The 68,855-nt window shown below is 47.9% G+C and overlaps 4 protein-coding genes across 16 annotated transcripts; 2 read left to right on the plus strand and 2 right to left on the minus strand.

Annotated features, from left to right (window-relative positions):
- Positions 1–916: 916 nt before the first annotated feature.
- CIAPIN1 (cytokine induced apoptosis inhibitor 1) lies at positions 917–20,161 on the minus strand. 2 transcript variants are annotated; one of them, XM_024233807.3, is made up of 9 exons: positions 20,027–20,161; positions 13,467–13,678; positions 11,872–12,024; positions 9,367–9,443; positions 6,766–6,934; positions 5,219–5,292; positions 3,883–3,998; positions 2,987–3,068; positions 917–2,008 (listed from the first exon to the last, which is right to left on the minus strand). In XM_024233807.3, the coding sequence occupies exons 2-9, from the start codon at positions 13,621–13,623 to the stop codon at positions 1,898–1,900; spliced, it is 939 nt and encodes a 312-aa protein (XP_024089575.1). In that variant the 5' UTR covers positions 13,624–13,678; positions 20,027–20,161; the 3' UTR covers positions 917–1,897. The 2 variants fall into 2 exon arrangements, with proteins under 2 accessions (XP_024089575.1, XP_024089576.1); XM_024233808.3 differs by having other exon boundaries at positions 13,467–13,654; positions 20,027–20,139.
- Positions 20,122–33,949, plus strand: COQ9 (coenzyme Q9). Of its 2 annotated transcripts, none has more exons than XM_002826464.5 (9): positions 20,122–20,263; positions 23,720–23,888; positions 25,480–25,615; positions 29,187–29,329; positions 29,614–29,698; positions 30,941–31,045; positions 32,255–32,410; positions 32,736–32,789; positions 33,268–33,949. In XM_002826464.5, the coding sequence occupies exons 1-9, from the start codon at positions 20,191–20,193 to the stop codon at positions 33,301–33,303; spliced, it is 957 nt and encodes a 318-aa protein (XP_002826510.1). In that variant the 5' UTR covers positions 20,122–20,190; the 3' UTR covers positions 33,304–33,949. The 2 variants fall into 2 exon arrangements, with proteins under 2 accessions (XP_002826510.1, XP_054389941.1); XM_054533966.2 differs by lacking the exon at positions 20,122–20,263 and adding an exon at positions 20,319–20,376.
- A 1,310-nt stretch (positions 33,950–35,259) lies between these two features.
- Positions 35,260–44,665, plus strand: POLR2C (RNA polymerase II subunit C). The gene is made up of 9 exons (XM_002826465.4): positions 35,260–35,488; positions 35,704–35,753; positions 38,600–38,668; positions 38,822–38,874; positions 41,825–41,953; positions 42,370–42,421; positions 42,621–42,789; positions 42,940–43,014; positions 43,638–44,665. Exons 1-9 carry the CDS (start codon positions 35,403–35,405, stop codon positions 43,780–43,782), a joined length of 828 nt encoding a protein of 275 aa, XP_002826511.1. The 5' UTR covers positions 35,260–35,402; the 3' UTR covers positions 43,783–44,665.
- DOK4 (docking protein 4) lies at positions 44,614–59,167 on the minus strand. 11 transcript variants are annotated; one of them, XM_024233044.3, is made up of 9 exons: positions 58,934–59,167; positions 52,067–52,313; positions 48,478–48,585; positions 48,151–48,265; positions 47,755–47,874; positions 47,445–47,634; positions 46,558–46,696; positions 46,271–46,394; positions 44,614–46,153 (listed from the first exon to the last, which is right to left on the minus strand). In XM_024233044.3, exons 2-9 carry the CDS (start codon positions 52,130–52,132, stop codon positions 46,035–46,037), a joined length of 981 nt encoding a protein of 326 aa, XP_024088812.1. In that variant the 5' UTR covers positions 52,133–52,313; positions 58,934–59,167; the 3' UTR covers positions 44,614–46,034.
- Between the last annotated feature and the right edge of the window lie 9,688 nt (positions 59,168–68,855).

The following is a 68,855-nucleotide window of genomic DNA, read 5'->3' on the forward strand; positions in this document are numbered from 1 at the left end:
CTTGGGGTCCTCTCCAAGCTAACCTGGTTGTTGGCAGAATACGGTTCCTTGCAGCTGTGGACTAAGGTCCCCTTTTTCTCGACTGTCTGCTAGCATGTGAGGAGCCTGCACTCACAGTTCCTTGCCCATGGTCCTCTCCCTACTTGGCAACTGATATGGTTAGGCTTTGTGTCCCCACCCAAATCTCATCTTGAATTGTAATCCCCATAATCCCCACGTGTCAAGTGAGAGGGGTGGAGGTAACTGAATCATGAGGGCGGTTTCCCCCTCACAAGATCTGATGATAGTGAGTTCTCACAAGATCTGATGGTTTTATAAGGGGCTCTTCCTCCTTTGCTCGGCATGCCTCCTCCCTGCTGCCTTGTGAAGAAGGTGTCTTGCTTCCCCTTTGCCTTCTGCCATGATTGTAAGTTTTCGGAGGCCTCCCCAGCCATGCAGAACTGTGAGTCAATTAAACCTCTTCCCTTTAAAAATTACCCAGTCTCGGGCAGTTCTTTATAGTAGTATGAAAACAGACTAATACAGCACTTACTTCTTCATGGCTAGCAAGAGAAATTCTTCTCTAGTTCTTTTAAAGGATCAACTGATTGGGTCAAGCCTACTCAGGACAATCTCCCTTTTAATTAACTTCAAGTCCATTAGGGACTTTAATTACATCTGCAAAATCCCTTCACTTTTGCCACAGAATGTAACCTAATCGCAGTAGGGATTATCCCATCACATTCACAGGTCCTGCTGAAACTCAAGGGGAGGTTATTATACAAGGGCATGAGTCACTAGGGTCATCTTAGACCTGTGTATTAAAGGCGCTTCGGAGCCAAACTTCAATTAGCCACACAAACAACTAAAATCCACCAGCAGGGACTAGGATAAGCAAAGCAAACTTGGGAGAATCAAATCAAGTTTCAAGGACAGATACCAATGAACACTTTTATTTACTGGTAAAATATAAAAATCCAGGTCTCTTAAATCCACACAATCTCTCCAAATATTGGGCAAGATTGATTCCAAGTCCGTACGGGTGGGTAACAAGAACAAAGGGGTCTCTGCTCAGAGAGACGTATTGTCGTTCAGAGTTCTGCCCTGCTTCCCTCTAAATGCTCACCAACCTGGGCTCTTCTAAAGTGGGCAGACAGGCCCTATTCTAAGCGTAGGAATAGCCCCATTTGTGTGTGATACTAAGTTCCTCCAATGGTCCAAACTGAGCATGGATGACTATCCAACATCACACACAAATGCACATCCCCTCTCTTTACAAGACATGCAGAATCTCAAGATATGTCAAGATATGCAGCAAGTTTAATACCTGAAGGTTAACATAAATGACAACAGGACACAGATGCAATGCTACAGTAAAATGTGGTTGGGGATGGAAGGAGGCAGAGGGACACTGGATATCATTACAGCAACCAGTGAGTGAGCCCTCTGGTGCCGAGGAGGTTGTGAGACACTTGACTCGTGTCACAAAGAATGGAGTAAACTAACAACTCTGAAAGACAGGCAGGTGGCAGCATTGCTGAGATGAGACTTGAGGCAGGGGTCTGCAGCTCTGTCAGAGTGTTAATGCTCAAGGATGCCTGGGCTCAAGAGCGTTCTGGTCAGCATTTTAACATCAGAAGAAGGGCTTCTTCAGGACACGCTCCCTTCTCTTAACATGAGGTGAAGAAACCCATCCCATTCTGAGTAACCGGGCCTCATAATACCTTGGTCTTTTGATACACAGCAGCACTACACACCACTGCGCCCCCCAGCCAGCTTCACTCTGTCTGCTAAGCACCCACTCTGCAAATAGATCTCAGAGTGAACAAATCCAGAGGAGGTGGGAGGAGCCACCATGGTGGGATGTGAGGGACAGGAGTTGGCTGGAGGAGCAGATGGGTCCCATGTCAGGAAACTCCTAGGCATCATGAAGATTGCTATCGCTCAGAAGCACCTTTTCCCCAGGTTTGAAGGCTGGCATCCCAAGGTAGGGGCAGCTGGCACAGCGGAAGGCATCGCCCAGGTAGCACTGGAGAGAGAGAATGGGGAAGCCAAGGGTCAGCTTATCCCAGGCATACCAGCCAGAAGAAAGAAACGCCTAATTTCATAATGTGGCCACAGTGGCCTGAAGGAAACGGCTGAGTGTGTTTGCAGGTCCAATTGAGAACAAAATACTAAGTTTTCAAGATTTCTGGTTTCGTGAAAAACTATAGTCATGAAAAGTTCCCTAGGAGGCCATAGTTCTTTTTTTTTTTGTTTTTGAGATGGAGTCTCCCTCTGTCACCCAGGCTGGAGTGCAGTGGCGCGATCTCTGCAAGCTTCGCCTCCTGGGTTCCCGCCATTCTCCTGCCTCAGCCTCCCGAGTAGCTGGGACTACAGGTGCCCACCACCATGCCCGGCTAATTTTTTTGTATTTTTAGTAGAGACAGGGTTTCACCGTGTTAGCCAGGATGGTCTCGATCTCCTGACCTCGTGATCCGCCCTCCTCGGCCTCCCAAAGTGCTGGGATTATAGGCGTGAGCCACTGCACCCGGCCTTTTTTTTTTTTTTTTTTGAGATGGAGTCTCCCTCTGTCACCCAGGCTGGAGTGTAGTGGTGCGATCTCAGCTCACTCCACCTCCCAGGTTCAAGTGATTCTCCTGCCTCAGCCTCCGGAATAGCTGGAATTACAGGCGTGAGCCACTGCGCCCGGCCATAGTTCTATATTCTATGCAGTTCAAAACACAACCAACTTTAGCTAAATGTCTAACCATCAGGTCCCACTCTAAAGTACAAAGAAATGGGCCAAAAATAAAGAGCAACAAGACCCTCCCCGACCAGCACAAGCACGCTAACCCACTCTCACTCTCAGGAAACAGCCTCTCTCCCCATTACTACCTATGTTCATGTGCTCACGCATTCGTCTGTTACTAAAATATTTGAGGTGGAGCTTGTCTGTGTTTAGTTTAGAAGGAGGTCTAATCCCCCTGGGGGTTTGTGAATGCTGAGGAATGATCCTGATATTTACGTTTCCACAAGCTGACTTGGGTTGGGAGCTCATCTGTTCCCTTGACTTCTGTTTTTCCAGTTCTTCAGCAAGGCCACAGGTGCTGTGGGAAAATCAGTTAACTAATGAACGAGAATTGTCACTACCCAGAAATCCCAAATCCTAACAGTGCCAAAATGTGCTTTAAGCCTTTTCTCTTCACACCAGTGTCGTAACTCAGAAGCCTATGGGCCAGGCAGACAGCAGCAATGTGAGAGGCTGCTGAGGGAGACAGAAGTGGGAGGAGGATGAGGGAAGTACCGTGTGTGCTCTGTCTACAGAGGGCAGCCACTACTCAGCTTCAGCCAGTTATCATGCTGGGGAAAGTGGACCCAGTTTGCCATATTTTCCAAATTCAAGAACAGAAGGGAAAAAAATCTGTGTTTTTCACTTGAAATTTCTTGATTTGTAAATGCTGGCAGCTTTTACATTTAAAAAACACTGATGATTAACACTGATGACGAACACCATTGATTAACTTTCTACAATCCTTCCCATCCATTTATAAAAACAAATGTGAAGACACCAAGGTCTCGCTCTGATGCCCAGGCTGGAGTGCAGTGGCACAATCGTGGCTTACTGGTACGGTTTTGAGGGAGAGTGAAATTAGATACATGGCACAATTACGGCTCACTGCAGCCTCGACCTCCCAGGCTCAAGTGATCCTCCTGCCTTTGCCTCCCAAGTAGCTGGGACCACAGGAACATACCACCATGCCTGGCTAATTTTTCTTTTTTTTTTAAATTATTTGCAGAGATGGTCTCCCTGTGTTGCCCAGGCTGGAAAATGTATATTTTAAAAATAATACAGCACCGCGATGACTTGAGCATGAAGCCACTGGAGGCAGCATGGCAGGCTTCAGTCACCCCAGCACTCACCAGTTCTTACAGGCCTTCCTCTTTTTCCCTTCCCCACAAGAAGCAGCACGCAGGGAAGCCGGATCTGGCTTCTTCAAATCTTCTGGATCCAGCAGCTCATCTGAGTCAATGAGATCCTGGAGAGTGTTCAAAGCAATGAGTGATACAGTCGTGGTCTCTGCTAATGAAAAGTTAAGTGACCACAGGCTTCCAGAGGAAACTTAGAGTCCAGGGTAAAGAAGGTGTCCACCCTGTCCTCCTTTTGGTTGATCATCACATTCAACCTGACCACATGCTCAAGAGGCCAACGGTGAGTTAAACTACATCCACAGAAGATGCACTAGGATGCGAAGGAATTAGAAACAAATTTACATGAGAAAAAGCTGTATGACTGGTCAGCAATGTGTAGAGAATATACACATGTTGGGGGTTGGGGGCAGGAGTGGGGAGAAGGGAGGGAACAGGCAGAACAGAGAGAGAGAGAAGTGTTTATGAAGAGTCATGCGAAAAAGGGAATAAAATATCTTTTACATAATCCCAGATAAAAATCAAATAATTATATATACCTTTATGTAATTCTTTGCAAATGTGTAGACACTTAGTCTGTAAACCCTATGAGAGCATGAACTTCACTTATTTTGCTCACTACTCTAACTTCAATAGTAGAGGTGTAGAAACGAAGAACTTTATTACAGACACGGCCCATCAAAGATGGAAAATAGTGCTTTTTAAAGCATAGAACAGTCAGCAACTTGCCCAAAGGTGCCAATAAAACTATTTAAGCTGACAAAATCTTTTCAGGTTTACACATGCCCACAAGAGTTTTCAACATATCATATGAAGTGAGAACAAGAAATTATGTGGGGAAAAAGAGATGCTAAAAAATTTAAAATGCCACCAACATGGCCGAGTGCAGTGGCTCACACCTGTAATCCCAGCACTTTGGGAGGCCGAGGAGGGCGGATCACGAGGTCAGGAGATCGAGACCATCCTGGCTAACACGGTGAAACCCCGTCTCTACTAAAAACACAAAAATTGGCCAGGTGTGGTGGCACATGCCTGTAATCATAGCTACTTGGGAGGCTGAAGCACGAGAATCGCTTGAACCCAGGAGCAGAGATTGCAGTAAGCCGAGATCGTGCCATTGCACTCCAGCCTGGGCAAGAGAGCGAGACTGTCTCCAAAAAAAAAGCCACCAACATGGAGTTTCCTTCTAAATCAAAGATGTGACAGGCACAGTCACAAATTTGGGCTTTAAATACGTTCACACCTACAAGTCCAGAAAGGTCACTATAGCTGTTCACACCCAAACTGGGGCCTGAAAGAAAGCAATCAAGTGACAATGCTGCCAGCTCACCATGCTGTCATCCTCCATATCGTTGGCTGAAAGGGTCCACAGCTTGGCAGCAGCAGGGTCCACAGCAGGCTTCACTGAGTCCAAGCAATAAAAGAAAAAACTCCATAAACACAGTCAGAAACTATTAATTACAAACATACGCAAATCCTTTCTGCTGTGTAGAAGACAACACACTGGCCTGGGAGGCAGAAGATGTGGGTTCAAAGTCCAGCTCTACCCCTCTGAGAGGTCTGACCTTGGGCCAACCACTTTCTGATAGTTACAGAAGTCACCATTTGCTAAGCTCTTGCTTTGTACCAGGCACCATATTAAGCACTTATATACATTATCTAACTTAATTCTGCTGACAACCTTATGAGGTAACTATCTGTCATCCTAGTTTTACCGCTGAGGAAACAGGTTTAGACACTTAGGCTGGTTCCACAGGCTGCAAAGCCTGTCTGATGCTTTTAACCTCCATTCCATATTGCTTCCTCCTCGATACCTTAGTTTCCATTCTATAACATGAAGCTAAATCGTACTTCCTATGTTACTGCAGGTGTTTTGAGGATTAAATGAGAAACGTGTCAAAACCTTCAAAAATAGCAGAGGTTTAGCCTCATGTAAACCTGCTACATACAAGAAAATAGGCTCTAGAGCTGCTGGTGGCAAGGTAACACCATCAGTGGCAGACAAACCTCACACCTCCTGGTTCTCTGTCTAGTCAGAAGAATGCAAGGAAGAGCCAGAGAGCTAAGGCTCGGATGCAGTGTGGGCAAATCCTCGCAGGCCCTTGGGGTAAGAGTACCCTCTAGTGATCATTGTCACAGCTGGATGCTCATACCTTCCACAGGGCCAACTGTTCTAAGCTATTCCTACCCATTCTGGAACCATGAATCAAAAGGTTAGATTCCAAAGGATTTCTTGAAGATTTAGGTTAGACGGTCAAAACCGTACAAGTGGGGATGTACCAGTAAATATCTGTAAATGTCTGCATATCTCACAGCTGGGTCAATTCAGGCATTTAAAAATAGTGATAGGAAGGATTAGGATGGGGCAGTGTATGTGTGTGTGTGTGCGTGCGCGCGTGTGCTTGTACACAATTTTCTAGACAGAAGAAACATAGTTTTATAAGTGTCTTAGCATCCTCAAAGTAAGAACAGCTGATTTTCCTGGCATGGGGAAAAAAGCACATGAGAACAGGAACAGGGCACTCTCATCCACCACTACCACTACACTGTGAGGTCTTCTGAGGATAAACGTTAACTCTGGGACCTGGAAGGACCTCATTAATTAAACTGTGTGACTCAGTCCTGTAGAATTAGGAGGCCTCGGTATCTTCTGGTGCAGAAGAAGGAGCTAAACTAGATAATACCTATGTATTATTTCAGTTTTGGATCCTAATATGCCCATGATAATAGTACATTAAGTATTCTTCTATGTGGAAATGGGAGAAATCAAAGGACTAATCCTCTAAAAATATCACCATCTCATTTATTGCTGGCTCAATTTCTAACATGTCCCTCTAAGCCCATTCAAACAGAAGAATGTCCCTAGGCCAGCCTTACCTGAAGGAGAAGACTTCTTGGTGATGGAAAGCTTAAGCTGCCTAGAAGAACCCACTTCAAAGTTTGGTTTTTTGCCTGTGATCTGAACAAACAGTAGGTTGTCACTTTCATGACCAAGGTGTTCTCGAACAGACCGTACTTCCTCAGGGGTTAGGGGCTCCCGCTGCAGCTAGAATTCAAGACATCAAACGGATTAGTCCACCCTCCTCTATAAAATGGTTTACTATGTCTACCTACACAGGAGTTAAAGACTCATTTCTCTGTATTAAGGATGTAACAGTGGATGGTAACAGATATCACTTTATGCCTCACATTCAGTTTCTCACTGATCAGAACCCTAGAGTATAACCTTTGTCTGCATGTTTACTTGGAGCCTACCCCTTGGAAAATGTAAAAGTACTTAAAAAATATTAGGGATGAGGCATATGCTAGTTATTTGGGATGTAATATAATTATGAAAATGAACCAGATGTGGTCCTACTGTGTAACAGGAAAGAACGCCCACAATGAAGACAGCAGAAATTTATATCCCAAAAGAAAAAGGGGGAGGAAAATCCTTTCCATGTTCCTTGGGATAAAGTAGCAGAGAGTAAAGGTAGAAAAAAAGGGTCAGGTTGCCACCTCTATGTCCAATAATTATAGACTGGTTACATAAATCATAGTCCATCTATTGCAATGGAATACTATTACATCATTAATACGAATGAAGGGAAATACACTGAAGTAGGTAAGTGTCTATGATATCTAAGGGTGGGAAAAAAGCTGGTGATTGAACAATGTATACATATGATCTTATTTAAATTTTAAAAAAAGTATGTGCATGTAGATTCTTGTAAATACATGGGAAAAGGTCTGAATGGACATACGAAAAGGCATTGGTGGCTTCCTCTGGGGAGGGAAGTGTGAGCAAGAAGTGGGATGTCACTTTGTATTCTGTATGCTTTGGTGTAAAGTGAATTTTTATGAGGAGTCTGATGTAGTTTGGATATGTGTCCCCTCTAAATCTCACGTTGAACTTTAATCCTCAATGTTGGAGGTGGGGCCTGGTGAGAGGTGACTGGATCATGGGGGCAGATTTCTCATGAATGGTTTAGCACCATCTGAATTCTCATGAGATGTGGTTGTTGTAAAGTGTGGCACCTTCCCCACCCCGACTCTTCCCCTCTTTCTTGATCCTGCCTTTGCCATGTGATGTGCCTGCTCCTGCTTCACCTTCTGCCACAAGTAAAAGTTCCTTGAGGCCTCCCTAGAAGCCAAGCAGTTGCAGGCCCGTGCTTCCTGTACAGTCTGCAGAACAGCGAGCCAATTAAACCTCTAGTCTTTATAAATTATTCAGTCTTAGGTATTCCTTTACAGGAACAGAAGAATGGCCTAATACACATTCCTTATTTTAAAATCAAGCACACAAAACCTTAAGCTAAAAGGAAAAATAAGAAAGGGTTGGCATAAAGAATCTAAGGCCTGGCAGGACACAGTGGCTCACGCCTGTAATACCAGCACTTTGGAAGGCCGAGGCGGGTAGATCACCTGAGGTCAGGAGTTCGAGAACAGCCTGGTCAACACAGCGAAACCCCATCTGTACTAAAAATACAAAAAATTAGCCAGGTGTGGTGGCGCATGCCTGTAATCCCAGCTACTCGGGAGGCTGAGGCAGGAGAGTTGCTTGAACCCAGGAGGCGGATGATGCAGTGAGCAGACATCGTGTCACTGCACTCCAGCCTGGGCAACAGAGCGAGACTGTCTCCAAAAAGAAGAAAAAAATTAAAAAAAAAAAAAGAATTTAAGGCCCTACATCATGTAAGAAATAACAGGCACAACAGCTATCACGCTGTAACATTTACCTCTCCCACGTCCAAGAAAATTTTAACATCAAAGAGTGTAGAAATACAAATACTTCTGCTTAAACATTTCCACTGAATTGTCAGAAAAGGAACTTTGCCCCCTAACCTATTCCAGCCTCCCACCAAAAATGTGAGGCTGAACTAGGTGGCAGTGTTCACCCAGGCCTAGGATTCGGGTGTACTGAGAGGTGGGTGTTGGAAGCAGCAGAGCTGCTGCTCATGCCCCTCAGCTGTCACCACCACTAAACTAGTACCAAGGAGACAAGAACAAACCCCAGCCCACATGGGCCAAGCTGAGTCTCTTTGAAGTTGATTATTCTCACAAGTTTTTGTTTGTTTGTTTGTTTTTTGAGACAGAGTCTCGCTCTGTCGCCCAGGCTGGAGGGCAGTGGTGTGATCTCGGCTCACTGCAAGCTCCGCCTCTCAGGTTGACGCCATTCTCCTGCCTCAGCCTTCCGAGTAGCTGGGACTACAGGCGCCTGCCACCAGGCCCGGCTAATTTTTTTGTATTTTTAGTAGAGACGGGGTTTCACTGTGTTAGCCAGGATGGTCTCGATCTCCTGACCTCGTGATCTACCCGCCTCGGCCTCCCAAAGTGCTGGGATTACAGACGTGAGCCACCACGCCCGGCCGATTCTCCCAAGTTTTGTCCTTTGAAGCATCATGTATCTTACATGCACAGCATTTCTTGTTTCCTAGTTCTAAGCAATACTGATTACCTCACCTGCAGGGCAGCAAAGAAAGTTGTCTACAGACATACCTCTTTCACTTCCACAAGACCAGAAAGAGTCAGGCCTGAACACAGCTTAGATGCTGTCTTCACTTTGCTATTGTTATCTGCCAAAAGGAAAATCCCAATTAATAGCTTTATAGGTCAAAGTAGGAAAAATAATGAAGGCTCAATCCTATATGGGTTAGCAGGCATTCAAACAATAATAACCAGGCAGGTGTGGTGGCTCATGTCTGTAATCCCAGCACTTTGGTAGGCTGAGGTGGACAGATCACTTGAGGCCAGGAGTTCAAGACCAATCTGGCCAACATAGCAAAATCCCATCTCTACTAAAAATACACACACAAAAATAGCCAGGCGTGGTGGCACATGCCTGTAATCCCACCTACTTGGGAAGCTGAGGCACGAGAATCGCTTGAACCCGGGAGGCGGAGGTTGCAGTGAGCCGAGATTGCACCACTGCACTCTGGCCTGCACAACAGAGTGAGACTTGATCTCAAAGAAAAAACAAAAATAAAATAATAACCTATTCTGTTTAACGTACAGATGGTCCCTGACTTAATGATGGTTCTACTTACAATTTTTCAACTTTTATGATGGTGTGAAAGTAATATTCATTCAGTAGAAACTGTACACTTCAGTTTTCAGTAAATTACATGAGATACTAAGCACTTTATTATAAATAGGATTTGTGTTAGATGATTCTGCCCAACTGTAGGCTAATGCAAGTGTCCTAAGCATGTTTAAGGTAGGCTAGGCTAACCTAAGCAATTATGTTTAGTAGGTTAGATGAATTACATGCATTTTCATCTTAATAGTATTTATCAGGACATAACTCCATTGTAAGATGAGGACATCTGTATATATATTTTAGTGATACTATTTTTGAGACAGGGTCTCACTTTGTCACCCAGGCTGGAGTGCAGTGGCATGATCTCGGCTCATTGCAGCCTCGACCTCCCAGGTTCAAGCAATCCTCCTGCCTCAGCCCCAACCAAGTAGCTGGGGTTATAGGTGTGCACCACCACACCAGGCTAATTTTTGTATTTTTTGTAGAGACAGGGTTTTGCCATGTTGCCCAGGCTGGTTTCGAACTCCTGGACTCAAGCAACCCGCCTGCCCCTGCCTCTCAAACTGCTGGGATTACAGGTGTGAGCCACTGTGCCTGGCCATAGTGATACTATTCTAATTTGACAAATCCTTTTTGTTGTTCGAAGTGTTTTTACCTAAGCTTTTAAATGTTACAATTCCATTATTATTGTTTTTTATCACTCTCTGCTTCTTGAAACCCCTTCCAGAGGTTGTGAGATAATGACTATGAAAAAAGGCTTATGAACTGCAAAGTGCACAGAAATACAAATATTCTTTCTGAATAGTTCTTTTTTTCTCTCTGTATAGTTCTGACTAAGACACTACATTTAGTCATGTAAGGTTTAAATTCCCAGCAAAGAATGCTGATTTATATGACACATAAAACAAAGTTCTATTTCCAAATAAACAATGAACACCTTCATACATTTCAAAATACTTTCATTTCTATTATTTTATTTGATGAAATTGTTATGTTTTGACTGAAAGTCTAGTGAAAAATATTAAAAATCCAGACTTGAATCACTCTGACAGCTATACTACCAATCAAAAAAGTTTTTACTTCATGAACACTGTCATTAGTTTCACGTGAATCAATAATTACCACATCATTCCCAGGGTTCAGCCATTATTTTTAAACTTTTTATTTTGAAATAACTATAGATTCACAGTAAGTTGGAAAAAAGAAAAAAAAAAAAGTTCTGTATATTATGGAGGTCTTCACTTCGTCTCTCCCCACAGTTAACATCTTACCAAATTATAGCATGATATGAAGACCAGGAAATTGATATTGATGGTCCACACAGCTTTTTCAGATTTCATTTCTTTTATATGTACTCGTTTGGCAGAGGGCGGCTATACAGTTCTATGTAATTTTATTACATGTGTAGATTTGTGTAACCACCACCACATTCCGAACATAGAATTGTTCTATCACCACAGGAACCCTCATACTACCCCTTTATAGCTCCACACATCCCTTTCCTCCCACTTCTAACCTCTGGCAAACTCTGATCCCCACTGCCATAATTTTGTTATTTCAATAATATGAATGGATTTGTACAGCACAGAGCCTTTTGAGATTGGCTTTTTTCACTCAGCTACTTCCCTTGATATCCATCCAAGCTGATGTACACATAGTTAGCTTGTTCCTTTTTATTGTTGCATCACTTTCCATATTATGAACATATCAAAGTTTATTCACCTGCAAAAGGACCCATTTTTAGATGGCAGTTTCCTTCTATTTTATTACATAATGAGTCAGCCAAAGATTACAATTTCTTCAGATATGTTGCTTCAGATTTTAACAATAATTTATCCTCAAGGAAAAGGTTTTGCTACAGGAATACTGATCTCCCAATGCTACCTCCTGCTCACGAAGATGCAGCACACATACTCAAAGACTCAACCCTGTCAAACATGTTTTTCAAGTGAAGATCTCCTTACCTACAGCTGTCTCTACTGGCTCTTTCAGAAAAAGACATCCACCAGGCCGAAGGATCCGGGCGATTTCAGCCAAAATCTCAGCACTGTGCAGAGTGGTGCTTCCCGGGACTAAACCCGACAAAATAATGTCAAAGCTGGATTCTTTGTGGGCAGCTGAAAAGAAGAGGACTCTAATTAGCAATCTCCTGAGCCTGGGACAATCTCCTGGTCCCTTCCAACCCCCAACAAAAGCTACAGACCTCACCCTGAGACAATGGACACCACTTGATATCCATCCAAGAAGCTGGATGAATAGTAAGTGTTTTAAAAAAACATGGAATAGCTACCAAGAAAGAAGAACATACTTATGGAAATCATCAACTACACTCCTAAGCTCAGTGTATCTCTGCTGCAGGAAGTCAGGGACCCCAAACAGAGGGACCGGCTGAAGCCATGGCAGAAGTATATAAATTGTGAAGATTTCGTGAATATTTATTAGTTCCCCAAATTAATACTTTTATAATTTCTTACGCCTGTCTTTACTGCAATCTCTGAATATAAATTGTGAAGATTTCATGGACATTTACCCCTCCCCCATCAATACTCTTGTGATTTCCTATGCCTGTCTTTACTTTAATCTCTTAATCCCATCATCTTCATAAGCTGAGGATGTATGTTGACTCAGGACCCTGTGATGATTGTGTTAACTGCACAAATTATTTGTAAAGCATGTGTGTTTAAACAATACGACATCTGGGCACCTTGAAAAAAGAACAGGATAACAGCAATGTTCAGGGAACAAGGGAGATAACCATCAGGTCTGACTGCCTGAGAGCTGGGCGGAACAGAGCCATATTTCTCTTCTTACAAAAGCGAATAGGAGAAAGATCACTGAATTCTTTTTCTCAGCAAGGAACAGCCCTGAGAAAGAGAATGTGTTCCTAGCGGGAGGTCTCTAAAATGGCCACTCTGGGAATGTCTGTTTTATATGGTTGCAGATAAGGGATGAAATAAGCCCTGGTCTCCCGTAGCACCCCCAGGCCTATTAGAACGAGGAAATTCCCACCCAGTAAATTTTAGTCAGACCAGCTGTCTGCTCTCAAACCCTGTCTCCTGATAAGATGTTATCAATGACAATGCGTGCCTGAAACTTTATTAGCAATTTTAATTTCGCCCCAGTCCTGTGATCTTGCTCTGCCCCCATCTGCCTTATTTTATTGCCTTGTGAAGCACGTGATCTCTGTGACCCACACCCTATTCGTACACTCCCTCCCCTTTGAAAATCACTAATAAAAACTTGCTGGTTTTGCGGCTTGGGGGGCATCACGGAACCCGCCGACATGTGATGTCTCCCCTGGACACCCAACTTTAAAATTTCTCTCTTTTGTACTCTTTCCCTTTATTTCTCAGACCAGCCAACACTTAGGGAAAATAGAAAAGAACCTATGTTGAATTATTGGGGGTGGTTCCTCCGATATATCTCAACTGAAAAACAACAGGGTGACCAGCCACCACTATCACAAGCCACCCTAAACGAAAACTCAGATATCAAGGAACCACAGAAATGCAACACTCCCACGGAAAGCCTCATAAAGACAACATGGGTGGGTACTTACATTGCAACAGCTGGTTGATGTTTTCCACAGACACGTGGCCCTCATTGCCAGTTAACACTTGAAGCTTATCCACCAGACCTTTCAGAGCCTCCACTGGGGATGACTTATCCCAGACCACTGCCACAAACTGGCCAGCAGAGATCCCAAAATCTGCCATTCTTGCGGTGCAGTACTGACGGACCTAAAAACTGCTGGCCAAAAGAGAATCAAGACTGGGCAGAGACAAAGTGCAATTTAATCCATGAGATATCATAAAAAATGATTAGAATCCCAACCTAACTTGTAACTGCCCACTAGGGAATGCTGACAACATTAGAAACCCTACTGTATATTCTAAAGAGTCTGAATACATGAACCCCATTATCTCAAGTCTTCATAATCCCAACATTCCCAAAGAAGGCAGATAGCTTCCTTGGTGAGAATCCTGACTTGGAAGAGTCAAGAAAGGGGATTAGAGGCAAGTAAGAAGGTTGGAGGCAGAAAGACGATTTCCTCTTTGACCTAAGATAATTCAGCATGAACGGAATGGAAAACACACAGGACATCAATTAGGCAAAGTGTGACTCAGCAAGGAAGGCAAATAAATTGACAGAAATAACCCAACCACAGATTCAATGTTTTTAAAAAGAAACAACACATTTAAAATTTGCAAACTGAATACTGGTATTTTCCCTTTCATCAAAATATGAAAATTTAATTCCACTGAATCTGCAGTGATCAAGAATACTTACTATGTCTGTAACATTTAATATTAGCCAGACTGTTCAAAGCATCTTCTAAACATTATCTCAACTGAATCTCAGAACACCCTTAAACTATATTATCATTACCATTTTACAGTCTGGAAACTCAGGCAATTTACATTGCCCAAGTCACACAGCTAGTGAGTGCTACATGGATAAAGTGAGAGCTGGGATTTGAACCCAAATTCATCTGACTGTAAATCCCATGCTTTTAACCTATGGAAATTTCCCTCCATGGATCAACTTTCTCTTCCACTTGATACTCAGGTGAGTATATAATATGCTCACAAAGAAATTAGGTCAACTGATAGTACTCTACTCAGTTCCTCCTTTCTTTCTTAAACATTAATGACACCAGTTTCCAATTTAAAATAGCTCAAATAAATGAAACAAACAATTTGTGGTAGAGGGGTCAAAATGGATTAGTTTTATGTTGAACACTTCAGACTTCTGCAGAGGTGGCCAACTCAGTGGCAATCATGCCACCACAGATATAGACTGAATTCAAGCCAAGTCGCTACACTCTTGTTTCTTTTAAAATGTTGACTTCGGCTGGGCACAGTGGCTCACACCTGTAATTTCAGCACTTTAGGAAGCTGAGCCAGGCGAATTGCCTGAGCCCAGGAGTTTGAGACCAGCCTGGCCAACATGGTGAAACCCCATCTCTACTGAAAATACAAAAATTAGTTGGGCGTGGTGGTGCATGCCTGTAATCCCAGCTACTCATGAGGCTGAGGCAGGAGAATCGCTTGAACCTGGGAGGCGGAGGTTGTGTGAGCCAAGATCATGCTGCTGCACTCCAGCCCAGTGACAGAGCAAGACTCCGTCTCAAAAAAAATAAATAAATAAAAAATAAAAAATTATAGCTGGGCGTGGTGGCTCATGCCTATTATCCCAGCACCTTGGGAAGGCGAGGCAGGTGGATCCCTTGAGTCCAGGAGTTCAAGACCAGCCTGGGCGATGTGGTAAAACCCCATCTCTACTAAAAATACAAAAATTAGCTGGGTGTGGTGGCAGAATCTATGGTAGTCTTATGTGGTCCCAGCTACTGGGGTGGAGGAGAGGGCCTGAGGTGGTAGGACTGCTTGAGCCCAGGAGGTTGAGGCTGCAGTGAGCCAAGATTGTGCCACTACATTCCAGACCCTGTCTCAAAAAAACCAAAGTTCACTTCAAGTAACTCTCCTCTTTGCCTACAAAACATACTCAGGATGTTAAATATTTAACACTCAAGCATTAAATACTGTAGCACTTTGATTTGTCACTCTTTTTCTAAAGGAGTTACTAAAGGTTTTATTTGCTAGAGTGATGTCAATTAGCCTTCTGGATCCACGGCCTCCATAATCTGGCTCTACCTGTATCTCCCACCACTCCAAAGTGATCCCTCCTTATTCCATGAAAACCCTTGCATTTTCCCTTCATCATGCCTTTTATCTAGCTCCTTCCATATGATCCAACTGCAAGCACCCCTAAAAGGATGCTAAGTGTTATCAGACAAGTAGGATTCTTTAGTCATTTAACTCTGTTTTTGTTAACGACGGAGGGCAAGTAAAAATGGAAAAAAAGAAAAAAAGAATTAAAAAGAGAATAATTCTGGTTTTTTTTTGTGGGGGGGGGGGGGAGGAGGGAGCTTCACGCTTGTTGTTCAGGCTGGAGTGCAATCTTAGCTCACCACAACCTCTGCCTCCCGGGTTCAAGCGATTCTCACGCCTCAGCCTCCCGAGTAGCTGGGATTACAGGCGTGCACCACCATGCCCGTCTACTTTTGTATTTTTTTAGTAGACGGGGTTTCTCCATGTTGGTCAGGCTGGTCTTGAACTCTCAGCCTCAGGTGATCCACCCGCCTCAGCCTCCCAAAATGATGAGATTACAGGTGTGAGCCACGGCATCCAGCTAATTCTGTGGTGCTTTTGTTTGTTCTGTTTTTTGAGACAGAGTCTCACTCCGTCACCCAGGCTGGAATGCAGTGGCACAATCTCCACTCAGTGCAACCTCCGCCTTCAGTGTTCAAGCAATTCTCATGCCTCAGCCTCCCAAGTAGCTGGAATTACAGGTGGATACCACCACACCTGGCTAATTTTTGTATTTTTAGTAGCGACAGAGTTGTTGGCCAGGCTATTCTCAAACTCCTGACCTCAAGTGATCCGCCCACCTTGGCCTCCCAAAGTGCTGGGATTAAAGACATGAGTCACCGTGCCTGGCCAATTTTGGTTTTTAAATCCCTAAACAGCACACAATCAAGAACTGAAACTTTTAACTGGCACATGACGTCGAGGAAGAACCCTTGCAAACTTCAAGGTGTGCAATATGGATCAATCTCACATTTAAGAACCAGCCAGGCAAGATGTGAGTATGGATTGCTGGGCATTAAGTTATAAGAAAAAAAAATGACCTGTTTCTAGAATGATGTTGGAATAGGGTCCTTGGGACAATAGAAAAGGATGAAAACGACCCCACCTACTAGACTACTACAACTTTGCACTGTACTTACAGAAAAACCCTCATAAAGGAAATGAGGGGCAAAAGCTTACTTATTAGCTAGAGAAAAACAAAAAGCCAAATGTCTAGACCTTTTCAGCAACGTTTACAGAGGCTTTTATAGGGCACAGGTTTTGAGTGCAGATGACCTAGGGTTCTATCTACCACTGGATCTTACGGGCACATGACCATGGATAAGTTACTAGACTCTTTGAATTTGTTTTCTCATCAGTAAAGTAGGGATAATAATCTCATATTTTGCGAGGCTGCTGTAAGAAGCAAATGAGAAGATAAAAATATGCAAGGCACTCGGCAGGCTCTGGCACACAGAGCTCTGTAAAGTAATGTTCTAGAACTCTGGGCTTCCACTTCTCTGTGGCTAGTTTACCTGCCTTTGCTTCAAACAGTCCTATAAAACCCTGCTTCTCCTTAGCCATGCCTGATAGGAGGACACCCCAGGGGGTGATGGGAAGCTGCTTTTTCATTGTTAGAATTAGTGTAAGAGCTGCACTTTATGATCTTTGGACAGTACTCCAGTGGGACTGTGTCAGTAAATTAGAAGAATGCAAAATGCTTTGCGTTCCGTATCTCCCAAAACTAATCTTATGGCAAGAGGAGCTTATGAACTACATTCATTAAACATCAACCCTCAAAAAACAGGCATAGCCACTACTTTCAGTCAGCATTTTTCAAATAAAATAGGAGATAATATTCTTTTAAATATCTAAAGCCAAAGTGTGATACTTTTCATCATCAGAGTTTTATGTTGCTGTTGTGAATTTGTCTTTTAAAACAAAAAAAACCCGTAAGGAAAAAGTGTCCAGTATCTAAGACAACATGCTTAGAAGCTGTGAGGACCCAGTTTCATAATAAGAGGTAGCATCATTGTCACGTCACTGAGCTTGTTAGGGACCTCTCCAACTCTGACTGAGGCACACACATGTGCATGGCCCTTCTAAAATGTTACTGGCAGGCAGTAAAAGTGGATGTCTGAGAACAGACTGTTTTTTAGGTGCCCAGTAAGCATCAAATCTTGAGGCATTTGGTCTCGCTTCTGGTGAAAGGGGACAAAAGTGAAAAATAACACTGAAGTTTGGGCTTCAGTTCAAAAAATTCTTTAACTCGGGTGCATAAAAGAGTTCCAAGAATACTGACAGTTATCAGAAAGGAAAATCCTAATTAAAATTAACTAACTGGGCTGGGTGCAGTGACTCACACCTGTAATCCTACACTTTGGGAGGCTGAAGCGGGTGGATCACCTGAGGTCAGGAGTTCAAGACCAGCCTGGCCAACATGGAGAAACCCCATCTCTACTAAAAATACAAAGATTAGCTGGGCATGGTGGCGTGCACCTGTAATCCCAGCTACTTGGTAGGCTGAGGTAGGGAGAATTGCTTGAACTCAGGAGGCGGATGTTGTAGTGGACCAAGATCTTGCCACTGCACTCCAGCCAGGGAGACAGAGTGAGACTCCATCTCAAAATAAAAAAAAATTAAATTAAAAAAATAAAATTAACTAACTGAAGCTCTTGTGCATATACATGTCACTGCCTGGCCTCTGGGTGACCAGTACCAAGTGGGCCTAACCAGCCTGCTGTGCAATCCAAGTCAGCCATTGCCCCTCTCTGGGCCTCAGTTTCCCTACCAGCTGTAGCAGAATGGTAGGAAGGCACAATTACAACCTGCAAATGAGACCTAAGAAACCTACTATGTGCCTGTCCCTACACGGGAGACAGACAAGAAGACACTTGTTCCCTGCCCTCAAGAGAACGCTCTGTCTAGACACTTAGACTAAGACCTTAGAGGTTTTTGTTTGTTTGTTTTTTTGGCAGAGTCTTGCTCTGTTGCCGAGGCTAGAGTGCAGTGGCACGATCTTGGCTCACTGCAACCTCCGACGCCGGGGTTCAAGCGATTCTCTTGCCTCAGCCTCCCAAGTAGCTGGGATTACAGGCACCCACCACCACACCCAGCTAATTTTTGTATTCTTTGTAGAGATGCGGTTTCGCCATGTTGCCCAGGTTGGTCTCGAACTCCTGAGCTCAAGTGATGCAACCGCCGCAGCCTCCCAAAGTGCTGGGATTACAGGCATGAGCCTGGTCCAGGATTTTTTTTAAAAAGTGAGAATCAACAATGAAACAGGAATGTCTCCAGGCATTTGGCGTGTGTCAGGAATTAGGGTTTCAGAAAGGATACCCAAATGTTAGTTTCCACAGGAAAGGCTCATTCAAAGATGGATGGATAGAACTCAGAAACAAATCCTCATGGAGAGGAGTGTTTTACCTAAAATCAGAAATATGGATCTAAAATTTTAACCTTTGGGGTAAGTTTTGGCTTAGGAGATCTTCCCCACACCCGTGCAGGGGGGAGCCAGATATTCTGAAAAGACTAGATTTGACAAGGGGTGTGCAAAGCACAACTTTAACAGATACAAAGATGGGGTCTGACTGCAAACACAAAATCGACAGAATCACATGCTCTTGTCGTCAGTTACTCTTAGCCCAAAAACCATTTACTTCTTCCTACTAAGCCTTCTCTGATGACACCCCAGTGACGTGCTCTGTTAGTGGCTGGACCGTGACCTCCTTGAGCCATCCAGAGCTTGGCACTCAGTAATGTCAGAATGAAGGGCACCAGCCTTTCCCGAACTTGCAGATCCTACAAATCACCCGAGGGAGTGGTTAAAATGAGATTCCTGGACCACACCCAGACCCACTCAATCAATCCTTCTGGACAAAGGCCTAGCTGTCTGTTCTAGTAACAAGCATCCTTCCGATCTGGATACTTAATTATATCAACTCAACACGCTGGGGGTTCGGACAAGTTGCAGGTTCGAAATTGCAATCGTGAGCTCAGGTACCCCCCGACTCCAAGGCTTTCGTGTTTTATTGCCAGGAACCCCCCGACTCCAAGGCTTTCGTGTTTTGCTGCCAGGAACCCCCAGGGACCGAAACGTCACGGGGACTGAGGCCCAAGGTCACAACCATTGGCTACTGGTAGGACCGGGTCTCAGAACCAGGTCTCCCGGACCCCAGAGCTCGGAGCCCTTTCTCCTCAGCGTGGTGTCCCCGGGGCCTCAGAGTAGGGCCGGCTGCGCAAAGGACAAGGCAGCCGGGGAACGGCAGAAATTCCCGGTCAGGACCCCGGAGCGGTTAGGGCCGGCCCTGGCCCCTCACACCGACTTCTCAGGAATAAACCAGCCGGGGCTTTCAGCGGGGCGGCCGTGGCTGCGTTCCCATCGAGGAACGGGGTGGGAAAAGGAAATGAGAGAATGTGGGGACGAGGGTGGGCCGGGAGGGGACACTTGAGGGAGCTCTGGCGCTCAGCTGGCCCCCACCACTCTCACCTGCCGCCTGGACTCGCTCCCGGCTTCTCCCCAGCCGACGACTCCACGCCTCGCGCCTCTCGCGAGAGGAGGAGGCTCCACGGCGCGACTACTTCCGCCCTCCTTAGCGCCGTGGTCCCGACGCTGCTTGTCGCGTCGCCGTGGGCGACGTGCCCGCTTCCAAAATGGCGGCGGCAGCGGTGTCTGGTGCGCTTGGCAGGGCGGGCTGGAGGCTCCTGCAGCTGCGATGCCTGCCCGGTGAGAGGGCTGCCAAGCCGGGGAGAGGCGGGGAGCGCGGAGGGGGCGCGAGGCCGGCTTCAGCTGGGTTCGACGGTGGGGGGAAGAGGCCGTTGGGGCGGCCTGCGAGCAAGGTGAGGTGAAGGGCATCGGCGCGGGCTCGGGCGAGCGGCCTGGCTAGCTTCGGCCCTGCTCCGCTGCCTGTGAGGGGCAGGTGCAGCGGGGCAGGGCCTGTCACCCCCATTTCATGGAGTTAGCAGAGCCTCAGAGAGGGCTGGGGGTACAAAGGTCACTCAGCCTGAGCCTGTTGGTTACAGAACTGGCAGTCGCAGACCCATTCTCAACTCCATTGCCAGGTCCACTGGAAGGACAGGTGGACACGGCCACAGAGAGTCCGTTGTTTCCCGAAAGCCAGTCGTTTCCTCACCACTTCACGAATTCTGTGATACTCTCTTACCACCTTTGCCACTGTGTACTCAGTATTTTTATTTTTAAATTGGAGTTCTCAAAGAGGAAACTTTATATCACTGTCATAAATGGAAAACTAATATCGCCTTCCTTAACTAGAAAGTATGCATTAACACTTTAGCATACATACGTAACTGATGAAACGTTCACCTGTATTTCACCTAAAATCTTCTCATGACACTCAGTGGTACTACAGTCATACTTTGCATCTGATCCTTCCTTTTCAAAGCTTTATGGATATTTGTGCCGTATCTTTCAGTACATGTATTAAAATATTGATATTTTTACATACTATTCTGTTTCTTTTTTTTCTTTTTCTTTTTTTTTTTTTTTTTCTGAGACAGGGTCTGGCTCCTCAGCCTCCCAAGGAGCTGGGACTACAGGTGCATGCCACCCTACTTGGCTAATTTTGTTGTTGAGACAGTCTCACTCTGTCACCCAGGCTGGAGTGCAGTGGCACAATCTCGGCTCACTGCAACCTCTACCTCCTGGGTTCAAGTGATTCTCCTGCCTCAGCCTTCCTAGTAGCTGGGGTTGTGCCACCATGCCCAGCTAATTTTTTATTTTTAGTAGACGGGGTTTCACCATGTTGGCCAGGCTAGTCCAAAACTCCTGACCTCCAGTTATCCACCAGCCTCCGCCTCCCAAAGTGTTGGGATTACAGGTATGAGCCACCGCCTAGCCCCCTTTTGTTGTATTTATACAAAATTCCAAACTAAAGATGTGTAGTAAAAGTAATGCCTGTGACCCCGCAAATCCACCAAGAGAAATGAAGGTATGTGTCTACAAAAAAGTTAGTACAAGTATATTCATAGCAATTTTATTCATAGTAGCCAAACACAGAAACAGTCCAGTTGTCTAGCAACAGAATAGTATTTTTTATGGAATACTATTCTGCAATAAAAACTAAAAATCAGTCAAAGAGAAAGCTGGACACTAAAGTGATAAGGACCTTTTTTAATCAGTAATAACTATTGCAATAGGGAAAAGAGTCTAGCGTGAACGCAGCCCAACCTTGAGTTTAGTGCATGCAGAAGTAACTGGGTGTTTCAAAGAAAAAATGAGGGAGGAGGGAGGAAGGCAGGTGGGGACTCAGTAGAGTCAGGAAAGTGAATAATTATAAATAAGATTGGTCTGCTAGCTGGCAGTTAACAAAGTTAGGATTCTGTTTTCCCACAGGGAGACAAGCCCTATCCTTCTTAAGTGTTAGCCAGAACAAACAGTAAAATTTTTTTTGACAGCCTTGAGTTTTCTCAGGCAGGCACTTTAAAGGGGGGTAGGGTTATCTTAAGGGATGTGGCCCTGAGTGATGCTTATGTTAGGGTGTGTTCAAGTCTTTATAGGCCAAGGTTGAGGCCTAGATAAGAAGAGGGCTCAGAGGAGCCTGGTTAGAGCCTGATCAAGGAGAGAATCTTTGCCAGATCTACTGATAGGCATAAAAATATGGATCAATCTCAAAAATATACTAAGTGGGCCAGGTGTGGTGGCTCACACCTGTAATCCCAGCACTTTGGGAGGCTGAGGTGGGAGGGTTGCTTGAGCCGGGGAGTTCAAGACCATCTTGGGCAACATAGCAAGACTCTGTCTCTATTTAAACTTAAAATAAATAAATATATATATATACACACACACACATATATAGTCCTAAGTGAAAGAAACTTTACTGAAACATGTACATGTAGATGAAATCTTAGGCAAAACTAAGACAAGCAAAAACTAACCTAGAGTGAAAAATTCAGAACAGTATGAATGGGGAATGACTGAAAAGGCATAAGGGAACTTTCTGGGGTGACAGTAATGTTCTCTGTTTAGATTGGGTTTAGGTTGTGCAAGTGTATACATTTGTCAAAACTCATAGAATGGTACACTTAAGATTAATGCATTTCATTGTGTGTAAATGGTATCTGAAAAACAAAACAGTGAACATAGAAGTCTTCCATGCTAAAGTGTTTAGAGATGAATAATACTGATATCTGCAACAAATGCACTGAAAATCAAGATGGATGAATGAAGAAGATGACAGATGTGTTGAACGTAGTGGCAGATATACAGGTGTTCATTCCATAATTCTTTCAATTTGTATGTTTGAAAATTTTTATAATAGGCTGGGCATGATGGCTCACGCCTGTAATCCTAGCACTTTGGGAGGCGAAGACGGGCGATCACTTGAGGTCAGGAGTTTGAGACCAGCCTGGCCAACATGGCGAAACCCCGTCTCTACTAAAAATACAAAAATGAGCCTGAGAGTGGTGGCGGGTGCCTGTGATCCCAGCTATTCGGGAGACTGAGGCACGAGAATCACTTGAGCCTGGGAGGCAGAGGTTGCAGTGAGCCGAGATAATCTCACTGCACTCCAGCTGCGCCGACAGAGTGAGACTCTGACAAAAAAAAAACAACAAAATTTTTAGAATAAAAAATGTTGGGAAATAAAAAAGTACTATGAGTTTATGCTTAGGAAATATACTTCTCATCTTTCTTAAAGTAAATGGAGATGTTGCAGATATTGCAGATGAGAAAGCAGATAGAGATTAGTGACTTGTCCAAAGATACCATATAAACACTGGGGGAGTAGGACTGAGACATTAAATTACTATTCCAGAGCTCTTGCCATAATATATATAAATCTGTAACATTTGCAAGCCACTTTTACTTTTTGTTTGGGCCACACAGTGCTCTCATTGAGCAAGTAGAGATTATTACTCTAAATTTGCAGATTTAAAAATCTGCACATTGGGGTGAAATTGTTTGCCAGTTACCAGCCAGGTAACAAGTGGTAGAAACAGGTCAAGATGCTAAGTAGATCTTTTTTCCTGGCTTACCACTTTTGCTACCACTTCATGTCCCAAAGTTCCCGGTTTACCCAATATTTTTGTGTGGGACCCAACACTTGGATAAGTGGTTCTACAGGAGTCTCTGGCCTGCTTTTCCTCCTCCTTATCTGTGTTACCACTCTGGGTCTGAACGGGTCTTCTCTGTTGAATGTCCCTGACTGACCAGTTTCTGTTTCAGTGGCCCGTTGCCGACAAGCCCTGGTGCCACGTGCCTTCCATGCTTCAGCTGTGGGGCTAAGGTCTTCAGATGAGCAGAAGCAGCAGCCTCCCAACTCATTTTCTCAGCAGCATTCTGAGACACGGGGGGCAGAAAAACCTGATCCAGAGTCTTCTCATTCACCCCCCAGGTAGGCACCAATCCACCTGTTTCTGGCCACTTCACATGCTTCAGTATGTCTGTTCCTCCTTCACTTCCTCTCTCCTCTCCATCCCCTTTTGTACCTTCCTTAATTTCCAAGGCCATCTTTGTTTTTTAGAATTTTTTATTTTTTATAGTGATGGCTTGTCGCTACGTTGCCCAGACTGGTCTCAAACTCCTAGGTTTCAAGCTGTCCTCCGCCTAGACCTCCAAAAGTGTTGGGATTACAGGTGTGAGCCACTGCACCCAGCCCCAAGGCTGTCTTAGGAAAGAACCTATTGTTTTTATAAAATTGGTGCCTGTTTGTTCTAAAACACCTAAACAGTATAGAGAAGTTCACAAAAATAAAGCAGTTTTATCCAAAATTACAGAGATAACCCTGCTAACATTTTTGTGAATATCCTTTTAGATGTTTCTCTAAGCTTATTTCATATGTAAATTTTTGTATAGAATAGATATAATGTGTATAAACTCTACATGCTGTTCTAGAACCCGTTTTTTCACTCAACAGTACATTTGTAATTTCTTTTCATAGCTTAATAGTTGTATAACATTCCAGCAAATAGCTGTGCCGAAATTTATTTAACCTGTCTTTTATTGATGGATATTTAGATTTCCTTCACTAGTATAAGAAATAATGTGATAAAGTGTGTGAATCTCTCCTTAGAAGTGGGAGCACTGAGTCAAAGGATATGTACATTTAAAGATTTGTTACTTATATGGGCCAGTTGCCCTCCAGAAAGGTAATACTAATTTACATTTCCATTAGTGTTTTTTTTCCTAATCCTGCCATTGAAAAGTTTCTCTGTATCTGAAATTAGCGTGTTCCTTTTCATTTTTCTGATTTCCTAACTAAAGTACTTTTCATTTCAATTCAAGAAATATTTTTTGAGGCCCTACTATCATGCCAGGCCCTGTGAGTAATATAGCATTACTCCTGCCCTAAGGGAGGTAGTCTGGTGTAAGTTTAGATGAAGAAACCCTCGGAGCACAGTGTGCTAAGGGCTGAAGACCGGGAACTCCAGGGTGAAGCAATGCCTTCATACCACATGGCCTCATTTGCTGGATTCCTCTCCGTGCCTATGGGGAGGGGAAGGATGATCTAGTTTTTACTCTGTTGGCATTAAAACATTGATACTGGCTGGGCGCGGTGGCTCACGCCTGTAATCCCAGAGCTTTGGGAGGCCGAGACAGGCGGATCAGTTGAGGTCAGGAGTTCAAGACCAGCTTGGCCAACATGGTGAAACCCTGTCTCTACTAAAAATACAAAAATTAGCCAGGCATGGTGGCACACGCCTGTAGTCTCATCTACTCAGGAGGCTGAGGCAGGAGACTCGCTTGAACCCAGGAGGTGGAGGTTGTAGTGAGCTGAGATCACGCCACTGCACTCCAGCCTGGGTGACAGAGGGAGACTCTGTCTCAAAAACAAAAAACAAACAAAAAAACCACATTGATAGTGACACAAGAGTAAATGTCTTCCCAGCATGTGCTTAGAGGAGATCCAGAGCCCCTAGTTTCTGGTCATGCCCATTGTACATGCCAGGAGATGAAGTATGCTGGGCTGTGTCCTCTTGTCTTAGGTATACAGACCAGGGCGGCGAGGAGGAGGAGGACTATGAAAGCGAGGAGCAGCTGCAGCACCGCATCCTGACGGCAGCCCTAGAGTTTGTGCCCGCCCACGGGTGGACAGCAGAGGCAATTGCAGAAGGAGCCCAGGTGTGTATAGGCGAGGGTGGGGCCACCTGACTAAGATGAGCCAGGATGGAGTCACACCAGGCAGAGCGGAGGGCCTCATACCTTCTTCCAGTCTAGCTCAGGGCCCCTCACAGCTGCAAGATTGACTGGGTTTTTTCCCCCAATAGGGTGGAACTGGCTTTATTTTGTAGTTATAAAGAACATACCATGGAGTTGGTTCTTGGGAGTTGTGTTCTAAAGGCAATCTATTAGGCAAGAATTGTCTGTGATCAAAACTACCATGTTTCATTGACTCTAAGACGCCATTGGTTGTAAGAAGCACCATTTTTAAATGCATCAGTAAAAAAGAAAACATACTGCCCTTCGAACTATGACAGAGCACTTCTATGATTCACACTGATTTTTTAAAATGAAAAATATATCTGCATCTTAGAATTAATGACATATGGTGTTTGAAAACCCCCAAGAAGGCACCACTTTGGAGACCAACACATCTTATTTTCCTAGAAACTCTAATAGCATTTCCTGCATTAGTATAGACGGCTGCTTTAGACTAGGCAGTAGGCTCATGTTCAGTCCGTGCTGTAGAGAATCCTCCAGCATAGCAAGATACCATCCTCCAAGAGACTGAGGGGATGACAGAGTTGCATCTTCCATCCCAGGCTTGCTGCAGGGCATCTACCCATGGACAATGGGCAAGGTTGCTGCTTTACTGAAATTTAACTGTTATTTCCTTGTCTTCTCTAACTCCCAAATGCACATTTGGTAACAGAAGTCTCATTAGTGAAATGCAGGTGCTCTGACTCCACTGTAGGCTCATTGTGAAAACTGAACAATACAAACAAATATAAAAAAGAATGTAGAAAACACCTATAATCACACCAAAGATCATACTATCAACATTTATGCCTAGATCTTTCAAATTAAAACCCTTTATATGATTCATTCTTTAAATGTTTATTGAGCATATAATGTGCCCTAGGCAGTGTGCTAGTCCAAGGGACATGACAGGGGTCAAGGTGGTCAAGATGGACCTGCTTCTTGCCCTTGTTGAGCTTCCAGTCTAGCAACATTAATAAAATATATACAAATGTTTACTTAGAAGATGTGGTAAGTGCTATCAAGGAAAGGTGCTGTTGGGCTGTATAATGGAGGGACCCGATCATTAGATCAGGTCACAGCTGCAAGATTGACTGTTTTTTTTCCCTCAATAGGGTGGAAGTGGCTTTATTTTGTAGATATAAAAGTAATGAACCGTGGAATTGGTTCTTGAGAGTTGTGTTCTAAAGGCAACCTATTGGCAAGAATTGTCTGTGATCAAAACTACCATATTTCATTGACTCTAAGATGCCATTGGTTGTAAGAAGCACCATTTTTAAGTGTATCAGTAAAAAAAGAAAACATATTGCCTATTAAACTATGACAAATAGTTTAATTTGTCCTATTAAAGGGTTGGAGGGCTGGGCACAGTCGCGCATGCCTATAATCCCAGCACTTTGGGAGGCCAAGGCAGAGGGATTGCTTGAGCCCAGCAGTTTGGGATCAGCCTGGGCAACCTAGGGAGAGACCCCATCTCTACAAAAAATACAAAAATTAGCCAGGCATGGTGGTGCTTGCCTGTGGTCCCAGCTACCTGGGAGGCTGGGGTGGGAGGATCTCTTGAGCCTGGTAGGTCGAGGCTGCAGTGAGCCATAATGATGCCATTGCACTCCAGCCTGGGCAACAGAGTGAGACCTTGTCTCACACCATATATGGGGTGGGTAACAGGGTGGTCAGGAAAGGTTTTTGAGCTGAGAATTGAAGAATGAATAGGCTTTACCTGACTTTGTGGGTAGGAGATGGACAAGTCCAAATACAGAAACTGCACAGGCAAGGTGGAAAGAAAAAGAAGGATGGTACGTTAGAAGAACCACAGAGAACCACCATGCAGAGAGTGCAGGAAGAGAGACTTGAGATGAACAAGGCTGGAAAGGTCAGTTGAGGTCAAATCAGGCAAGGTCCTAAAGGTCATGATGAGGAGTCAGGCTTTTCTTCTAAGAACAATTGAAGATACTGGATTAAATTTGGCATTTCAAAATGCTCATTTTGGCTGCCGGATGAAAAGTGGATTGGAGGCAGAGAGAGACTCATTGGGGGCTGCTGCCAGACATACAGGAGAGATGAGGTGGTCTGGCTTAGAGTAATGGCAGTGGGTAAGTTCAAGAATAGCTTGGACATGGGAGGGAGTGACAGGATGGCACCAGAGTTGCAAGTTTGCATGTGTGGGTACCCAATGGTGGTGGTTTCTAAGGTGAAGGCCATTGGAAGAGGACCAGCTTTGGGGAAGGGTACAGTCTTGATCCTTGTTGAGTATGAGGAGTTTTTGAGTCAACCAGTGGAGGCATCAAGCATACAGGTCGGGAACCGGAGGAAACAGCTGGACTAGAGATACACATTTGGGCATTATCAGCATGCATATATATACTGTATATATATATATATATATACATATAAAAAATAATTATGGAAGTCAGTGAGATTGTCCAGGGCAAGAATATAATGTCATATGAGAGGGGAGTCCAGACTCTCAAGGAACGCGGACATTTAAGGGGAGAGTAGAATAGGGTGGGCCATCAAGTCTAAGTCAGAGCATCCTGATGTTGGAGGCAAAGCAGGAGAGTGTGGATTAAGCAGCTAGACATTGGTTACTGGAGCAACAACTGTTTGGGTGGAGAACTGGATCAGAAATCAACTGGAGTGGATCGAGGTGTGCATAGAAGGCGGGGAAGTGGCAAGGCGTTTGGCTGCGAGGGGTAGAAGAGAACTAGGGTGCACCAAGCAGCAGAAACAGATGGAAGTTTGCACATGATTGAACACAAATGGGAAGAGTACAGAAACAAGAGTGGACCAGGCTTATATGTGTAATCCCAGCACTTGGGGAGGCTGAGGCGGGAGGATTGCTTAACACTAGGAGTTTGAGGCCAACCTGGGCAATATGGAGAGACCCCATCTCTACAAAAACATTTAAAAATTAGCCAGATGTGGTGGCGCATGCCTGTGGTCCCAGGCTGAGATGGGATGATTGCTTGAGCCCAGGAGGTCAAGGCTGCAGTCATGCCACTGCTTGAGTGACAGAGCAAGACACTGTCTCAAAAAAAAAAAAAAAAAAGAAAAAGAAAAAGGAAAGAAACAAGAGTGAGGGTGAATTTACAAGAGAAAATAGTCAAAATCAAGAGGATGAGGTTCCTTGAAGGCAAGAATTGTGGGATCTGGACAACAGATGGAAGGACTGGCCTTAGATGTGTTAGGTGCAAAGTTGGAGAAAGCAGCTGCAGGCTTAGTTTCTAAAAAAGAAAGAAGACCTGTTGATATGTTCATCCTTGAGCTAGTCTCTGTGAACTTGTTATTCAAGCCTAGATCCCACTCTTGCACACACACCAAGGGGCTTTGCGGGGTGGAGGGACCGGTGGTGGTCAGTTTCACCAAAATCACATGGACCCAGAGTGAAGAAATCAAGCTGCTGTCACTAGGAAGAGGCTCTAGTGATGAACAGGCAACAAATGTACCCTACACTTGGGCACCGCTTTTCTGTTTTCTGTCTCCCCTTTTGTAGTCTCTGGGTCTCTCCAGTGCAGCAGCCAGCATGTTTGGGAAGGATGGCAGTGAGCTAATACTGCATTTTGTGACCCAGTGCAATACCCGGCTCACACATGTGCTAGAAGAGGAGCAGAAGCTGGTACAGTTGGGCCAGGCGGAGTAAGTCCCATGGCATTACTACTCAGGGTGGCAGCTAAGGATCAGGGAACTTGGGCCCTACCAGCTATCCCCAGGAGGCCAATCCAAGCAGAACCCAAAGAGAGCAGCATTGGGCAGCCCTGCTGCTGTGATGGGACTGAAACCTGGCAGCCTGTCTCTGACAGCTTTAGTCAGGCCAGCGTCAGGTGCTGGTGGGACCCTCCTCCCTAGGGCTGAGTAAACCGTGGAGCACTGAGCCCCTGCCTTTCACTCAGAGACACACTGTTTTCTTTTCCCTCTTCCAGGAAGAGGAAGACAGACCAGTTCCTGAGGGATGCAGTGGAAACCAGACTGAGAATGCTGATCCCGTACATTGAGCACTGGCCCCGGGTACTGAGTCCATATCCAGGCCCCAGAGCAACAATAATCCTAATATTTATCATTCTCAGCACCTTCACTCAGATGACTTTGTACACTGTTCAGAACTTAGTTCCTCAATCTCTGTAAACCCGAGAATACTTAGTACACTTGGTAGAAGTTTGAAACTGGGTTTCAAACTTGGGTATACCAAAGAGAGTGACTCTGAGCCATCTGTGTCTCAGTTCTTGGAAATGTGAGTGGTCCGGGTACTGGATCCCATCCTGGGTGGGGTTCTCCTAGTGGCCTGAGTGTGCTACCAGCTCTGCAGGGAGGAGGAATCCATGCAGGAGGTTAGAAGAGTCAAGATTTTATTGGCTGTCTTCACTTGAATAACAGCCCTGTGGTATTTTAGATCTCAAGGACTGGGATTTGTCAGTTGTCAATGTGATGCTTGGGGACTGGCATATTCGTTGCAAGGGGTTTTTTCACCTTTTTTGAAGCTTCCTTTTTCCTTTGTTTTAAAGCATGTCACAGTATGGGCCATTCTCTGAGTGAAGAAAGTACAGAGTGAAAGTACACCCGAAGTGAGAGGGACTCAGACATCTTGTGTCCTTTGCTCAACTGGAAGACTACTAAGCACGTAGTTTCAGTCATTCAGTTGATAGACATTTGAACTGAATGTCTTATGGTGGTGCCTAACCCCAGGCCAAGTGTGACTCACTCCACCTTGCAGTTAAAGCAGTGGAAGTGCATGTATGAGGCCCTCAGCTGCCTCCTGATTCAGCATAGTGTTTTCTTCTGGGCTACCTCACTGAGAGAAAACCTTACAGCCAATCCAGGACCTCTCTGACCACCTCCCCAGTGGATGTAGCATTGGTAAAGTGGCAGGACCTTGTTCTGTTTGTCAGTAGGAGCTGATGTGTGTGAATGGACTCCTATCTCTGCTTCTTCCTTTGTGTGACAGACTGGGGCATCTTTGCCCATCCTTGCTTAGACCAGTCGAGACCCTCTGGCCCTCTGCATTCCCAGTTCCAAATGCTAGGGATGGAGAATGTGCTTGGGCTTGCATAAGACAGGGCTATGCCCCTGGCTCTCCTCAGCTGTAGTCAGCATTGCTAGCTGCCCAGAACTCACACCAGTGGGTGAAGATGCTGGTCTCAGAGAACCAGAGCTTGGCAGGCCCCCTCATACACCTCTTGGAGAGGTAGATGCTGGTCAACTATGCACCATTACCTGTGAGCAGAGCTTACTCCTCTGCCATTCTCTCCCTAGGCCCTCAGCGTTCTCATGCTCCCTCACAACATCCCGTCCAGCCTGAGCCTGCTCACCAGCATGGTGGATGACATGTGGCATTACGCTGGGGACCAGTCCACTGATGTGAGTGCTTTCTGCAGGCCCACAGGAGGCTGGGAAAGGCTTGTGTTAAGCATTTCTTCAAGAAGCTTGTGAAATTTCTTTGATCACAAGCCCCTGCAGGGGGGCTGCAGTGTCATTCCCATCTAAGGTATGAGGAAGGTCCATCAAGAAGCCAAAGTGGGATCTAGGTCATCTTCATTCAGGGACCAGCATTCTAGCCACAAACCAGTTATTATTTCTTCCAGCTTGTGGTGACACCAGGTGTCAGAGAGCCTTTAGCATTGGCAAAAGCTAATTGGGCTGCCATTTTATTATCATTTCCCTCTCTCCTAAGATGTAGATTCTGCAGCAAAATTCTTCTTTTGAAAAAAAGAAATGCCATGGAGGCACCCATTGCTTTAAAAAGAAATTCCCTTCCCCAGCCCATCTTGGCCTGCTTTGCTAAGAGATCAATAAGGCTCTTTAAACAGCACCAGGAAAGAATCTGACTTGTTAATGCTATCATATTTCTGGTAGGAAATTTTAAAAAATACACCTTCATAAAAGAAAATGTGATGATACTTTGTGGAATCGTGGATGAGGAGGCACAGAAATACTCCCACCATAGTTATAACAAAGTGTTTTAATAAACTTCATGTGGGAATATAACGCCAACAGAGACGGTAGGAAAATGAAATTAGAAAGCAAAGAAATTAAAGGAATAAAACACCAAGCAGCTGAGCTGGTCCTCTGAAGAGTAGTTTGCCAGAACAATCAGAAGTTGCTGAGGGACTTGAACTCTCAGCTTTGCCCAGGTATTGTAATCTGTCCATGAGCCTGTCTCAGCCCTCACTTTATTGATGAACACACCAAGGTTTGGTCATAGCTGGCTGATTACAGCATCTTCTGGGACTCAGATGTCCTAAGATGTAGGCTTTCTACTAGCAGTTCCAAAATGGATTGGATGTAGCCAAATCATCTGGGATACTTAGTAAGTTTCCTGATTCCTGGCACTTTATTTAGATCCATTAACTCTGCTCTTAAGAGGTTGGGCCCAGGAGCTTGCATTCTTAATCAAGTAGGTAATTCTGATGCTCAGTCAAGTTTGAGATGGTAGTGTTGTCCAGAGGGCCAGATGTATCTGTGAGAGAAAGAAGTAGTCAAGAGGGAACCCAGGAGTTCCCATGGCCTTGGGTAGGAACTGCCTCAGACTTGCACCAGCCCACAGCGGTAGTGTGGGTTTCTTTGCAGTTTAACTGGTACACCCGCCGAGCCATGCTGGCTGCCATCTACAACACGACAGAGCTGGTGATGATGCAGGACTCCTCTCCAGACTTTGAGGACACTTGGCGCTTCCTGGAAAACCGGGTTAATGATGCAATGAACATGGGCCACACTGCCAAGCAGGTAGCTGGGGACTAACCATTGGGGAACCCTCTTTAGAAGGCATACCTATTCTCCTCAGGTCACAGCTGGTCTTGCTTCCTTTTGGCCTCAGCTGACAGTCCTGAGGGCCTTCCCAGGGGGCCTGGCTGGTTCTTCCTCAGGCCAGCCCTTCCCTAAGAGGCACACTTTGCCCATTTGTGATTGTGTTGTCCAAAGCTCTCCTTCCAGTAACGTGGCCCCTTTGTCTCCACCTTTTGAGGCTCATAGGCCTCCTGATTTGTCCTGCCTGTCTCAACTTTAACTTTGTGTTGGTGGCCTAAGGGAACCTGACACTGACTCCTTCTAGGTAAAGTCCACAGGAGAGGCACTGGTGCAAGGACTCATGGGTGCAGCAGTGACGGTGAGTACTGCCCAGTACATCCCTGCCCCTCCTCTCTCCCACTCCGGCCCTGTGATACATGTGTTACTGACTTCACATCATTTTGTAGCCCTAACTTGGAAACAATAATAATAAGGCTGACGGTGGTTCAGCCCTAGTGTCTTGATTCCAAAAACCCCACTTCTTTATTTTTTCCTGTCATCAGGAGATATCACTGACTCCTGGGACCCTGGTATATCAAGTCTCTGTATCATAGCCACACCTGCCACCTTGCAAACCTGGATCTTGGCCAGGTGCAGTGGCTCATGCATATCATCTCAGTGATTTGGGAAGATCGCTTGAGCCCAGGAGTTTGAGGACAGTCTGGGCAACATAGCAAAACCCTGTCTCTATGCAAAAAAGAAAAAAAAGAAAGAAAAAGAAAAGCTAGGTCTTTTCTATTAGAGTCTAGAGGCAGGGTAAGCCCTCACTATTCTCTTTGTTTCCATTCCCATGTCAGCTCAAGAACTTGACAGGTCTAAACCAGCGTCGGTGAGAGGAAGGGGTGTAAGCTACAATGCCTAGAAGAGAATGAGCGGACAGATTGAAGGAGCTTTGAAAAGTATAAGGTGCCATCCATGTAACCTGGTGTTCATGAGAACACACTAAAGGACTCCTGAGTCACTACCACAGCCACCTGGAAACCACAAGGCATTTGATGCTACCGTTCTGGTCAGGGATTGGGCTGCTTCTTCAGTTCCTAATACCAGACCAAGCCTCCTGATGCCTTTCTGCACTGCAACTGTGTGATTGAAAAATGAGATGTTCATCCAAGCAGTCAAGCCACAGAAACCTAGCATGTCCCTGTCACAATCTCATGGGCACCTTGATCATGTCTTAACCTCCCCTTAACCTTGGGGCTCCCAAGCCAGAGTCAAGGTCTGACGCCACCTCAAGGTGACAGCTCATCTCCAGCACAGCACAGGCATGTGCACACAGAGGTGTTCCTTGCAGCCCCCTCCCTCTCAGGTGTCCTGAGATGCTGCTCCTGGGAGCCCCCTCAGAAAACTGCCTCACCGGAGACAAGTGCCTGCTGGACAGAGGTGTGATTCCAGGCCTGGTGTCACATGACACCAGCATGCATTGCAGGATTATTAGTGTATTTTGAGTCTGTAAAAATAATAAATATGTTTGAAGTAGTTTCCCATTGTGTAGTTAGTTTCCTTATCAATCATGATAGGTATCCAGGACCCCAGAGGGAGACAGGTTAAGTTATGGCAGCCAGGAGACCTGTGTTCTGGCGCTGCCACTACCTAATACATAGTGGTGATTATGGTACCTCTGTGTCTCTGGGCTCAAGTCTTCCCATCAGTAAAATACAGGTAACAGAAGCCTTCCCACAGACCATTAGCTCCCTTGGCTGCCCTTGTCTGATGATTTTAGTGGTACATTCTTTAGCCCCAGTAATTTTCTCAGCCTCTACACTGGCTGGGTTCCCTTTGCACGTCTGGTTAGCTCTGTTTTCTGCTTTGCTCTCTTCTGCCTGTCAGCTGAATATTAATGGGGGAAGTCAGCAACTAATTGAATTTCAGATCTCTTGTGGGTCTTCCACTGGATCTTTTTTGCACCTCTCAATTCCTTGTATCTCTTGACATCCTGTGAAGTTTTTGCAGTAGCTGTTCCAGTTTTCATTGCATTCTCCTTTTTCCTTCATAGCATTCATCTCACACTCAGCAGACAACCATAATTCTTAATTTACCAAGATGACACAGGTTATGGAGCAGGGTTCCGTCAGTGCCCACCCTCTGTTTCAGGAAGACGTGTCACTCTTTGCAAAGGCAAACTCCTCTTTATCTGATTACTCTTCTCCCAACTCTTAAATGTAGCTCCTGCCAAGTTCTATTTTAGAGCTTTTCTCTGTTGGAGCAGCAGCCACTTTTTTTGAGGCCCATTTAAACCTCTCTCCAGTCTGTTTAGGGGACTTAAGTAGTTCTTTGTTGAGCATGCACCCCACATGGTGCCCACTGCCAGACACTGGGGATGCAGAGACAAAGAGCTCCCACTCACCCACCACAGCTACACAGACTGTAGAGGAAGCATTAGGTTAAAGAACATTGTATCTTTTCCTGAAGTTTTCAGAAGTGCACGGTCTTGAGACTTGAGACTGCAAGGGAAAGGGTATTTACTTATAATTCAGGTATACTTTGCTAAAATATACATTCATATTAAAATATACTTTTGTTTTTCTATAGATGTACAAGTTCTTTTTAAGGGCTTCATAGTATTCCATGTGTGTATACTTCACCAGGTCTCTTATCAATGTACAGTACAAACAGTACTACCACGAACGTCCCTGCACTCGTATCTTTGTTTACAACTGCAAGTGTTTCTGCAGTATGAATTCTTAGAAGTGTTACTGTTGAGTCAAGGACGTATGCGTGTTTTGCCAAACTACCCTCCGAGATAGCTGAATCTGGTACATTTTAAAGCAGGAAGCGGTAGAAGACGCTCGGCGGTTCTGGCCTCCGAGCAGCAGGTGGCGCTGTGCGTCGTCTGCGGAAGCCGCGGAGGCCTCGCTGACTGACTTCCGGTGTTGGCGGTGGCGCCGCGCAGTCATCGCGGAGCTGACGCGGAGGCTGGTGGGCGCTGGGAGCGATGCCGTACGCCAACCAGCCTACCGTGCGGATCACGGAGCTCACTGACGAGAATGTCAAGTTCATCATCGAGAACACCGACCTGGCGTAAGGCTGCCGAGGAAAGAGGCTGGCGGCTCTGGGGCGCCGGGAGGCCCAAGCCGGGGCCCCGGGGGCAGGGGGCGGGGGTGTAGTGGGGTGGGGTGGGGGCGATGTCCTTCCAGAGCTGCCCCCCTGCACCAGGGCTTTAGCTTTGGGAGCCTGCGGCGCGGGCCCAGCCTGTCGAGGCTGCAGCGCACGCCCCTTGGCTTTTCATCTTTCAGGGTGGCCAATTCGATTCGGAGGGTCTTCATCGCTGAGGTGCCCATAATAGGTAAGCGATTCTCTTTCCTCGTTCCCGGGCCCACGGGTTCCTGCCCCGCTCTCCACCCACACTCCTTGGGGCTCCTTCCAGTCCTTGGTTCGGGCTGAGGGTGGTAGTGCTGAGAAAAGTGCATTGCTGGAGACTTGACCATACCCTGTGCCCTTGGCTCAGTGGCCGACTCCCTGGCGCCCACGGGCCACTTAGGTCCATCCTTGTCCTGTGTGTGCATTGCTGAGAAGCATGGGTTTAGCAGTGTGCAGACTTGGGTTCAAATACTGTTTTCACTACTATTGTTACAAAAGTTTTTTAAATGTTTTCAACTTTTGTTTTGGAGTCGGGGTACATTGGTGCAGGTTTGTTGCCTGGGTATAGTGCGTGATGCTGAGGTTTGGGGTATAAATGATCCTTTCACCCAGGTAGTGAGCATAGTACCCAATAGGTAGTTTTTCACCCCTAGCCCCACTGCCTCCCTCCCAGCTCTAGTAGTCACCAGTGTGTTTATTGTCATCTTTATGCCCATGCGTACCCAGTTTTAGCTCCCATGCGGTGTTTGGTTTTCTGTTTCTGTGTTAATTCTCTTAGGATAATGGCTTCCAGGCCGGGCTCAGGCCTGTAATCCCAGCACTTTGGGAGGCCAAGACTGAGGAACACCTGAGGCCAGGAGTTTGAGACCAGCCTGGCCAACATGGGGAAACCCCGCCTCTACTAAAAATACAAAAATTAGCCGGGTGTGGTGGCTCCCACCTGTAATCCCAGCTACTGGGGAGCCTGAGGCAGAATTGATTGAACCCAGAAGGTGGAGGTTGCAGTGAGCCGAGATCATGCCTCTGCACTCTAGCCTGGGCAATAGAGTGAGACTCCTTCTCAAACAAAAGAAAATAAAAAAGAGGATAGTGGCTTCCAGCCACATCCATGTTGCTGCAGAGGACATGATTTCGTTCATTCTTATGGCTGCATCACTTACTATTTTTGTGAAACTTGGGCAAGTTATTAAACTTCTGTGTGCTGCAGTTTCCTCTTCTGTAACATTCGGCCACTAATGATCCTTATCAGGGTAATGTTAAGGATTAAGTGAGGTAATCCATATAAGTGCTTTGTGTTTAGTGAGTGCTCAGTGCTGGTAGTTGGCTTTTTTATTAATCTATTCCTTCAACAGCATTTATGGAACATGTAAGTGGCAGGCATGGTGGTAAGCTCTGGGAATGCAAAGCTGTAGAGAACAGGGTTTTTGCCCTCATGGAGTCCACAGTGAGGTTGCAGGGGAGAGACGAATCCACAGACAACCCTAAAGCAAGGTAGACTTTGGTCAGTAGTTCAGGAGAAGCATAGCTATGGTGCAGTTGGCTGTTAGAGGAGGGAAGATCAATTTCTGTTCTGGTTCCAGCCACTCTGCTCCAGGTGCTTAATGCATTGATTATACTTGTATGAAATACTTCAAGCATTTCTGAGAGTCAGCTCAGAGAGTTTGGGTTAGGCAAAATAAATATAAGTCATAGCTGTGTTATCAAATATTTAGACTTTTAAGGAGATAAGCAGGCCAAATGATCAGGCGAGAGAACATGGTAATTTATCCACTACCACCACCCCACCACCCCCCCACAGTCACTTCAATTCAGTTTGGAGTGCTGGACCTCCCCCTGCCTAAGCACTTCATGCCTCTGGACCTCAGTTTCATCAGGAGTCAGGTGAGGGAGTTGTACTTAGTGATGCAGCCCTGCCATTCTGAGTCTAAATGCCTCTTTCCCGACACATTCAGTTCTACAAATAATATTGAGCACCCATGCTAGGAATACAAAGACATCCCAGGACCTGCGTGAAGGAATTTCTGAAGCTTGAGGTATAGTCATAACATACACAAATATGACACAAGGCACACTATGACAAGTGTCTTCAAGGAAGTCTGAACAGAGTTTTGTGAGAGAAGAGTTGAAAGGGAGGGAGTGTCACACCTGTAGCATAGAGGGCAGGCAAGGCTTAGTTTTCAGGAGGCACAGAGGATCTTAACCTGTACAGCAAGGAGGGGAAGGGTGTGCTGGAGGGAAGGGCCGGGGGATTAAAGAGGCAGAAAAGCTTGGGTCAGGGTTCTCTCAGTTGGCTTGGGCTGGGGAAGCAATGGGAAGCATAGCAGGACAGAGCAGGTGGAGGTCCTCTTCCGACCGCTGTTCCTAGTGTCTGTGTCCCTCATTCGGCAGTTAGGCTCCAGTGCCATTTGATTCCTGGATTTAGTTGGTTCCATGCAAATGTTTATGAATGAATAAATGTGTGTTTAAGTCAAGCATGTGTGATCGATAATACAGTCTTTACCCTCCTGCCAGCTCATTGCTGCTAGGGATTGGGTTCTATATTTAGTATACTTTGCGCATTAAAAGAATTCAGTAAACATTTGTTGGCTGAGTGTTTAAAAAGTGCTAAGTTGGGCAGTCCAGTCATTATATCCTAAAATGAGGTATGGCCCATAAGTCTGTGTTACTTCTGTGAGGTTTTCCCTGACTTTGAAGTGCTCAAATAGTTCATGTTCTTGGATTTAGTGGTGGCACAGGTAGCAGATTTAAGTGCTTCTCATGGAAATACTCAGCTCAAATAAACATGTTTCCACTCCTATGATATTCTATAAGTCAGTGTTTTCTGTGAAGCAGGGAGCCCCCTGCATTAAATTCACCTGGGCAGGGAGGTGAGGTGTGGTGTGTGTGGGTCTTATTAAAATGCAAGTTCCTGCGCCCCACTCTAATGCTGTGGAATCAGCCCAGCGATCTGCAGTTTAGTGTCAGGTGATTCCTAAATCTTGAGAACCACTGCATTAAGTCTGTAGGTAAATTTGATGGCTAAACTCCACGTCTGCTTCTTTCATTTTTTAGCCATTGACTGGGTTCAGATTGATGCCAATTCCTCAGTCCTTCATGATGAATTCATCGCTCACAGGCTTGGTGAGTACTCCTTTTATTAGAAGGTTAAAGGGAGGGTATTGTGCCTAGTGTCAGGAGGGAGCCTCCTTCCAGCCTCACCCCCAGAAGGCTTCTGGGTTCTCATTTTGGCTTGGCTGTTTGGTTTTCTTTAAAGTGCTTTTCTGTTTTTTACAGGATTAATTCCCCTCATTAGTGATGACATTGTGGACAAGCTGCAGTACTCTCGGGTATGTTGTGTGATTGGGTGGAATGTGAAGTTTGGTGGGGAGGCTTTGGTTCTCAAAGGGATTTTTCCTGACATTTGGCATCCAGCTTGAATAGTATTGTAGTTCTGGAACAACAATGTGGAGATGTTGTCTAGAGCCTGGACAGGCCTTGGTCCTTGGTTCTGATGGGGCTTCAGATTGATTAGCACCTAGAACATCAGGGAGTGTTGTTAGGCAGCTCCACCACAATGCCCATTTATACTTAGAGTGGAGGTTCTTCTTTCCAAAGCATCTCTTCCCAGTAGCAGGGGCCTTAGGATGCTACAAGAGTCAACAGAAGGTTGGGGTAGGCAAGGAGCAGAGGGAATGGGAGCTGTCTCACAAGAGCAGCTGCTGGGGGACTAGTCCTGGTGTCTGCAGATTCATGCCGTCCCCTCCTTCGCAGGTGATGCTGCTTAAACATGGCCACACTCTTAGTGTCTCACCCCCTTCCTCCTGGTCATGTTTGCTCCCTGATGGCATGCTAACAGGCCTTCAGAGTTTGGAGAGAGTGGGATAGGAGTAGGTTACCTTCATCCTTTCACTAGGCTGCATTACACAGCAGCTTAAGGCTACTCCCTCTTAATGGCTTTGGGTGATCCAGAATCAGTCCATTTTCTAATATTCTCAAGGGCCATGTCATTTTTGTGATGGCTAATTTGATATATCTTTTAAATATGTGTGTATTTTTAAAAAAGAAATATTCAGCTGGGTGCGGTGGCTCACGCCTGTAATACCAGCACTGTGGGAGGCCGAGGCGGGTTTATCACGAGGTCAGGAGATCAAGACCATCCTGGCTAACACGGTGAAACCCTGTCTCTACTAAAAATTCAAAATATTAGCCGAGCATGGTCCCGTTCCCAAGTAGTCCCAGCTACTTGGGAGGCTGAGGCAGGAGAATGGCATGAACCCGGGAGGTGGAGCTTGCAGTGAGCTGAGATTGCGCCACTGCACTCCAGTCTGGGCGACAAAGCGAGACTCCGTCTCAAAAAAAAAAAAAAAAAAAGAAAAAAGAAAAAAAAGAAATATTCAAGCACAGAAAAGCATGGAGCTAGTGTAATAAATACTCATGCTTCCACCTAATACTACATTGTCACATTTTAACATTTTGCCCTATTTGTTTCAGATCTCCAGATTTTTGTTTTTTAATAAATGAAACATAGATATTGGTGGGGACAGTTGTACAACCAATTAAGAGCAATTTGGCAATATCTTACATAAAGATACGCATGAGCAGTTCCTGTCATTAAAATTTTTTCTAGTATTTATTGCACAAAGATGGCATGGTCTCTCTCTCTCTGGCTTTTTCTGAAAATCTGTAGAAAAGTTGAAAAACTAAAATAATACCCTTTTACTTTTCACCTATAGTTACCAATTAATATTTTACATTTGCTTTATTTTTCATATCATGTTGTTATTTTTGCTGAACTGTGTGAAAGCTGCAGACATCCTAACACTTCCAAGTACTTCAGCATGCATTTCGTAATAAGAATAGTTTCCTACATAACCACACTTTTATTGTGCCTAAGAAAGTTAGCATTAATCTGAAATATCAATATTCAGATTTTCCTAGTTTTTCCCCAAATATCCTTTATTGTTTTTCTGTTTGTTTGTGGGTCAGTCTTGATCCAGTGAAGATTCATTTGGTCCTCATAGCACTTTAGTCTCTTTTCATCTCAAACACTCCTCTCCTTTCAGTACATTTTTTTTAGGTTAAATACCTTTTCATATTTTTATCTTCCATTACATTTTGATTCTCCCATTTCATATTTCTTTATTTTTCTATTTTTTCAGACAGGTCTCGCTCTGTCACCCAGGCTGGAGTGCAGTGGCATGATCTTGGCTCACTGCGACCTCAGCCTCTGGGCTCAAATGATTCTCCTGCTTCAGCCTCCCAAGTGGCTGGGACTACAGGTGCTGTGCAGCACCACACCCAAAAAATACAGTTTTCTTGTACTTTTTGTAGAGACAGGGTCTTGCCATATTGCCCAGGCTGGTCTCGAACTCTTGGGCTCAAGCGATCCTCCCACCTCAGCCTCCCGAAGTGCTGGGATTACAGGCATGAGCCACTGTGCCCAGCCCCATTTCATATTTCTAAAAGTGGTTCTGTCTCAAGGGTCTGGGTTGCCTTCCTACCTCACCTGTGTGTGACTGCAGACGACCCAGTGGGACCTCTAGCTGCTGCTTCTTCCTCATCATGCAAACATCAAAAGAGTGTTGGGTTTTCCTCACTGGTGTGAGGGAGAGAACAGCTTGCTTGATTGCATCCTAGTAACTGTTTTCTTGCCTGAAGTGAAACTGCAATTAATAGTCCCTAACATGGGAATGAGTCAGTTGTTTTAAGAATGGCAAAATGTTAATAATTATGGAAGGTGGTTGATGGTTATGGGATGGCAGTTTCTTACATGCTTCTCTATTTGTGTATATGTATGAAATTTTCCATAATAGAAAGGATTTTTTAGAAAAGGTGAGTAGTCTAGAACTTGAAAGGCACTTTCTCCTGTTCCTTGGTGGTTTTATTTTAAATGATGGTTACATTCCCAAGCTGGTCCTCTTAGTTCTTGGGAAGCTGAACTATAGAGTGTGAAAGCATCCTCCTCTGCCTCATAGCCTTGGTTCTCTGAGGAAGAGTAGTTCAAGGGCCAGAGGGAGATGTTAGCAGTGTGTCCCCAGAGGTGGCCTGGCAGCTGGTGGGAGTGGGAAGGAAATGTGGGTGCCAGTGTATGTATAAGTTGTCTCTAAACTTGGGCAGTCCATGAGAATGGTATACCAGATTGTCACAGTCCACAAGAACCTGGATACTGATGAACCCCTTTTTACAAGTGAAGAAACTTAAGGAACTGGGCATTAGATGCAGGAAGCCAAGACAAGGAGCCAAGGCAGGAGTTGCCATCTCCCTGTTAACTCATTCCTGCTTCCATTCCTGTCTTAGGACTGCACATGTGAGGAGTTCTGCCCCGAGTGCTCGGTGGAGTTCACCCTCGACGTGCGGTGCAATGAAGACCAGACGCGACATGTCACATCTCGAGACCTCATCTCCAACAGCCCCCGGGTCATTCCGGTCAGTGCGGGAGAGCATCCTCTTTTCCCTGGGATCTTTTCTCTTCTCTTGCTGGCTCCAAGTGACCCAGACTGGGGTTGATCCTTAGAAAATGTTGGCTTTCCCTGTTACCCTCTGCCTTAATCTGATCCCTAGAAGTGCTAATTCTGGATTCTTCTTGGGCATCGTTAGCATCATTGGTGCTGCGCACCCTCTGTCACCCAGGGACTCTTTTAAAGGCCATGGAATTGTTTTGCCTGAGGCTATCACCACACCCTGAAGTGGGGGTTGGAGTCCTGGGGGCATCTGTGCCACCACCTCGTCAGGTGTTCGTTCCCTGGTTGACAGATTGCAGTCTAGAGGTGCTGGGATATGGATGCCAGAGGAGGTGACTGGGGAGGTGAGCAGCTAATGAATGCCTGGTGGACTCCCTACAGGTGACGTCCCGGAACCGAGATAATGACCCCAATGACTACGTGGAGCAGGATGGTAAGTCTTCCTGACCTGTCACCGTGTGGGCCAGCGGGAAGGAGGGACCAGACACAGCCTCTCGTGCTGCCTGGTCTCCTCGAAGATTGGCTTTAGACCATTTTTCCAGATGTGTGTGGTCTTGCATTGGCACTCCAAGTCAGAATTTGGAGAACCATGTCTCTCCTGGCCCTTGACTGACTTGTGCCTCTCCCTGCAGACATCCTCATCGTCAAGTTGAGAAAGGGCCAGGAGCTGAGACTTCGAGCCTATGCCAAAAAGGGCTTTGGCAAGGAGCATGCCAAGTGGAACCCTACTGCAGGGGTGGCTTTTGAATACGATCCAGACAATGCCCTGAGGCACACAGTGTACCCCAAGCCCGAGGAATGGTATGTTCCCCTTAGGAGTGATGGCAGGCATTTGGGGTGGGTGTGGCATAGAAATGGGTGTTGTTGACTGAGATGTGGCAGGCTCTCTAGGAACTTGGGTGCCCCAAAAGGAGCAGTGGCAACCTTGTGCTGACCTGTGTTTGACCTCAGGCCAAAGAGCGAGTACTCAGAGCTGGATGAGGATGAGTCGCAGGCTCCCTATGACCCCAACGGCAAGCCAGAAAGGTAAGAGCCTGGTCGGACATGGGAAGGTGAAGTGTGTAGGAAGGGATGGTTTTGGTTCAGGCCGTGAGTTAGGCAGTCCCTCTCCCCCACCTTGCAGTTCTCATAAGCTGAGGAGGGGCTGCTGACTGCTAAACTAGACCTGTGGTATATGCACATCCCAGGGGCAGGTCGTCAGCCCCCTTTTGGTCACTATGACAAAGAGGACCCTCCAGTTATCCAGGTGGTTCCTATTCTGATTTTCAGCCCCCAAAGAAGAGATTCTTCAGGTCAACACTAGGGGCAGAGATTTGGACCCAAGTTCCACAGGGTGACTGTGAAAGGTCTGTCACTGGTCACTGCTCACTTGGTTTTCCACTCTCTCCTCAGGGGGCATGCATACATACAGAACTTTAGGATTTTCACAGGTACTTTATGAGGTAGTTGTAGCCTCCTTGAGATTGTGCAAAGTGTGTTGAAACTACCCTGTGTAAGAGGTTTTAGATGAAAGGAAGTTAGCCCTGGCCCAAGGTCAAGTTCCATGTGGGAACAGAGCCAAGACCCAGAAGGAGGAAGGGTTGTCCATGGCCAGAGCTCGGGTCGGCCAGCCTGCTTCGCAGTGCGCTCACTGGACTCTTGCCTCCTAGGTTTTATTACAACGTGGAGTCCTGTGGCTCTCTGCGTCCTGAAACCATTGTCCTGTCAGCCCTCTCTGGATTGAAGAAGAAACTGAGTGATTTACAAACTCAATTAAGCCACGAGATCCAGAGTGATGTGCTAACCATAAATTAACTGCAGCTTCCCTGCTTCAGCAAAAACGGAGATTCAGGCCAGCAGCTGGATATGAGGGTCTCTCTTCAGACTCTTCTAGTTTCTGAGAATCTAGTCTACTGTTGGTTGAGCTTCTTGGCAGGACATCAGTACCAGCTAGAAGCGGGTCATAGACAGATTACCAGGGATGCAGTGGTGTTTAGGCAGGATAGGTCTTTACTGGCCCTGACTGCTGTTAATAATTGGCAGCAGTGCTCCCCAGATCCCAGAAGGTCCCTGCTGGACTGTTTCCAGCGCACCTGTAGGGAACCAACTAGACTTCTCTCCTGGTTAGTCCAGCTCTTTACTCCAAACGCTTTCTGTCCAAAATGAGTCATTTTCAGTTGTACCTTAGATGTCTGGTGTTAGGATCAAGTGCCATAGCCTTTATTCAAGGGGCCTATAAACCCTTCCAGTCCTTGCCCCAGGGCTGGCCTGCTAGCACTTCAAATTCCCAGGTGTCCCTAATTTGAGAAGTAAACTTTTGGAATAGCATTAGACCCTGGCTGTCCCCTCCCCACCAAATAAACATGATATTTCATTCTGTGTCCAGCAGTTATGAACCCCTTCACCTCCAATGGCCTGATCATTTAGTTTGGTGGTGGTGGGGGTGGGGGTGGAAGCAGCCGCAGGAGCAAGGGCCCCTCCCACATACACAGGAGGAGTATTTCATTTCTCCTTAATGAAGGCTCTGGCCCTAACCCCTCAGCACTGTCTCCAGATAGGAACATGCACAAAGCAGTTAATTAGGCAGCCTGGAGAAAACCAGAGATCCAGTACAGAAAGGAAAGGATATTTATTGATTAACAGAAGTTGTCTTTTTAAAAGTGTTTATTTTTGGCAATAAAGAGCACAACATAATCTCCTTCATGCGTCATCGTGCCACTTAGCTGAGCCAGCCAGCTCTGCCTCCCTCCCCAAAGACCTTTGGACCCCAGTTCCCCTCTACAGGCTAGCTCATCCCTCTGGGTGGTCATTCCCCCCGGGTCACGTTGAGAGCGAGGCTGACTGCCCCACCTCCCTAGCTCAAGGGCTCCTTTGGGAGGGGCCGCGTGCTTTATCATCCTCCTGCCACAACTCAAATAGTGGTTATTTACAAGAAAGTCTGTTCCCACAAATCAGGACCCTAAAGTATTAAAAAACAAAACCCAAAAAACAACAAAAAACCCCACACAACCAAAGGTTTGACGTGAATAGAAAGATAGCCCTTCTGCATGGTAGTCAGCAAATACCAGCACTAGAAAATCAATTGCTGTAATTGCGTTACAGCAGGGAGCCTCAGCACCATGTGGGGAGGAGGAAATGGGAAGGTCTTGGCTTCAGAGTGCTTTTGGCTGGCCAGAGGGTGGCCAAACAGGGCCAAGGGGCTCCCTCTGCTTGGGCCTTGTCCACCCCTGGTCAGTGAGAGGCAGGCAGCAGGGGTGCTCCCCACGGTAGTCCTGCTGCGGCCTTCCCTCCTGGCCTGGCCCTGGGGCAGGAACAAGCTCCAGCCTTCCTCCACATGGCTGAGGTAATCAGCACCCGTACCCCGAGGGCATCTTCCCAGCCTACAAAGCAGGAAGGAGCCTGTGCAGAAGTTACATTTTAAAACCAGATTTTCACCTGAGGCGTCAACCAGATGTCACCTCTGCTTAAAACTCCAACTGCAAGGCTGGCAAGCAGCACAGTGGAAGCGCAGATCCTTCCTGTGTCACTCCAGGCCCAGAGGAACTGAGAAGCCACCTGCTGTTCCGGCCCTTGGGCTGTTTGGGAAAAGCCAGCAGTCAGAGTGCCAGCCTCAAGCTCTGATTATCCCCCTCCTCTGGCCCTGGTAGTTCCAGCAAGTCCTGGCAGCAGGAGGGCTGTGCCATGGAGGATGGACACGACTGCCCTCATACTCAAAAACAGCCTTGACCGTGGCCTGGTCATGGGATTAAAAAATGTGTGTGTATTGGTGGGGAAGGATGGGATGAGGGTGAGGGGATCTCATTGATACAGAGTATGTCATAAGCCATATATATTAAAATCATTAACAGTATATAGTCCCACGGTAGCTCCAACCCCTCACACATGCTCAGGTGGTGTGGCCAGCCCTTTGCCTCAGTCCAGCCTCATCCTTGGGGGCAAGGAGGGGGCAGCTTGCTCCCTTTCTCCAGGCTTTTGGCCGACAGCCCCCTGAGGCTGTCCACAGTACACTGCAGCCAGCCCCGCAGCAGGCAGCCCCCAGCAGTCATCGGTGCTCGCCAGCACTGTGGTCACTGGGATGGGGTCTTGGCCTCGCTGCTGTCCCCCTGGCTGGGCTTTGGCTTTAGCAGGATGAATCTGTTGAGGAGGTCTGTTTCCGAGCTGGCCTGGGCTGCCCCGTACCCCTCACCTGTGGGCACAGAAGCAGGCTCAGAACTCAGAGCTAGGTCAAAAGACCCCTGCCCAATAGGCCTCATCCTCCACAGAGCCTCCTGGCAGGTGGGTGTGGGGCATGGAAGCGACTCACCAGCATAGCTGGAGGCTTCGGCGATGTTCTGGGAACCCGTGATGTGGTGCCAGTAGGCACTGCGCGGTAGCATGGTCGTGGGTGTGCAGGGATACGAGTAATGTTCTGTGCCTTTGTTCAGCAGCTGTGGGGCAAAGGAAGGGGTCACTCCATTAGTGGCTTACAGTATCCCTGAGCAGTCACCCCAAGACCCTACCTGCCTCCACTGTGTACCCCAGGCACTTGGCCCTGCCTGCCCACCTGCCACCCCCTGCCCCCATACCCTGGACTGATGCCCACTGCCTCACCCTCACGTTCTTCTCCATTTCCAGCAGGACCCGCTTGTGCTGCTCTGCGATGGCCAGGGTGGCACTGTGGACGCGCTGGTAAATCTGCTCCCCCTCTTGTGTCTGGAAGGTATAGAGTCCTTCCCCAGCATCACACATCCTGGGCACACAGAGGGCAAGATGGTGGGGACCCACCACAGACATGCATGTGATTAGTTAGGCTCTCCTGCAACTGCAAGCTGTGGCTGCATTCCAGGCCGGGAGGACAGGCAGGGCTGTGGTCTGGGGGTCCGACCACACGGTGCAAATGTGCTGAGCATATTCTATACCAGCTGGTGCTTGAAATGCATTATAAGAATTAACCCATTCAGTTTTCTCTACCACCTCCCTCTGGTCTTTGTACCATTAATGGTTTCCTCATCGTAATGCATTTTCCCAAACCATTTTATAGATGAGGAAACTCAGGCATACAGAAGCTAAGTAACTCAACTAAGGTTCTGCAGAGGATTATATGGAATTTCAGTCTAGGCAGACTGACTCCAGAGTTCAAGCGAGGGGATACCCAGTCTTCACTATAATTCTAGGAGGTTAGGTACTTTATTATCCCCAAAACCCAGACTCAGATCCACAGTCACAGAAGTAGTAAGTGCCTGAACCCGCATTTGACTTAAGCCAAAGTCGTATATGACTTTTGGTAAATAGCTTCACTTGACCTGCATGCTGTGGGCAAGTTACTCCTCTGAGCCTCCATCTCATTTCTTCGTCTGTAAAATGGCAACATTACATTCCCCCTTGGGATTGCTAAGCCAATAAGTAAACCAAACTCCTAGCACAGTGCCCAACACAGAGTGAGTGGCAGCCACCATCACACCATGGTGGGACAGGGCTGGGAGGCGAGAGGGTCCTACCGGCCAGCCTCGAAGGTAAAGCGTGTGGCATCCCGGCCATAGCGTCGCAGTGAGCAGAGGGGCCACGAGACGAGCTTCACACGGGGGTTGTGGATGTCCCAGAGGTAGATGTTCTCGTGGGTGATCTGCAGCTTGCACTCGCCATACACGTCCAGGTTGGGGCAGGGCAGCAGGAAGACATTGAAACGATCTGGAGTGGGGGAGGGTGGACAGGTGGGCCCAGAGTTGCCCCAGATGGGGACTTCCTCCCTCCCTTCCTCTCCTCTTCCTCCTCCCCCTCCCCACCCCCAGGGCCAGGGCCCGGCCTCACCTGTCTGTTCACACTGCACCCCTGGGGCCAGGAGGTCAGGTTCTCCCAGACTGATGTCGTTGAGGCGGGACCCCAGACACTCCACAGATAGTGTCTTGTACCACTCCTCTGCCTCCAGCTCTGAAGAAAATGCTACTTCATCATGCGGCTCCAGAGCCCGGTAGCCCACCCCATCTGCCCAGCCTGACTTATGCCACCATGCACAGCAGGGAGGGTAAGGACAGTGGGTTCTGCCTGCCTGTCCTGCTTCAACCCTGAGGGCCTGCTCCCTGAAAGCACCCCCAACCCCACACACACCACACCACCATCTCCACCCAGGGTTAGCCCTGCTCTGCCCGCTCCTAGCTGGATCTCTGACCACAACCACCCCAGGGGAGGCAGATGGAGGCGCCTCACCTGAGTCGCAGGTGAAGGTACGTGCCGAGTCGTCAGTGAATATGATGGCCACCGCCTGCCGCTTGGTCTCCTTGGGGAGCCGCGTGACACACTTGACGTTGCTGATCTCGGTCACCTGGGACAGCATCCACAAGGGACTTAGCTGGGCCAGTGCATCTCTCTCTCTCTCTCTCTCTCCCCACCCTCCCTCTCTCTCTCTCCCTCTCTCCCCCCTTCTCCCCTCTTTCCCTCTCTCCCCCTTTCTCCCCTCTCTCCCTCTCTCTCCCTCTCTCTCTCCATCCCCCACAGCCCTGCCACTTGGGGGAGCTAGGGCCCAGGCCTCCTAACCTTGGGGCAGCCCCGGAGGCACACTGACTTCTCATCTGGATACTTCTCCAGCCGCTGGGGCCCCTTGCTGGAGGATTTCCGGAACACCAGCCAGCACCTCCGGTAGATCTGTGGAGCGAGATGACAGGGCTCAGGCCTCCCTGGACCACTCCCACCCCACCAGCACGGCCCTGCAGCCACCCCTGCCTGCCACAGGGGGCGGTGCCACACAGCCTTCCCTGGAGCCCCAGCCTGGGGACACCGGGGGTGGGAGTCACCAGCAGTGTCACCTCCCTGGGAGAGAAGCCTCCTCCCCAAATTGAAAAGTCATTGACTTCTTGGCTGGCTCCAAAACGCTGTTCCACAAAAGGTGCTCTCCTGACCTACCATGTACTGTGTGCACCGCTGAGTTTAGTATGAGTAGCCAACGTTCCTGAGTGCTTCCTGCTCACACCTGTTATTAGCACTGTGCACAGTCTCAGGGCCACTCGTGAGATCAGTTCTGTTATCATCCCCATTTTATAGATGGGGAAAGGGAGGCATCAAAACACTAAGGAATGGTGATGCTGGTATTTGCAGCAGGCTGTCTAGATCCAGGGCAGACCCTCACAGCCCACTGCAGATCTGGCCAGGGCTCGGGCAGTGCCAGCCACAACAGAGGGGTCTCCTGGGGATAGGGATTAGACCCTTGCCCCCTGCCCACCTGTACATCCCCGTGCCCCTAGTTCTCTGAGTCAGGTGAGGGTCTTTACGTAGGTAACCCCCACTCTTGTCTCCTGGGGCTTTCACTCACCCTCTCTTTTCATTCTCTTACCAGCCCTGAAGTGTAAGGGGCCCTGTTCCAGCTGGGAACCAAAAGCTGTTTGAGGTAAAGGGGCGGAGCTAGGAATCTGAGGCTCCTCCCACCGCATGGTGCCTTCCCTCCTGGTCCTGGCCACTGCTGAGGCCCCTGTACCTTAAACCACCTACATTCTCTGTAGCTTCAGGGACTCCCCCAAGGGAGTGGGGAGGGGAGGGGAGAGACCACTCTGGGATTGAAGGGACAGACCGGCCTATCATTCATGGGGGGTGGAGAGGGGGTTGGCCCCAGCCACCAGCCAGAGCTGCCCTTGCATGACCCCTCCCTCCTGCCTAGGCTTTTTTCTGCCCAAAGTCTGTGGCTGGGGTTTACCTACTCCTTCCAGCGGGCACTCCAAAAGCCGGACAGAGCCTGTTCCCCAGGCATCTCTGGTGTACCTCTTACTGGAAACAGTAGGGAGACTGAGTGGTGGCTGAGAGCACAGCAGAGGAGGCCAGGGGACCTCTGGGCCCCACCCCCTCCTCAGCCCTACTGTGCCATGCATACACTAGGTCCTTGGCAGGCAGGGTCCCAGAGTGCAGTGGCCCTAGGCAGCTCCCATTTCAAGATACCACTCAGAGCCAGGCCATTTCTGGCTCCTATCTGGGACCCTAGGAGGCATATCTGCTCCTGCACCCCTGACCCTGGCTTGGCCCCTGTTCTACCCACCTAAACCACAGCAGCCCTCAGCTCTCAGCTGCAGCGCTCCTTTAAGACAGACACTGAATTTTATCCACCGAATCCTCACTCATATCCTGGTAGCCTCATTAACAGCCATGCTAAACAAGTGAATGACCACATGAAGGAACCGTGAATAAACAGATGGATGAATGGATGGATGCTGCCGACCCAGATACACCCTGCCAGGGTGGGCTCCATGCAGCCCGCAGCATCAGAGGCAGAAGGCCTGGGGGCCTGAGCATGTCGGTTGCCTGGTTACAGGATACACATTCACAGCCCCAGGGAGCCACGCGCTCAAGAGCCCTCCTTCCCACTTGGCACAGGGCTTTGATCAGTGCTTGAGAAACACTCTGCCACAGCTCTGCCACGGGAGAAAGGCCCTGGCAGGTAGGAGAGCCGGCTCCTGATCTCTTTCAGCCCCTCCCCCACTCACCTCTGTGGGCTGAGATGAGAATGGCTGCTGGGGAGGGACCGCAGCCTCTCACACCAGGGAAAGTGAGGCTCCTGGCTTGAGGGAAGAGAATTCCCTGCATGGATTGGGCCTGGCTACACCCCACCTCCCCATCCGGACTGTGCCCACCTGTCAGCCGCTCAGTCTCCCTCTGGAACAGGTTTGATACTGAGCCCAAGTGGCTGCCCTCGTGGCTGGTGCCTTCCTGGCACGCTCTGCCCTGGGCAAGGCCTCAGCCCAGCTGGCCCCTGGGGACCTGCTAAGTCTGGGGCCATAGGAATGAGGGGTGACGTTAGAAGCGAAGCCTCTGCTTCCTTGGCCTCCCTACCTCAGCCTCAGCTTCTCTCTTTGTTCTGTGTTCCAAGTCAGTGGGCTGATCCCCCTTTCAGAGGAAGAGCAAAGTAGCCGATGGCTGCCAGGGCCCAGTCTCAACTAGGTTGAGCCCCAGGGCAGGGAGGCACAGGAGGGGAAGTGGGGCCAGAACCACCTTCTCCAAGGCCAGCCCTGCTCTGTCTGGTACCCAGGTAGGGAAGCCGGGTGGCAGATCCCTCTCCCATTCCGCATGCCCCGCACCCCACTCAGGCTGAGCCAGGGATCCTTGAGCAGCCTGAGCCGACCCGCCCCCTTCAAGGCAATGGGAGAGAGAAAGGAGAGAGGGACAGGAGTCCTGGGTCAAACACAAGACTTGGGTGACCTCAGTCAGCAGGGCTGTCCTTCCTACAGGGGAAGGGGCAACTGCCAGACCTGTCTTTGGCAGGGGGGCCTGCCAGAGGAATAGAGGCAGCTCTCAGACAGCCTTGCCGAGATCATGAAGTTGATCCCCTCTGCTCCTGTCTTCGGGGGGTCTTCACCAGTTGGGGGTCTACAGGGGGTAGGACAGGATGCATGCCCAGTAAGACCTCTTCTCTGTAGCCCCTCCAAGCCCCCAGTTCAGGGCCAAGCACCAAGCAAGCACAGAGTCACCCGCCAACAACTTGGAGGGAAGCAGCCTGTCCCAGAGCACTGGACCATTCTGCCCAAAGTTCTCATTTGGAAACCACATAAATATCAGCTTCAGTGCCTCACACCACCCCATCTCCCCCAGCCAACCACTCCCCTTTCCAAACACTTCTTTAACATTAAACTCGACAACCAAAAATTTACTAAATATCTGCTCACGGAAAGCAGTCAGAAGCAAGGGGAGAGGATGACCTAAAAGAAAAGAGGCCAGGAGAGGTGAGGGGAGGCCGGGGGTGGGGGGCAAATGGAAGGGAGAGGAAGCCAGGGGAAGTGAGACACTGCTTCTCAGCTCAGACACAGCCCGGCCTTGCCAGCCGCTCCTGCTGCTGCTGTGGTGACAACTTCAACAATAGCAGGGGAGCCGCCTGCCCATTGGTGGCCACCATTGCTGCCACCACCACCACCGCTGGCCCAGCTGTTGGGATGCCAGCCAGCTCTCTGGGGCGGGGGCTGCAGCAGGCAGAACCCAGCCCAGGCACATGCCAGGCAGCACGCTGGCGAGGAGCCCGAGACCACAGATGCACGATGCCCGGCAGCCGGAGGGCAGCCGCGTGCCCCACACGCCATGCCTCCAAGCCTGGGACCGAGTCCTCGGGCCCCCATCCCTTGGCAGGGCCCCTCCGCAGCTCAGGGTCACTCACCCCGAGCTTCCTGCTCTTCATCTTCACGTAGCCTTGCTTGACGATGTCACTGAAATTGGTCGCCATGGTTTTCCCACCTTTTAGGGGCGCGGGGCCTGGCAGAGGCGAGGGGAAGGATGCCCAGGTGCCTGGGTCTCCGGCTCCTCCAATCACCTGTTCCAGACACTCTGTCGGGGCTGCCGCGAGGGGCTGCTCCTCACCTCACCCGCCTCAGCATTGTTCTAGCAGCTCCTTCGCCCCGCGCCTGCTGGAAATAAAAATGACAGGGAGATTAGAGACAGTGACATCTTTCTCTTCCTCTCGCTGTCTCGCTCTCTTTTTTCCTTCCTCTTCCCACACTCCTCCTCCCTCCCTCCTCCCTCCCTCCTTCCTCCCGCCCTTCTTCCTTCCCTTCCCTCCCCACCCCAGGACGACAGAACCATTCAGGAAAACCGAGGTGGAGGCAGCAGTGAGGAAAATGGTCCAGCCCAGTCCCCTCCCTCACGGCTGGGGCTGGCAGTTAACCCCTTCCTGGGAGGACTGGCTCCGGCTCCTACTGTGGAGGTGGGGACTCAGGAAGGGAAGTGGCAGGGAGCTGCTGTCCCTCAGCATTTTGGGATCGTGGCCCCATCAACTGTGATAACTCTGGTGCAAATTTAGGGCAACTTGCCAAGAGCAAAAGCCCCTTCCTGGGTACAAGAGCTCCCAGGGGTAGCAGGGAAGCGCTTCCCAGAGATGGAGGAGGAGGGTCCCAGGAGATGACCCCTGGGTGTCTGAGTGAACCCTATGCTCTGCAATGTTAAAGACAATTTGCCTGTTCAGCTCAGCAGCCCCCACAGACCCCTCTGCCCTCCTGCCCCACCTGGTCCTCTACCTGTTTCTCTCCAGCCCCAGGCTAAGAATCACTACCTTGAGCTCATGCAGGGCCTGTTCCCAGAGCTCACGCAGGGCCTGTTCCGCACGCAGCTCTGGGTGCTGCTTCCTGGGTGGGAGGGCAGAGTCCAGTGGGGCGGGCCCCCAGATAAGCCTGAGGAATGTGCTGGGCCTGCTGGAGGAAGCCACTGTGGGAGCAGACGCCTTGCCCTGGCCCTGGGGTTGGGAATGCTGGCCAGTCTGTGAGGGTGGGGCCCGGGCCCCAACAGGCCACTGGGTCTGGCCAAGCCAAGCAGGGCCTCCGTATCCTGAGCATGGGCAGGAGTTAATTATAGGAGAACCAGCTAGGGCCTGGGGCAACAAGACATGCAGGAGACCATGTGGGACACCAAGGGGAGGTAAATATGGAGCAGGAAATGGGGGTACCAGCAGAGCCACCCCAAATCAGGCAGATCTACAGACAATAAAGACTCAGACTCAGAGGGAGACCCAGTGATGACCCAGTCTAACCCCTTCATTTTATAGGTGGAGAAAGAAAAGTTGCCCAGAGAGGGTAAGCTACAGGACTAAGGTCACACAGCAGGCCTGGGGCACAGCCAGGGATGAAGGAGAAGGTCCAGGGTGGTGATGGAGACCAGTCTGTGGGGGGAACATCCTGCTGCCATCTCTGGCTGCCTGCCACCACCTAAGCCTTCCCTGCCATCCAGCCTCGGGGGCAGGGTTATGCCAGCAATGTGGCCCCTGTGTCTTCAGGATCACCGGGTGGGAACGGAGCAGCATTTCTGGGGTCAGCTGGGTATCTGTGCTGCCAGAATGGGGCCCTGGGACAGGCATGCTGCTGGTTGTGCCAGCAGCTTGGCATTAATTAATGTCCTGGAGGCCTGTCTGTTGAGTGCCTAACAAGGAACAGATGGGACTACCCCAGTGGGCACACGCAAACAAGGGAGGGGCAGAGAGGGTAATGCGCCCCTATCCCACTTGCACCCTGATAGCCCCTCAATTCCACTCCTGCCCATTCACTGCCTCTATCCCAGCTCCCTGGGGTCCAAGACCCTCCCACAGTTAGGCGGTCTACTTTCCTCCTATAAGGTCTGGTCTGGGGTCCCCTCACTGGCAATTGATCCCCAACAGCTCTGCCACACCTGGGCTCTGGCAGCCAGAGATGGGTCAATTTTCTCAGCTCTGTCTTCACCGCCTGCCTCTGGGGCTGCCTTCTCCCGAGAGCAAGGACCAGCTCAGGAGTTCCCCTCCAAGATGATTAGCAGGCTGACCAATGGCTGTGGGTCCACAGTGTGGAAGCCCCCAGTCAGAACACGCCTACAGGAAGCCACTGGACCCCCAAGTTCATCCAACATAGCCCAGACATAGCACAGCCCGGAGTGTGAATCCAGCTGGCTGTGTGGTCCTGGGCAAGCTGCTTAAGACCCTGCGCCTCAATTTCCCCATTGGAAAAAAATGAGAATAAATCTACCTACTTTAAATGAGGAAATGAATCCATGAGGCACCTGCTTGCCCACTTGGGACACAGAGCTTCTACCCTTTTTCTTTTTCTTTTCTTTTTTTTTTTTTTTTTTTGAGACGGAGTCTCCCTGTGTCGCCCAGGCTGGAGTGCAGTGCAGTGGTGTGATCTCGGCTCACTGCAACCTCCGCCTCCTGGGTTCACGCCATTCTCTTGCCTCAGCTTCCTGAGTAGCTGGGACTACAGGCTCCCACCACCACGCCCGGCTAATTTTCTGTATTGTTAGTAGAGACGGGGTTTCACGGTGTTAGCCAGGATGGTCTCGATCTCCTGACCTCATGATCCGCCCGCCTCGGCCTCCCAAAGTGCTGGGATTACAGGCGTGAGCCACCGTGCCCGGCCTTATTTTTCTTCTTTTGAGACAGGGTCCTGCTCTGTCACCCAGGCTGGAGTGCAGGGGTGCCATCACGGCTTATTGCAGCCTCAACCACCCAGGCTCAAGTGATCCACCCACCTCAGCCTCCTGAATAGCTGGGACCGCAGGTACATACCACCATGCCCAGCTAATTTTTAAAAACTTGTTTGTAGAGATGGGGTTTTTGTTTGTTTTTTTGTTTGTGTGTGTGTGTGTGTTTTGTTTTTTTGAGATGGAGTCTCGCTCTGTTGCCCAGGCTGGAGTGCAGTGGCCAGATCTCGGCTCACTGCAAGCTCCGCCTCCCGGGTTCACACCATTCTCCTCCCTCAGTCTCCCGAGTAGCTGGGACTACAGGCGCCGGCCACCATACCCAGCTAATTGTTTTATATTTTTAGTAGAGATGGGATTTCACCGTGTTAGCCAGGATGGTCTCGATCTCCTGACCTTGTGATCCACCCGCTTCGGCCTCCCAAAGTGCTGGGATTACAGGCGTGAGCCACTGCGCCCGGCCCCTAGAGATGGGTTTTCACCATGTTGCCCAGGCTGGTCTTGAACTCCTGGGGTCAAGTGATCCACAAGACTTGGCCTCCCTAAGTGCTGAGATTACAGGTGTGAGCAACTGCGCCTGGCCAGAGCTTCTGCCTTGAAAACTCCAAGGGCTGTGTGTGTGTATATATATATATAGTTTTCTTCAAGAGTTGCTGCCCAGACAGGGTGGTGAAACCACCAGAAGCCAGCCTGCTCCTTCCCAGTGTTGCCCCACCAGGGACTGTGGCCCCAAGCTCTCAGGAGTGCTCCTGCTGCGTCTGTCCTTAGGCCCCACCCTGTCCCATACCCCAGGTCCCCAGCGGGAAGAGTGACCTTCACAGGGAAGGCTGGGTGCCAAAGTCCTGCCAGCTCACTCCGGCCCTGAGTCACAGGGACCCCTGGCCACACTTAGTCCCTAATGATGTTTGCAAGAGCAAGACCTAACCTAGGACCCAAAATGGTGTGGCAAAGAGGGGTTGGGAAGGGGAGGAGGGAAAGGTCAGGGCCAATAGGTGGATCCACAAATTTGACAGGCAGTGGGGTCAAGTGGTGAGGGGCCCCAGAACCAACCCACCATCCTCCAGAAGGAATGCACTGTGTTAAGCAAGCAAGGCGGCCCCCAAGCTGAGCCTGTGAAGGTCCAATAGGACAGCAAGAAGTGGAAGGCAGGCCGGGCACAGTGGCTCACACCTGTAATCCCAACACTTTGGGAGGCCAAAGCCCTGGCAATACAGAGAGACCCCGTCTCTACAAAAAATGAAAAAATAAGCTGGGCATGTGGCATGTGCCTGTAGTCACAGCTACTGGGGAGGCTGAGGTGGGAGGATCACTTGAGCTCAGGAATTCCAGGTAGCAGTGAGCTATGATCAAGCCATTGCACTCCAGCCTGGGTGATACAGTGAGACTCTGTTTCTAAAAAATTTCAAAAAAATCAATTAAAAAAATATAAAAAGTGGAGGGCAGCTGAGGCTAGGCAGGCCAGGAATTGGGTTGAAGTAGCCCCTGCCCTGTTTGTCCCTCAGGCCCTTGTCCCCATCACTCCTGAGCCACCACCTGCCTCACAGGCCTGCAGCAGGAAGAATGCTTGCTACTTTGAGAGGACCTGAGGTCTTGGGTCCTTCCCCAACACTGTGAGCTCCAAGCTCCCACCTAAGCAGGGTGTCCAGCAGCCCCTCTCAGGGTTCCAGTGAGGGAGGAGGGGAGCAAGGGTCCCCCGCATCCCGCCTCCCAGCCTGGTACCAACACTGCTGCTTACCCAGGGACAGTACCTGCCTGGTGCCAGTCCACCACAGGCTTCCGTGAAGGGAGAGCCAGCTCCAAAATGCTCCTCTCCCCAGGAAGGGCAGGTGTCCTGGGGTGGCGGGGAGCAGGGAGACTCCCAGGCCCCTCACTGCCCACCTGTCCCACGGGGCAGCCATGCTGAGCACTGGCACCTGGATTCTGCCTGGAGGCTTTGGCTCCAGAACAAACGCTACTCGCTGAGGCTGGCAACCAATGACTGAGCGGGCGGCTGCCTGGCTGGGCCTCCCCACCCCTGACAGATCGGATCTTATCAGGGCTGCAGGAACAGCCCTACCTGGACACCATCTCAGTGTCCTCTGGCTGTCTCCACCTGACGACGAAGATCGGATCTGTGGGATTCTCTCCAGCACCAGGGCCATTTCCCATCACCTGCTGCTCTGCCCCCACCCCACCCACCCCTAGATTGTTATCAGAGGCCGGCTGGGAGTGCTCCCAACAGATCCCCATAGGGGCCACCAGCCGAAACATGGTGAGTCCCATCAAGGTGGATGGCAAAGACAGACCAAATACCCACCTAGGCAGACAGGGACGGCAGGAGGAGGGGACATGTGAATAGCCATGGTCCCCCAGACCCTTAAGCCGGGAGAGTAACGCTGTGGCCCTGTACCACTCTGGTTCTCCTGGGTCCCCTGCCCACCCCTCAACATGTCAAACCCCCTCCCTCGAGGGACCACTGCACTAGCTGTTTCCCACCTACAACATTGTTCCCTCACATGCTCAGGGTTCATTCCACTGCTTCATGCACCTCTTCCAGGAGGCCTTCCCTGACTACTCTCACCAAAGGACCCCCGCTAGTCAGCCTCTCTCACAACATCAGGTGCGGCTGTCTTCATCGCACACCACCATGGGATTTTCTTGTTCTTACATCTGTCCATTTGTTTCTGGCCACAGAAAGACATCTGGAATGTCAGCTCCCTGGTGGCTTGGCCTCGTCTGTCTAGTTAACAGCTCTATCCCAGCTCCCAGAATGGTGCCCGGTGGGGAGGAGATGCTCAATATTTGGGGGCTGAACGCGTAATTCTCTCCAGGACTTGTCCTCCTCCCCATCCTTTCTTCCACCACCACCAGCCTCCATCTGGCTGGACCTGGCTCAGCTTCCAGAGGTGCGTGAGCCACAGTGGGCTCCCAGCTCCTGGGTCTCAGCGCTGACTGGCATGGCCAGCAGGCTGTTGTTACTGGAGAACCAGCTGCGCCCAAGACCCACAGTTTGGTTCAGCACTGCCTCAGGGAAGAGCGTGCTGCTGACACGGAGGCCAGGCCTAGCTGGGCGGCCCCACCTTGGCCAGGGTTGTGGGGTGAGGTCATGCCCAGCCCTGCTGCCCTGCCTAGGAGGGAAGTGCTGGGAGTAACCAGTACCAGCACAGCAAGGCAAGCAACTGGGGAGAGGAGGCACAGCTCCTGGGATCAGAGTTGGGGGCGGGGGCAGGAAGAGCCTGTACCAGCGCCACATCCCTCTGAAAGGGTCCAGGAAAGAACCTGCCCTAAGCAAGCCCACCCCACACTGCCCAAGTGGAGTCTCCTAGAGATACTGCCAGGCCCCTCGCTGCCCTGGCCATCAGACCCCTCCAACCCACACCCTCCATCCAAGCGGAAGCGCCCCAGCAACTGACGTGTCCCCATGGCTTGGGGCAGGCAGGCTGCACAGAGCCCCTGCTCTGCCACATCACCCAGGTGCCCAGCCTCGGCTCATGCCCCTTTTCAGTAATAGAAAGCATGTAACTGGATCTAGGGCCTTGCGGGCCATGGGGGAGAAGGTGGACAGGACCTTGGGGGCCAATGGAGAAAGGTTCAAGGACAGGAGGCAGCCGGCCATGAGTTTGGGCTGTGGGGAGAAACCCCATAGGCAGGAGGGGGTCGGCAGTGGGGGCCAGCTGGGGTACAGAAAATCATCTCTTGGAATTTGGAGGAGTTGAGAGAACAGGAGGCCCCGGGGAGGAGCAGGAAGGCAGAGAGAAGGTTGGGAGCTGCCAGGGGCTGGGTTATGCCCCTTCCGGCTGGCAGGCCCGGGAGCCCAGGGCATGGGTTGCTCGGATGAGGTTTGTGTGGGTGCGGGTGAGGTCAGCTCGCGACCTGGGCTCCCCCGGAGAGGAAAGCTGCGGGTGGAGAGAGCGCAGGGAGTTTCAGGGCCCAGGCACTGGCTTTTGGGGGGCGGGTCTCTAAGCCCCCCACCCGAGAGTAGGAAGGTCCCATGGGACGGAGCGTCCTCAGGTTCGGGAAGTGACTGAGGGTCCTCAGGGGTGGGAGTCGCCGAGACTCTCGCAGGCTCTGGGCGGCCTATGTCCCCCTCCCTGCCTCACGCCCCCCAATTTACCTGGGCGCCGAGGCCCGGGCCAGGAGCGCCTGCTCAGCGGCGCCGCCGAGCAGGCTCATGCCCGCGTCACGGCGCGGCTGGCGGGGGCGGCAGGGCGGCGGCGGCGCCGGGCTCCAGGCGGGGACGACGAGGGAGGCGCGGCCGCTGGGCTCCAGATTGGGATCCGGCTGGGGCTGCGGCTGGGACTCCGCTCCGCTCCCTACTCCGCCTGGTCTCGCCGCTGCGCCCCGCCCCCTGCCCCGCCCTGGCGGCCGGCCCCCGCCGTATTCCTTCGATCCGCGGGACACGCGATTCTGCCCTGGCGCCCTGGCACCCCGGCACCCGCTTCAGGTCGCCCCCGGTACCCCCGGCTCATTCCCACCGCCCCTCCCTGGGCCCCAAAGCCCACATCGCCTCTCAGCCCCTGAAAGCTGAACTCCACATCAGCTCCCAGCACCCACATCTCAATTCCTTCACTTCTTCAGGAATCACATACACACCCATTGCTCCCCTAACCCCATCATGACTCTCTGGGCCCTCACAGCCCAGCTCTCCCAGCCCCACAGTGACCTCCTCTGCTACCCCTCCTCAAGTAGCCGCACCAGCACCTCTGTCTTCCCTGGTCTCCTCTCCACCCTCAAAACATCCAGTTCTCCCATTCTAGGTCCCCCTGAGACTTTGCCCTCAAGCCCAAACTTCATTCCCCTTCATTGCTCCCCCCACCTAGCCCCCAACCCCCTCACCTATGCCCTTCGGGCCTGTGCGGCGCTTGAGTCACTGATCTGTCGGAATCCCCAATCACAGGCCTCAGCTGTGCCAGGCAAGGACAAGATAAGTTGCCCAGTGCCTCCTCTGGGGAGGAGCTATCCCCCCTCTGGTTTTCACGTCTGTACCTTTTTACACCAGGGCTTCTCAAAGTGTAGTCCCTGGACCAGAAGATTCCCATCACCTTGAAACTTGTTAGAAATGCAAATTCCCTGCCCTGCCTCAGACCTATGAAATCAGAATTTCTGGGGGTTTCCAGCAGAAATGTGTGTTTTAACAGGCTAGGTGATTCTGATGCACACTAATGTGTGAGAACCACAGCTTTAGACTATATATACAAAACAAAACAATAGGCCACCTGAACAGCCAAAATCCTGAGAAATGAAAATACCTCCACGACCAGCTACTGTCCAGGTGTCTCAGAGGAATAGGCCTAAAGCAGTGAGGGACCAAGGATCCCAACACCCACCCATGGAATGCATGCCCCTGCCCCAGAGACACCTGGGCCTCAGCCTTGCCCAGGGAGCTTAAAAGGAGGCTGCCTCTGGATGTCTGAAAATTTCCCTGATGGTCATTGTGGTGTCTGTGATCAGCCTGAGCTAACCAGCCCCAGGCCCATGGCCAAGCTAGCTGGGCCTCGACCTCCTGACCTCCCTATGCGTCTTTCAAACTTGACCTCACCTGCTTTGCTTCAAACCACAGCCCATAAAGCTCCCAGCACTTGATTCATCATAGCAAACTGTTTTTCAATACCAGAAACCTCTAGGGGAGCTTTGGCCAACAACAACACAAATGAATTTTCACAATAAAAAGCCATCTTTTTTTGTCACTGAGGCTGGAGTGCAGTGGCGTGATCTCAGCTCACTGCAACCTCTGCCTCAGGGCTTAAGTGATCCTCCCTGCTCAGCCTCCTCAGTAGCTGGGTCTACAGGCGTGCACCACCACGCCTAGCTAATTTTTTGGATTTTTTTGTAGAGACAGGGTTTCACCATGCTGCCCAGGCTGGTGGCAAACTCCTGAGCTCAAGCAATCCACCTGCCTCGGCCTCCCAAGGTGCTGCGATTACAGGCATGAGCCACTGTACCCCATGTGATGATTTGCTTTTTTACTGTTGAATTTCGAGAGTTGTATATTCTACCTACTAGTCCTTTGTTGAATATGTGGTTTGCAAATATTTTCTCCCAGTCTGTAGCTTGTCTTTTCATCCACTTAACAGAGTCTTTCACAAAACCAAAGTTTTAAATTTCAATAAAGTCTGAATTATCCATTTTTCCTTTTATGGATCACACTTTTGTTGCCCAGTCTAAAAACTCTGAATTTTCTCCTATGTTTTATTCTGAAAGTTCCATAATTTTATTTTACATTAAAGTCTGTGATCCATTTTGAGTTGAATTTTATAGGAGGTGTGAGATTTGATAGAGGTTTTGATGTCTTTTTTTGGTTTAGATTTGATTTTTTTTTTGGCCTGTGGATGTCTGATTGTTCTAGCTCTATTTGCTGAAAAGACTCTCATTGAATTGCTTTCGCAACTTTGTAAAAAATCAGTTGGACATATTTCTGGATTCTCTGTTCCATTTCATTGATCTGCATGTCTATCTCTCTGCTAATAACAGTCTTGATTACTATACCTATATAGTAAGTCTTAAGGCCAGGAGCAGTGACTCATGCCTATAAACCCAGCACTTTGGGAGGCCGAGGTGGGTGGATTACTGGAGGTCAGGAGTTCAAGACCAGCCTGGCCAACATGGTGAAACCCCATCTCTACTAAAAATACAAAATTAGCTGGGTGTAGTGGTGTGTGCCTGTAATCCCAGCTATTCGGGAGGCTGAGGCAGGAGAATCGCTTGAACCTGGGAGGCAGAGGTTGCAGTGAGCCAAGATCATGCCATTGCACTCCAGCCTGGGCAACAAGAGCAAAACTCTGTCTCAAAAAAAAAAAAGTATTAAAATCAGGCAGACCAGTGGTCCCCAACTTTTTGGCACCGCAGACAGTTTCATGGAAGACAATTTTTCCATGGATGTTGTGGGGGTGTTTTCAGGATGATTCAAGCACAATACCTTTATTGTGCACTTTATTTTTATTATGATTATATTGTAATATATAATGAAATAATTATACAACTCACCATAATGTAGAATCAGCAGGAGCCCTGAGCTTGTTTTCCTGCAACTAGACAGTCCCATCTGGGGGTGATGGGAGACAGTGACAGATCATCAGGCATTAGATTCTCATAAAGAGAACACAACCTAGATCCCTCACATGCACAATTCACAATAGGGTTTTGTTCCTATGAGAATCTAATGCCGCTGCTGGTATGACAGGAGGCGGAGCTCAGGTGGTAATGTGAGCAACGGGGAGCGGCTGTAAATACAGATGAGGCTTCATTCATAGCTGCTCACCTCCTGGTGTGCAGCCAGGTTCCTAACAGACCACAACCAGTACCAGTCTGTGGCCCAGGGGTTGGGGACCTCTGAGGTAGATTGTTATTAATTCCTCCCAAGTTATTGGTTTGTTTGTTTGTTTACCACAAGGTTTCACTTTGTCCCCCAAGCTGGTGTGCAGTGGCATGATCATAGCTCACTGCAGCCTTGAGCACCTGGGCTCAAGGAATCTTCCACCTTCAACCTCCTGAGTAGCTGAGACCACCATGCCCAGCTAATGTTTAAAATTATTGTGTAGAGATGGAGTTCTTGCTATGTTGCCCAGGCTGGTCTCAATCTCCTGGCCTTAAGTGATCCTACCAGCTTGGCCTCCCAAGTGTTGGGATTACAGGGATGAGCCACTGCGCCCAGCCCCAACCTACTCTTTTTCAAAATTGTTTCAGCTGTTCTAATAATATTCTCTATCTTTCTGTGTAAATTTTAGAATAATGTTGTCTGTATCTACAGAATATCTTGCTGGGATTCTGATAGAAATTACATTAAACCTGTATATCAATTGGGGAGCATTGACATTTTTACTATGCTGAGTCTTCCAATTCAAGAACACAGTATGTCTCTCCATTTATTTATTTATTTTTAATATCTTTCATCAGCATTATGGAGTTCTCAGCATACAGGTTCTATACACATTTTGTTAGCTTTCCACCTAATTATTTTATTTACTTATTTTTGGTGATTTTAAATGGTATTGCATTTTTAATTTTGCTACCCATGAATGAGTTCATTGCTGGTATATGGAAATAATTTTTGTATAATTATATTTTGCAACCTTGCTGGTTTTTTTCTTTTTTTTTTTTTTTTGGTAGATTCTTTGAGATTTTCTACATAGATAATCATGTCATCTGCATGTAGAAAAGGTTTTTTTTCTCCTTCTCTACCTATTTGTTAGTGGTTTATCACATTGGCTAAAATGTTCAGCACTATGTTGTAGTATGAGCTGACATCCTTGCCCTGTTGCTGATCTTCAGAGAGAGCATTCAATTTTTCATCATTAAGGACCAACGTTAGCTGTAGGTTTTTTGTAGATGCTCTTTATCAAATTGTGGAAGTTCTCCTCTCTTATTTTTTGAGAGCTTTTACTATTAATGAATGTTTAATTTAGTCAAATGCTTTTCTATACTGACTGATATAATATATGATTTTTCATCTTTAGCCTGTTTTTTTGTTTTTTGTTTTTTGTTTGTTTGTTTGTTTGTTTGTTTTTTTCCTTGTGACAGAGTCTTGCTCTCTTGCCCAGGCTGGAGTGCAATGGCACCATCTCGGCTCACTGCAACCTCTGCCTCCTGGGTTCAAGCCATTCTCCTGCCTCAGCCTCCCAAGTAGCTGGGATTACAGGTTCCTGCCACCACACCTGGATAATTTTTGTATTTTTAGTAGAGACAGGGTTTCACCATGTTAGCCAGGCTGGTCTTGAACTCCTGACCTCAGGTGATCCACCCGCCTCGGCCTCCCAAAATGCTGGGATTACAGGTGTGAGCCACTGTGCTGCACCCGGCCAGTTTTCTTGTCTTTCTTTTTGTACTACCTTTATCTGGTTTTAGTATCAGGGTACTGATTTTATAGAATGAATTGAACAGAATTCACTCCTATTTTCTGAAAACAATTTTGTAGAATTAGTATTACTTTTTTAAATGTTTGGTAGAATTCTTCAACAAAAACATCTGAGTCTGGAGTTTTAAAATAATAATAATAATAATTTTTTTAAATAAAATGAAATGGGGGCTCTCGCAATGTTGCCCAGGCTGATCTCAAACTCCTAGGTTTGAGTGATCCTCCTGCCTTGGCTTCCCAAAGAGATTTCTTTTTTGGGAGTTTTAAAATTTAAAATCTAATTTCCTTAATTGTTACAAGACTACTCAAATGAACTATTTCATGTTAAATGAATTGTAACAGTTTGTGTCTTTGGGGGAAGTAGTTATTTCATCTAAGTTGTCAACTTTACAATAATAATAAACATTACCTTATTATTATTATTGATGTCTTCAGGTTTTATAGCAATATTCCTTATTTCACTCCTGATGTAAGTATTTGTGTCTACTCTGACATTTTTTACTCTGTCAGTCTTGCTAGAGGTTTGTCAATTTTATTGATCTGTTCAAAAAACCAAATCTTTGTTCCACTAATTCTCTCTCTCTCTCTCCCTCTCTCTCTCTTTCTTGCTCTCTCGTTTTAGATTTCATTGATTTCTGCCCTTATCTTTATTATTCCCTTACTTCTGCTGGTTTTGAATTTATTTTGCTGTTTTTTTCTAGGTCTTTAAGGTGTCAATCTATCAAGTTTAGATGATATAGATTTCAGATGTCAGATTTAAGACTTTTCCTCTTTTCTAATGTGAAATAAATTTCCATATTAGTGCTGCTTTAGGTGTATTCCACAAATTTTGATATGTTTTACTTTCACTGTCATTCAGTTCAATGTATCTTTTAAAAAATTCTCTTGAAACTTTCTCTTTATCCATGGATCATTCAGAAGTGTACTGTTTAATTTCTAAGTATTTGGATAATTTCCTGTTCTCTTTGTGTTACTGATTTCTAGTTTGATTCCATTGTAGCCAGAAAAAACACTCTGTAAGATTTCAATTATTTTAAACTTGTTAAAGTTTGTTTTATGGCCAGGACATGGTCTATCTTGGTGTATGTTCATGGGCACTTGAAAACAAGGTGTGGGCCCGGTGTGGTGGCTCACGCCTGTAATTCCAGCGCTTTGGGAGGCTGAGGTGGGTGGATCACTTGAGGCCAGGAGTTTGAGACCAGCCTGGACAGTACGGTGAAACTCCATCTCTACTAAAAATACAAAAATTAGCCAGATGCGCTTGCTTGAACCCAGGAGGCGGAGGTTTCAGTGAGCCAAGATTGTGCCACTGCACTCCAGCATGGGCAACAGAGCAAGACTCTGTCTCAAAAAAGAAAACAAAGAAAACACGGTATGTTCTGCTGTTCTGAGGTAGAGTGTTCTAAAAATATCAGTTAGATCCTGTTGGCTGATGCTGTGGTTAAGTTCTGCATCTTTTCTGATTTTATATCTAGTTGTACTATCAATAACTGGAGAGAGGTATTGCTATCTCCAACTATAAGTGTGGATTTGTCCATTTCTCCTTTCACTTCTATCAGTTTTTGTTTTGCATATTTTGTAGTTCTCTTCCTTGGTGCATGTGTATTAAGGATTTCTTTTCTTTTCTTCTTCTTCTTTTTTTTTTTTTTTGATATGGAATCTCGCTCTGTCGCCTAGGCTGGAGTGCAGTGGTGCGATCTCGGCTCACTGCAATCTCCGCTTCCTGGGTTCAAGCGATTCTTCTGCCTCAACCTCCCGAGTAGCTGGTACTACAGGGGTGCGCCACCACAACTGGCTAATTTTTGTATTTTTTGTAGAGATGGGGTTTCACCATATTGGCCAGGCCAGTCTCGAAATCCTGACCTTGTGATCTGCCTGCCTGGAACTTCCAAAGTGCTGGGATTACAGGCGTGAGCCACCATGCCCGGCCCTGTATTAAGGATTTCTATATCTTCTTGATATATTGACACTTTTACTATTATATACCATCCCTCTCTGTCTCTGGTAGTTTTCTTTGCTCTAGAGTCTACTGTGATGGTTAATTTTGTGTTAAGGGATACCAAGATAGGTGGAAAAGCATTATTTCTTTTTTATTTTATTTTCTTTCTTTCTTCTTTTTATTTTTATTTTTTGTTAATTTATTTTTTTTTGAGACAGAGTCTCTGTCTCCCAGGCTGGAGTGCAGTGGCGCGATCTCGGGTCACTGCAAGCTCCGCCTCCCAGGTTCACGCCATTCTCCCGCCTCAGCCTCCCGAGTAGCTGGGACTGCAGGCGCCCACCACCACACCCGGCTAATTTTTTATTTTATTTTATTTTATTTTTTGTATTTTTAGTAGAGACGGGGTTTCACCGTGTTAGCCAGGATGGTCTCGATCTCCTGACCTCATGATCCGCCTGCCTTGGCCTCCCAAAGTGCTGGGATTACAGGCGTGAGCCACCGCGCTCGGCCTCTTTTCTTTTCTTTTTAGATGGAGTCTCGCTCTGTTGCCCAGGCTGGAGTGCAGTGGCGTGATCTCGACTCATTGCAACCTCCGCTTCCGGGTTCAAGCGATTCTCCCACCTCAGCCTCTGGGTAGCTGAAATTACAGGCGTGTGCCACCAAGCCTGGCTAATTTTTATAATTTTAGTAGAGACAGGGTTTCACCATGTTGGCCAGGCTGGTCTTGAATCCTGGCCTCAGGTGATCTGCCCGCCTCGGCCTCCCAAAGTGCTGGGATTATAGGCATGAACAACTGTGCCTGGCCTCAGCCATTATTTCTTTGAGTACTTTTTTTTAGCCCTGTCTTCCTTCTTCTCTCTTTCAGGGACTCTGATGGCACAAATATTAAATCTTTTGTTATAGTCCTACAGGTCCTGTATTTTTCAGTGTATTTTCTCTCTGTTGTTCAAACTGGGCAATTTCTATTGCTCTCTCTTCCAGTGCACTGATTCTTTCCTGTTCCCCGATTCTGCTATTCAGCCCACCCACTGAGGTTTTTATTTCAGTTATTGTGTTTTTCAGTTCGAAAATTCCCACTGGATCTCTTTATACCTTCTGTTTCTTTGCTGAGACTTTCTATGTTTTATTTTTTACTTATTTCAAGCATGTTCACAGTTGGTCCTTGAAGCATTTTATAATGGCCACTTTAAAATCTTTGTCAGATAATTCTAACATCTCTGTCATCTCAGTGTTGAAGTCTATTGATTGCCTTTTTTTCATTCAGTATGAGATTTTTCTGATTCTTGGGATGAGTGCTTTTTGGAAACCTGGATATTTTCATATTATGTTATAAGACTTTGGAGTTTGTTTAAGCCTCCTGTTTTATCTGGCTTTCTCTGATTACTGCTCCAGCAGGGGAAGGGGAACACCACCTAGTTACAGTTAGGTGGAGATAGAAGTCCACATTCTCCACTTGGCCTCTGTTTATATCTTACAGGAGGCTGCCCGCTCATTACTATTGGGCAGGGATGGAAGTTCCAGCATCCTCATGTTTTCCACTGATAACACTGTGGAGGTGGCTTCATTACTACTGGGCAGTAGTGAAAGACTTGACTCTTCACCTCTGACACCACTCCAGAAGGGAGGGAGAGGGACACTTCATTACTACCAGGTCAGGTGCAGGTCCAGGCTTCCCATGTGGCCTACACTGACACGGCAGCAGAAGAGTCTCAATTTTGGCTGGTGGGAAAGTTAAGGTGCCTTGTTATAGACTGACGAGGGCAGAAATCTAGAGTCCTGGACTGGGCACAGCAGCTCACACCTGTAATCCCAACACTTTAGGAGGCTGAGGTGGGAGGATTGCTTGAGCCCAGGAGTTTGAGACCAGCCTGGCCAACATAGCAAAACCCCATCTCTACAAAAAAAGAAAAAAGTAGCCAGGTGTAGTGGTGTAAGACTGTATTCCCAGCTATTCGGGAGGCTGAGGCAGGAGAATCACCTGAGCCCAGGAAGGTCGAGGCTGCAGTGAGCTGAGATCATGCCATTGCACTCCAGCCTGGGCGACAGAGCGAGACCCTGTCTCAAAAGAAATCTAGAGTCTCCACTAAGGCTTTGCTGGTATGGGTGGAAGTGAGACCAGTTTTTGTTTTGTTTTGTTTTGTTTTGTTTTTGTGATTTTTGGCTGGAGCTGAGTGCTTACTGTCTAAACATTTTATGTCTAGCCAGGATGTCCCTTTCTTGGTCCTTTGGCTGGAGAGAGCAGGCTTTTCTCATTTGGTGGTGTTTCTTGCTCTGTGCCCACTGACATTTCTAGGTTGCTGGCCTTTTCAGCTCCAAGTGTGCCATGTATGAGGCAAAAGGAAAACGCAGGAAAATCACCACTGTGTTTTTGCTTGAGTCCCACGTTCCCTAGTCTGTCTGCCTTCCCTCCATCTTTCAGAGTCTTCTTGTGTTTGTTTTGGATATAACTTCCAGGGTTTTTAGTTGTACTTACTGGGAAGAATAGGAAAAAGTAGGCCTACTCCATCATCCCAGAAGCAGAAGAACCAACTCACTTAAAAAAATAAAGAAATAAGCACCAGCTCTGCTCTGCCCTTGAACTAGGCAATAAGCAATAATATCCATTAAATCACAGGTCCGATGGTGCTAGTTTGTGTGTGTGTGCGTGTGTGTGTATGCATATGTATAAATAGTTTTGTTGAAGTATATGACATGCAGTAAACTTCACGTATTTAAAATGTACAATCTGATGAATTTTGACATAGTTATATACACACAGGAAACTAACAGCACAATTAAGTTAGTGCGTATATCTATCATTTTATAGTTTTTTTCTTCCTTACATTCCTTCTTCATCATTTCCCTGCCCCTGTCAGTCCCCAGGCATCCATTGATTTACCTTCAATCACTATCTATTAGCTTACATGTTTATTTATTTATTTATTTATTTATTTATTTATTTATTTATTAGATATAGGGTCTCATTCTGTCACCCAGGCTGGAATGCAGTGGCGTGATCACTGCAGCCTCAACTTCCTGGGCTCAAGCAGTCCTCCTGCCTCAGCCTCCCAAGTAGCTCAGATTATTGGCACGTGCCACCACACCTGGCTAATAAAAAAAAATTTTTTTTGTAGAGACAGTGTCTCACTATGTTACCCAGGCTGGTCTCGAACTCCTGGGCTCAAACCACCCTCCTGCCTCAGCCTCCCAAAGTGCTGGGTTTACAGATGTGAGCCATTGCACCTGGCCAGCTTGCATTTTAAAATA

The sequence above is a fragment of the Pongo abelii genome, chromosome 18 (assembly GCF_028885655.2).
Source record: "Pongo abelii isolate AG06213 chromosome 18, NHGRI_mPonAbe1-v2.0_pri, whole genome shotgun sequence".
NCBI lineage: Eukaryota > Metazoa > Chordata > Mammalia > Primates > Hominidae > Pongo > Pongo abelii.

What these genes read in the sequence shown, in the direction of transcription:
- DOK4 (XM_024233041.3), bottom strand. Translation starts at nt 52,132, where the DNA reads ATGGCGACCAATTTCAGTGACATCGTCAAGCAAGGCTACGTGAAGATG. An exon ending in TGAAGAGCAGGAAGCTCGGG is followed by an intron (nt 48,586 to 52,066) that starts GTGAGTGACCCT and finishes CTCGCTCCACAG; the next exon opens with ATCTACCGGAGGTGCTGGCT. An exon ending in TACCTTCACCTGCGACTCAG is followed by an intron (nt 47,875 to 48,150) that starts GTGAGGCGCCTC and finishes CATTTTCTTCAG; the next exon opens with AGCTGGAGGCAGAGGAGTGG.
- POLR2C (XM_002826465.4), top strand. Translation starts at nt 35,403, where the DNA reads ATGCCGTACGCCAACCAGCCTACCGTGCGGATCACGGAGCTCACTGAC. An exon ending in ATCGAGAACACCGACCTGGC is followed by an intron (nt 35,489 to 35,703) that starts GTAAGGCTGCCG and finishes TTCATCTTTCAG; the next exon opens with GGTGGCCAATTCGATTCGGA. An exon ending in TACCCCAAGCCCGAGGAATG is followed by an intron (nt 42,790 to 42,939) that starts GTATGTTCCCCT and finishes GTTTGACCTCAG; the next exon opens with GCCAAAGAGCGAGTACTCAG.
- COQ9 (XM_002826464.5), top strand. Translation starts at nt 20,191, where the DNA reads ATGGCGGCGGCAGCGGTGTCTGGTGCGCTTGGCAGGGCGGGCTGGAGG. An exon ending in GCAGCTGCGATGCCTGCCCG is followed by an intron (nt 20,264 to 23,719) that starts GTGAGAGGGCTG and finishes TTTCTGTTTCAG; the next exon opens with TGGCCCGTTGCCGACAAGCC. An exon ending in ACATTGAGCACTGGCCCCGG is followed by an intron (nt 29,699 to 30,940) that starts GTACTGAGTCCA and finishes TTCTCTCCCTAG; the next exon opens with GCCCTCAGCGTTCTCATGCT.
- CIAPIN1 (XM_024233807.3), bottom strand. Translation starts at nt 13,623, where the DNA reads ATGGCAGATTTTGGGATCTCTGCTGGCCAGTTTGTGGCAGTGGTCTGG. An exon ending in CATCAACCAGCTGTTGCAAT is followed by an intron (nt 12,025 to 13,466) that starts GTAAGTACCCAC and finishes TCTTCTTTTCAG; the next exon opens with CTGCCCACAAAGAATCCAGC. An exon ending in CAAGAAGTCTTCTCCTTCAG is followed by an intron (nt 5,293 to 6,765) that starts GTAAGGCTGGCC and finishes GCTTGGACTCAG; the next exon opens with TGAAGCCTGCTGTGGACCCT.